The sequence below is a fragment of the Acomys russatus genome, chromosome 8 (genome assembly GCF_903995435.1).
Source record: "Acomys russatus chromosome 8, mAcoRus1.1, whole genome shotgun sequence".
Taxonomy (NCBI): Eukaryota; Metazoa; Chordata; class Mammalia; order Rodentia; family Muridae; genus Acomys; species Acomys russatus.
Window position 1 is genome coordinate 28,209,649 of NC_067144.1, and position 60,948 is coordinate 28,270,596.

The window sequence follows — 60,948 nt, forward strand, 5'->3', positions numbered from 1 at the left end:
TCTGAGTGCCACCAGGCCTCCTCACCACAGAGAAGTGGTGAATTATGGGGCACCAGAGTTCATGTCAGAGTCAGTCCCCGCTCTCCACACAACTGTGGAGAATGTCCTGTCCATTGGCTAGGTCTGAGAAGAATGAACTCTTAAGCTCATCGCTGTGCCTAGCTTTGGAATTAGTCTTCGAGGCAGACCCTGCCCCCTGTCTTTTATTTTATTTTTATTTTCCATCAATGATGTTTTGTCTGCGTGGGTGTCTGTGCTCCCTGTGTGTGGCTGGTACCTGTGCAAGCCAGAGAAAAGCAAAGGATCCCTTGGAAAGGGAGCTACAGATGGCTGGGAGCCACCACATGGGTGCTGGGAATCCAGCCCTACCCCTCTGGCAGAGAGGCCAATGATGTTAGCCACTGAACCATCTCTTCAGCCCCCAGGCTCTCACTCTCGATTAAATCAGAGACATTTGAAACCATCTAAGAAACTATATTTCTACATTAAACCACATTAGGTATTTATAATTTAGTACTCAAAATTTAGTAAATTTTGTGTGGTATTTCTGGTTAAGAAGGCAGATGGATAACTATAACACATAATGTAGATTTTTATTATGTGTAGTAAGTGTTATTTACTATAGGGCACATTTCAGGAAGGAAGGTCAGGGACATAATCTACAATCTGCATTTTTTTTAACTGCATCCTAAGTACTTCCTCAAGATGCCCCAGCACCTCTTCCTTTAAGGTTCTGAATCTATTAACTACTCATGTCTGGGAAACTGGTCGAGTGGCCACACATCTCTATTGCACAGATTCAACTCAGTTTGATTGAACAAACCTGGAACTCTTGTGAATTTACAAGTGAAAGCCTCCAGTAACCTGCCCATCTCTAGGGCCACTGCACTGGTGACTATTATAGCCAGCAGAATGAACTCCCCGACAGTAGCAGGCTCTGACGTTCCAACCATCACGCTGACGGCCTTGGCCCTGTTGCCGTATCCGCTTTGGGTTTGGTGACTAGTTTGGCTACTCCAAGATCCAATTGTTCACATTGAATTCATAAAGATTTGATGTTTAGCTCAACTCACTGCCTTACTGGGATTACTTGGATCAGATAGGAAGAGGTGCTGCATAGGAACACCTATTAGAAACATGTTCCTTAGGGATGCGTTTCTTATGGACTAGGTAACATAAATGCCCTCTGGAAGACACTCTAGGAGGGAAAAGGGTTGCATAATAAATCTACGCTTGCGTTCAGAGCCTACGAAACCTTTACATTCCTCCCTCTTTAGTATTCTAACTCAGTCAGTTTCAGACTCCCTGGCATTCTTAAAAATTACAGAGAACTCTAACGAACTTTTGCTTGGCTAATATCTACAACTACTTTTAACCTTTCCAAGAAGTTAAGACTGGGAAGTTTAATAAGCATTGCCTTGATATAATAACCAGAACGTAGTGACAGTTTCTGAAAGGTTAATTACAATGTGAAGTAGATACTATAACTGGTTTTCTTTTTTTTCATTCTGTGGAAATCCACTGGTTAATCTTGAGCTTTGAAAGGTTGTTTTATCGATTTTTGACAGCATGTAATGACTACTTGCAAAACATTGGTTCACCAAGTTCTGATGATACTGATTTCTTTCATCGTTAACAATGATTCATTTCATTCAAGGGTAAAGTTTCATTTGATAATATCAGAAGTTATAATGGCATCAAAGCTTATGATGGTGGACACGTGTTTTCCAAATCTCTTTTTCACTCTGCTCTTCCAGGGACCCAGGTTCAAATTTTGTCAGGCTTCAGTTTCTTTTTTTTTTCAATTTTTACAGACTTTATTTTCCTTCCATTTCTCCCTTTGCTCAGGTGTCTGCAGAGCAGCTCAGGACCACTCAGTGGTGGCTCCAACCCACTCAGTGGCCTGTGCTGTGGGAGCTGCTGACCAGTCCTCAGGCTTCAGTTTCTTAGTGAGTGATTTGGGATGCAGAGAGAATTCAGATTCAGTCAATACTATGCGGATTTCATTTGCTTGCTTGTTTTTTTGTTTGTTTGTTTTTGTTTTTGTTTTCTTTTTTCTTTTCTTTTTTTTTTTTTTTCCGAGACAGGGTTTCTCTATGTAGCCTTGGCTGTCCTGGACTCACTTTGTAGACTAGGATGGCCTTGAACCCACAGTGATCCGCTTGCCTCTGCCTCCCAAGTGCTGGGATTAAAGGCGTGTGCCACCACTGCCTGGCTACTATACTGATTTTAAAACTAAAATTATGGGCTGTGCATGGTGGCATACCCCTGTGATCTCAGCACTATGAAGGCAGATCAGAGGTAGGTGGATCTCTGAGTTCTAGGCCAGCTTGGTCTTCATAGCAGGTTCCAGGACAGCCAGAGCTACACAGAGAAACCCTGACTCATAAAATCAAAAACCAAACCCCAAACCAAACAAACCTAAAATTCTGTACCGCAAGCTCTCTCTCAGGTCCAAGCCATTGGAATAGTTGGCCACCCTCCAACTCTGCAGAGCTATGAAGCTTACATATCAGGGAAGAAAGCACTGCTGTCCTGGGATCACATGACTGAGTGGTTACAGGCTAACTGTATAGGAAATGTTTTCGGTTTTGATTTCTTCTAGGTCTCTACAGTTCCTGTCATTTTTCCAAGTATGAGAAAAGCACCATCTGGACATAGCTATTGATGATGAATTGGCCCATGAAATCTGTTTCACCGCTAGTAGACACAATATAAGATCTAGAAAATCGATCTGCAGTGATACATCTTTTCTCCAACTGACCATTCCTCCAAAATGTCCCTTAAAAAGCAAACAAACAAGCAAACAAAAAAACCTCCTGTCATTCGGTTGCCAAGAAAAGGCCTTGTTGACCAGGTAGGCTCTGTGACTCAGGTTCCCCTGTGACTCCTGCTGGAATAATAGCTGCAGTCAGAGAGGCAACAGGACAATAAACTATACATTCCAGCTGTCTCCCAGAGGACCGGTGTGGAGTTGTTCCCTCACTGAGGCTTTGTTTACTTTGGCGTAATAAGAATCTCTCATCTCAAAATATAATGTGAGTTTAATGTTGATGACAAGGGTTGGGTGGCCAGTATGAAACCTAGTCTTCTAGTCCCTGAGAAGACACAGCTGCTGAGGCCACAGCACACGTTTCTTTTCTCAGTGTGAGAGGTGCAGCCCTGACATGGAAAAAAAAAATAGCTCCAGAGGGGCCTGTTTGGTCTCAGGGACTTGGTCCAACTCTGACACCTCGGTCTAGGCTGCCCCTTTATACGAGGGAGAATAAAACGACTCCCACAGAGGCAGGGCCCAGGATGGCATCAACATTTTTTTTTCCATCTGGAAGGAATTGAAATCACCACTTAATTTCTTTGCTAGTCTCCTAGGGAGGAAAGGTTGTGAGTGAAAAATCATAGCTCGGAATGCAATTTAGGACAAATAGCACTTTCCCCTCCACGTGCTGGACAGGGCAGGGATGGGGGTGGAGGGTGGGGGTGGGGCTCATCAGTTTCAGTTCTTCCATGCTTCCTGTCTTTGTAATCACACTGGGGTCACACATGAGGAAAGGCCAAGATCAAGGAAAGCACAGCATGTGCCACACTGTGGGGAAATGGGCGAGACATCAGCCCAGCCATGCTGGCTGTATAACTTTGGAACCATCTTACCGGTTTATTTATGTATTGTTTTTGGAAGTAAGGGGTGGTGTTGCCTAATCTTCCAAATCCTTTCCATGCCCGAAAGCCAGACTTCTGTGTCAGCAGCTTTTCTCTCTTCCTCATTTCCTTTGCCTCCTCTTTGAAAGTGAACAGGGGGCAGGAGTGGCTATGGCTAGTGAGAAATGGCAGGGAGACCAAAGTTGGCTAGATGAGGTACAAATGTTCTCTTTCTTCCCTTTCCACAAGTCCCGCTCTCAGCAAGAGCCTTCTCATGACGGCAAAAGGCTTTGCTTGCTTCTAGAGTCTGGCCTTGTGCCAACCTGTTGCTTGCTCCTTTCTTTCTTTCTTTCTTTCTTTCTTTCTTTCTTTCTTTCTTTCCCCTTTGATGTTTCTTTTTCTTTTTTTTTAAATTTTATTTATTAGGTATACAGTATGCATCCAATCACACTATAGATGGTTGTGAGCCATCATGTGGTGCTGGGAGTTGAACTCAGGACCTCTGCAAGAGCAGACAGTGCTCTTAACCTCTGAGCCATCTCTCCAGCCCCCTCCCCTTTGATTTTTCAAGGCAGGGTTTGTCTGTGTAGTCTTGGCTGTCCTGGAACTCTATCTATAGACCAGGCTGGCCTTGAACTCACAGACATCCTCCTGTCACTGTCTCGTGAGTGCTGGGATTAAAGGTGTGCACTACCACCATCCGGCCCCTTGCCCTGTCTTGTGTCACTTATCACATTCTTTCTAAGCCCACCAAGACTTCCTTGAGAAGATTGTTTCTGTATATTGGAAGTAGTTTATTGGTGAACTTGGGATCTGAAAAAACAAAGTCCCAGTTTGTAGTATTTATCTATTTTTCATGGTTTCAATACTACTTTCATAGTCAGTCTCAAACTGGCTTGAGACTGCTGAAAATTTTTCTCAGTATTCAATGGTCGGCTTTCAGGGGCCAATGTTAACCAGTTTTAACACACTGCGCTCTTGGCATCATTTATAAGTGGGCACTACATCTTCTACTGTCTTCATGAGACCACAGTGACACAATGCAGGGTCACACTGGATGCCCAGACCTAAGTGGAGTTCTTTTTTGAGTTTCTTCATTCCTTGACTAGTATAATCTATACTTTTATGATCTTTCTTAACGCAATTCTAATAACACATATGCCAACCCAATCTTAGTTCTGGAGCTTAGAGGTTGGGAGATCTCAAAGATCACTAACAAACTAACTAAATACTGACTAGATCTCCTGTGGAGCCTTTTCAAAACTTTAAGGACTTAAAGAGCACACCTTCTCTGGGCCCTTCCCCCCACCACTTTCCCACTCCACTTCCCCCCAGCCCCCTCACCCCCCCACTCCCTCACCCCCCCACCCCCACCCTGTTCTCAGACTTAACTTTTAGCCTTCTTTTATTATGTAAGTTTGCTCTGTGGGCCTGGGCCAATTTTGGCTCTGGGACAAAGTAACTCCTTTTCCAGGCAGAGAGATGTTTCATTTGGAGCCAGCCTTGACTTTTCTTTTGGCTTTCATGTAAGCATGAAAAAATGAAAATGAACGGCACGAATAAGGTCTTAGGGCTTTCTGCAAGCAGCAGAGGGAGCCAGGAAAGGCAATAACAGAATTCAATCCTCCTCCTTCCTTTTCTATTAGCTTGATTTTAATTTGCTTACAGAATAAATATTTCACAGGTTTCCTTATTCATGCGGTGCTGGAGGAAATGTAATAACTTTGGCTCAGGTGGATGAATATGGCTCTACCTGCCAGTTCTGGTCTATGGACTTCGGTGTTGGATTTATGATTCTTACCTAGCCATGTGGTAAAGACTAAATAAAGACAGTCATGAGGTTACTGGGTAGACGTCCAAGGGCAGATTATTAACCAAGGCTGGGAATGAAACAAAACTGAATCTGCTGGGTGTGTTAATCCCTGCAATGCAGTCCTTTCTCTGAAATGGAAAAGTACAAGACTGCTGTTAGATTTGGAGGGAAGCCTTCAATAAATGGATAAAGTAGTTGCGGCCTTCATAGACTAGGAGTCAAATAAAAGTAACTGTAGGTTAGGTTGGAGAGCAGAAACCCACATACACACTTCCGAGAGGGACATGAGATGAGAAGACACAGCCAGGCCCAGCCTGAGGCAAAATTATGAAACTTTTCTCAGCATCCTCTGTTTCTGCTCTCTCGCCATTTACTGTGGCATGAATGTCTGCATCCTCCTTAAGTTTGTATGCTGAGATTTTAAGCCCCGACTTGACAAGACACAACGTGAAGCCTTTGGAAAGCAATAAGGCCCTGAGTGTGGGCTCCTATGAGCGAGATAAGGACCCTTAAGAGAAAAGACTCCAGAACATTGTCCTCTCTAGTCATTGCCCTGTTGTCTCTCTCTTGTCTCTGTCATGTGAAGAAGCAACACGGAGATGATCTCCCATGTACTTTGGTGGCAAGATATATGGAAATCAAGCCAGAAGCTTCTTCCTGTTGCTAGCTCTTGTAGTGCTGGAAGGTGCTAGACAGGTTGCTCAGAGAGAAATGTCTGCCTAAGCTGTGGATGTTGTGCGCAACCAGACCATTGGACCAGGCAAGGTGTGCTTACTGTAAGCCTATTGTGGGGACCAACTGCTTTCTGACTGGATTTGGCACCCAATCCAAAGGAGTGTATTCATACCTGTTATTGTAAATCTGGATATATAATAGGCTCTAGTGGGGGAACTGTTGTTGTTGTATTGATAAATGGTGATGATGTTGGCCTGTCAAGTTGTCCACTTGATATTTATTGTTATGTCCATGTATTAGTGGAGCTATTACCTTCAAACAGAGAAACCTCTTCTTTCCATTGGAAAGTGATTTATAAATGGTCAAAGTTGTGAGAATTAATGACTGTTGAATGCTTAGACATGAGGCAACCATATCATTCTCCCCAAGGCTCAAGAAACATTGTAGAAATGGGGGCAGAGAGAACCTGTAAGAGTTGGAGGGAGGATGGAGTGTTGAGGCACACTGTCTTCTAGGCACAGCATGACAGGTGTGCGCTTTCACTCTGTAGCCGTGACTGCACTATACCTGCACAAAGACTGTCAATGTTGTCATGGAATGGGGAGGGACTCACAAGGTCTTGCCCCTTTCTAAGTATTTATAGGCATTTAAGTATATGATGGCTCCTGGGGAAGGGAGAGACTTTTTCTTCAGTTGTGAAGCCACTGGTAAGTTGATTGTGTCCCTGTAATAACCTCCTACTCAAGATCTTGTCAACTCTCTAGGTCACAAATAAACAAACAGACATCAAAGTAGAAGGGGATTTACATGTGTGAAAATGTCATAATAAGCCCATTATTATGTGTTGGCTCTGTTCCTTAACGATTCCACTTTATTAGGAATTTATTAAAAGCATGTATCTCCCTTACAACCCAACTACCCTAAATAGGAGGGAAAGGAGATTAAAGATAACAAGAATAAAACCTTCTGGGCATCATTCTCAGGAGTCTTGTAGATCATCTATCTGGTAGAAGAAGCCACACCATCCATGGACCGAACTTGGAGGTATCCCCTGAGACCACCATGCCACCTTTGCCAATCCTCGGGCAGGAATCTCCCATCCCTCTCTCCGGTTCCCTCTTCCCATGATGGTTGTTGTCAGAAGCAGATGTGCTTTCTGTCAGAAAAGCCCTTTATTATTAAAATGCCATATTCTATAGATCTCACTAGTATTGGAAGACCATCTTTCTATTTACTATTATGCATATTCATATTATCTATTTAGTTATATATCTGTTTATCATTTGCTTAACTCATCTATCTTAATGTGTCTAGATAAACAAGCATTGCTTGTTTTTAGCTATTTACTATCTGCTTAACATATATATATATATATATATATATATATATATATATATATATATGTATATATATATATGAGACTAGATAAAGCTTATTCTGTAATTAACTAATTTAGTACCTAGTAAGATTTATAGGTGACTAACTACCAACATTTATCTCCAACCATTCTGTTAGCTTTCATAAGACTAGAACTATACATCACCTTTTCAAATGAGTTGAACATGTACAATGCATTAAGTAGACATTGAACAAAGTAATCTTAAATTTCTACCAACATACAATATACAGTTTAAATTCGTATCAACATATAATATACAATATATAAAGCAAGGGTTGAATAACATAGTCTTAAATTTCCATCAATGTACAATACCAATGTAAAATATTTGACACTACTAGAATCAGTAATCTACTTTTTATCCTATAAATCATATCCTCCCTTTCTATCCTTCCCTCCTTCCCCTCTTTTCCCCTAATGCTAGATAGGATAGAAAGATAAGAGAGAAAGAAAGATAGGAAGGAGAAAGAAAGAAATCCCTAAATGTAACTTTTACTAACTTATAACCAACAAACACTGGTAACCCACAAAAAACATCCACCCCATCTACTGGGAATGAAGTCTTTGTGGTCTCAAAATTACTTTTTGCTGTCTGGGGGTAAAAACATCTTTTTGGTATCCTTAGAAAAAACAAGATATTGGCCAAGTGCTGGAAAAGCTAGCTGTGTCTGTTTCTGTCCAGTCTTTATGGGATCAATCTTTTGGCCTAGCCCTTTTAACAATATGCATGCAATTTCTTGAGGAAACAGTAGTTGAGGCAGTTTTTGAAGTTGAATCACCTGGGCTACCTGCTTTGTTTTCATTATTATCTGTTTTTTCCTCTGAAAATAAGCAAACTTTTAAAAAATATTAGTATAGGTACATTTCCACATATATATGGAATACACAAGGTATATAAATTATCTAAAGATAAACATCTGCTCTATTTTTGAGCAGGTGTAAGCCATCAATTTTATACATCTATTTGAACTGTAGTATTCCAGCTGTATGAAAGAATGGCATGTTATAAGGACCAGGTAGCCCTTAAGATTCCCTTGTATATGAACACATTCGTCTTTCAGGTACTAGGAGGTCTTCCCTGGTCAGAGCTAATCTTTATAAGTTTTGTTGATAAGCATACTTTTTTACTCCCTGTAGAAACACAAATATAACTACTTCTGCAGGTTTCCAGTCCATTGTTGACAGATCTTTATAGTCTATTGGTTGTCCTAGTTCCTCAGTTTTTTCTATAATCCAATGTCTGTCAGCTGCTGTTGTCCCTTCATCATCAACATTAAGAAGATTTAAAGTCAACAAAGCATAATTTAATCTGTCCCTGGGGGTCTTTACCCTTCCCTTTTGTTTAATAAGCATCTCTTTTAAGGTACAACTAGCTCTTTCTACAACTGTTTGTCCTCTAGGATTATGTGGCATATCAGTAATGTGCATTAAATTATAATATGTAAAGAATGTATTCATCTTACGGGGCACATATGCAGGAGCATTGTCAGTCTTGATTTGTGCATGTATTCCCATAATTGCCATTATTTCCAATAGGTGAGTAATTACACAATCAGCCTTTTCAGACCTTAAGGCAGTTGCCCACTAAAACTCTGAATATGTATCAATGGAATGATGTATGTATCTTAGTCTTCCAAGTTCTACAAAATGAAACACATCCATCTGCCAGATTTCATTCCTTTTGGTACCCCTAGGGTTAATTCCAGCAGGTAATGGGATTTGATTATATAAAGAACACATAGGACACCTATTAATTATTTCTCTGGCTTGTTGCCAAGTGATAATCTCTTCTTCAAACCCTTATATTTAACATGATGCTTTTCATGAAATTTTGAGGCTTTGAATACATTTTTCTATTTATAATTGGTTGATTTCCTCATTTCCTTGTGCCAATGGTCTGGTAAACTTGTATGAGATCAAATATAAGTAATATTCAAGGGATAGTTTCTACTTCTGATGACCTTTTGTAGTTACATAAATAATGTAGTTCATTCTGAGTTATCAGGAGTAAATTCAGCAGTTTCTATATGCAAAACAACTCTTTCTGCATATTGAGAGTCATTAACTATATTAAGAGATTCAGGAAAAATCTAACAATACCATAAGGATTGCATATAATTCTGATGTTTGAACTGAGGTAAATGGGCTTTTGATCACCTTAGTCATTTTATCAGACGTATAACCAGCCATACCAAACTTACTTGCATTGGTATAGAAGGTGGGTGCCCCTGAAATAGGTGTCCTCTTTACTATACTTGGAAGGATCCAATTAGTTTTTTAATAAGCTGTATACTTTTGCTTTTCAGATATTTGTTATTAATTTCTCACAAATAGTTAGAAGTCCTTTGCCAATCATTGTTGATTACCCATAATCACAAAATCTCAGAATTAAAGAGGCACTACAATTTCTGCCAGGTCTGTTCCTGACAGTTGACGCAATCTTATTCTACCCTTTGTAATCAATTCAGAAAATTTTTTTCTATTTATGTCTTTAATTTTTTACTGTGTTTATTCTCTAAGAAAATCCATTTCATGATTCTATCTTCCCTTTGCATAAGGAGCCCGGTAGGAGAATGTGCTGAAGATAAAATAGTCAGAATGCAACCAAGTTTAGGATCAATTCTATCCACATATGCCCTTTGTAGTTTTTGCTCTACCAGAATTAACTCCTTTTCTGCTTCAGCTGTTAGACACCTTGGACTGTTTAAATCTGAATTCCCTTGTAAATTTTGAAATAAGTTACTTAACTCATAGGTAGCTAGTTCAATTGTAGGCCTTAACCAGTTAATATCTCCCATTAATTTTTGAAAGTCATCAAGAGTTTGCAACTGATCTCTATGGATCTGTGCCTTTTGCGGTTGATTTTTTTTCTTTTTTATTGAAAAATAAAATCATTCATATTACATCTCAATTGCATGGTTGAATTTTTTGTTCAGTTATTTTATAGCCTAAATAGGTAATTGAATCTCCTCTTTGTATTTTTTTTCTACTGTAATCTGTAATGCCCAGGATGTCAGAGTTCTTTGTGTTTCCTTAAACACTTTGTCTAAAGGATCAGCATCAGAATCAGCCAACAAAATATCATCCATGTAATGGTAAATGATAGATTGAGGCACCTGCCTACAAATTATCTTTAATGGTTGTTGCACAAAATATTGTCACAAAGTTGGACTATTCAACATTCCCTGTGGAAGTACCTTCCAGTGGTATCTCTTCATTTGACCATTACTGTTAAAATTAGGTAAGGAGAAAGCAAACCTTTCTCTATCCTTCTCATGCAAAAGTATTGTGAGGAAAGACTCTTTTAGGTCAATCACTATTATAGTCCATGATGTAGATAACAAGGAAGGTAAAAGAATTCCAGGCTGTAAAGGACCTATTGGTTGAATTACTCTATTCACTGCTCTCAAATTCGTTTATCATTCTCCATTTGCCAAAAAAAATTTTTTTTTACAACAAACACAGGGGAATTCCAAGGGTTGTTCTATATGCTGAGCCTCCAGCTGCTCTTGTACTAAATAGGGAAATGTCTGTAATTTTTTTCTTGTTATCGGCCACTGCTCTTGCCACACAAGTCTGTTTGAAATCCATTTTAGGGGCAAGGCTGTTGGTATACCAGCATTGACCCCTCTTATAAATTTGGAAACGCAATATCTGAGAAGTTCTGTGTTTGGATAATGGGCACAGCTTGTGGTTGCTCCTGATTACTCATATTCATATCTTCCCCAGAAGCACATACCATTTCACCCCTAGTTTCACCGTTGTTTATCTCTGTATTTGTAGGAATATTAATCTGAGTACCCCATTGTCATAAGAGATCCCTTCCCCATAGATTTATGCGCATGTCAGCCACATAGGGTCTCATCTTCCCTTTCTTCCCTTCTAGTCCCACACACTTAAACCACCGTATGCTTCAGTTTATTTGAGATAACTTACCAATTTCTATAATTTTTGTATAAATCTTCTGGAGTGGCCAATCTGGATTCTAATGCCTGTTGGAAAGAAGCATGACATCGGTGCCAGTGTCTACCAGACCTTCTATTTCAACACCATTCTTTTGTGTTATTAATTTAGGTCTCCGATCATTAACTACTTTTTGCCAGAACACACATTTTCCTGTACTCCCAAATGCACCTGTTCTTTCTACTGGAGTGGCGTTGCCTTTGGTGTAAGAAAAACAGTAACAGCTGAGCAATTCTATTCCCTGCATTAATTTGCATCTCCTTCTCTGCATATGCTGTGCTTTTAATTTCTTCCTTACAATCCCATCTATAATACTGAGATGCACAATAAAGCCTTGAGAAGTTAATCCACTTCTTCCCAGAATTATTTCCACTGACCCTGAAGGAAAAAGACCGTAGACACCAGTGCTTATTTTGTAACATTCAACCTGTGAAGATAATGTAGGAGACATATCTGAGGCCAGATCCATGGCTATGCTGCCTTTAGTAGCATGTATTAGGTCATTAATACCTAATCCTTATTTTTCCTGCAAGTCTGTTACTTCTGGACTGGCCAGGGAAATCCAATGGGCCCCTCCTGCTGTTTCCCATTGGCAAGATATTACTTTGCACATCTCTTTTAGATTGGCAATCTCTAGACCAATGTTTTTCTTTCCCACAGTGGCTACACTACCATGGAAGTCTTGGCACCTCATTACCATCATGGCCAGAAGCTCCTTGTTCTCTTGTTTTCTGCTGGGTTATTGTCCTGGTTATTTTGGCATCTGAAACTTTTACCTCAACAGTTTCTTTGCACATGACCAATTTTACCACAATTAAAGCACCACGTGTTGTGATATCTGAAACCTCTGGCTATAGCTTATCCTATATTATTTTGATGCTCCTGAGAGTTAATACTGTCTCTCTCACCCATTCATCTAATGGAGCTCCTTTTTCCTTTAATGGTCTAATTGCCCTCTTACACTCAGTATTTGCATTCTTATATGCCATGATCAGTTTCAACGCCTATTTGGTTTCAGAATCTGGTGTGGCTCTGTCTAGAGATGTACCCAGTCTCTCTGCAAAAAATCTGTTAAGGCTTCCCCAGACCCTTGAAATACCTTAGGAAAAGGAATGGTTGTGGAATGGTTGTCTTACATGGTTCCTCTACCATGTCCCAAACTCTTAAGGCTGCAATATGACATTGCTCAATTACTCTATCTTCAGATTGAACTTGTTCTCTTAAGTCAGAATATCACCCTTCACCAAGCAATTGATCTTTATCAACATTTATTCCCTTTGTCATATTTTCTTGTTCTATTCTCACGGCCTCACTTTGCCACCATGATAACCATTGTAATCGTTGTGTCACTTCTAATACCACTGAAACCAAACTTTTCCAGTCTTGGGGAACAAGTCTTGGCTGCATACCCCAGTTATTTAACATTTGTTTAACGAAAGCCAAATACACCTCATACCTGACAATAGATAGCAGGAAAGAGTTTTTCAACAGCAGTTATGATTTTGCTCATACCCTGAAACAACATTTCTATATCCTTGAAACTTCAATTTTCCCTCATGTCATTAGAAATGAAAGAACCCATCAGGCCCCATGTTCAGTGCCACTTGTTGGCTCCGATTCCTTAAAGATTCTACTTTATTAGGAATTTATTAAAGGCATGTACCTCCCTTACAACCCAACTGCCCTAAGTAGGAGGGAAAGGAGATTAAGGAGAACAAGAATGAAACCTTCTGGGTATCCGTTCCATGGGGCAATTCCCTTGGTATAATCCTCAGAGGTCTTGTAGATCATCTATCTGACAGAAGAAGCAACACCATCCATGGACGGAACTTGGAGGTATCCCCCCACCCCAAGACCACTGTGCCACTGTCACCAATCCTCCAACTTCCTGCACCATGGGGCAGGAATCTCCCACCTCTCTCTCAGGTTCTCTCCTCCCATTTTGAATACAATAGCCCAGCCAGAGTTGCAGGCCTCTGCAAGTCTTTTGTCTTGGCCTGATACTTCCTCCTCTGAGTCTATCTGAGATGTTTATCAGTTTGTAGAGACAAAGTCTCAGTGCGGTGGCATCCCAAGACTGCTTTCACCTTGGGCCTATACTAAAATAAGATTATATTCTCTTCACAGTTATGTATAATCACTATAGAATTAATAAAATCTTAATATACAAAAAAAGATGATCTCCAAAACAGGAAGCTGGTCCTCAGAAGACACTGGGTGCAATGACACCTTGGTCTGGCCTTCCTAGTCTTCAAAATTGAGAAAAGTAAAAGTATGTCTTTTAAACGTATCAATATACAGTAAATTAACCAATACACACATATTTTTCCCTGCAATTATATGACTGCCATTTCCAGTCTTCCAACCACAGAATCCTTGAAACAAGATCAAGGAAAGATGCTTCAAGAGAACGGCACATAGTGAGTTTGATAGTTTGGACCCCAGGCTTACTTGTAGTCATAGTATCTAGTCCAGTGATGTGCAGATTTACCTGCATACATAGGACCACTTGGGCAAAGTTTCCAGATGTATGTCCTTGCCTTTCCCTTCTCATGCTTGAAGACAGGGCTGTATGGCACGGGATGATGGTGGGTAAGAATCAGAAGCACGGAGAAGATCCAGGGGCATCAAGGAGGAGAAGCTTCTGGAGGCTGGGGATTTGCCATATTCAGAAAATAAATCAGCTGAGAAAATAAGTAGATGTAGAGGGGACAGTAGGTCAATGCTTTTCACCATCTGAAACAGTATTTACAAAGAACGAAAGAGGAAATGCTTGGAAGTTTTGAGTGAGGCTGGGGACGTTAAAACATGAGCGATGATAGACACAGAAATAACTATAGGTCTTTGTAACACTAAACAGGTTCAGCCCACAGATGCTGGTCTTTCTATTTATCCTCTATTGAAAGAAGCCGGAGTTCCTTCCTTACTGGCTGCCAGGCAAGGGTGAGGAAAGATCAAGCTGAGCCTGAACTATCTTGTGACAGAAAATAAAGGCACGTTCAAAGAATAATAGGTCCTCATTCAAAGACAATAGAAGTCAGTTCAGAGGAGCTCCCACTGGTCAAATTTAGGGCCAAAACCGATCATCAAAATAATGAAAATAGTGGATGAAAGTTCAGGAGTCTGCTTATGATGTCTATGATAGTCATACACACACACAAAAATCACTGATGAAGCATTTCTTAGGATGTATCCTTACATGTAGGCAATGTATGACTGTACTGAAATACTTATTTCTGTCAATTAAAACAATTTTAACATTTATTTTGTGCATGTGGATATGGGGTATTGGGCATGTCCCACCGCATTCCTGCAGAGGTCAGAAGACAACTTGTGAGGGTTGGTTCTCTCCTTCTATCCTCTGGGTCCAGAAGATCATAGTTAGCTTGTTAGGGATAGTGACAAGCATCTTTAACCCCCCACTCTCACCCCCAGCCATGTCTCCGGCATTGAAATATTTGTTATTAACACAAACACATTATTTACTAATTAAAGAGATGACACTTGTTAAACCAGGACTGAAACAGTGGCACACGATGTTTTGTGATATGAATATTGAAAAACAGCAGCAGCAGCAGCGGCAGCAGCAATCTGAGATTTGCTTATTGACTTGAGTTTATTCACTTTCACAGATACTTTCCACAGAAAGGTTGGAGAGGCGGCTCAGCAGGTAAACACGCTGTGGTCAAGTGTGGCAGCCCAAGCTCCATCCCCCGGGAACCACAGGGTAGAAGGAAAAATGGACTCCTGTGAGTAGTTCTCTGTCTTCAACAGATGTTCTCTCTCCTCCCCCTCTCTCTCCCTCCCTTCCTCCCTCCTTTCTCCTCCCTCCCTCTCTCTCTCTCTCTCTCTCTCACACACACACACACACACACACCACTGAATAAATAAATAAAGCTAATTGTGGAAGTTTTATTCTGTTTTTTTATAGACCCAAGGGCATTGTTCATCTTGTTCATGATAGTTAAAGCTAATTCCTCACCGTTCACTATTTTGTTAACAAGCTTCCTTCCCATCCTCTCCCAATACTGAGCTCGTGCTGTCTAGAAAGGTGCGGACTATTTCTGCCATCAACTGTAATTTCTTCAAATTTCTCTCCCAGAGCTCACGAAGCTGTTGATTTCAAAGTCCCCTCGCTTTTCACAGTGTGGCTTTTATTGGCACAGGTGGTTCTACAGTCTGGGCTGGTTGTTGCTTTCACTTTCTTTCCCAGGAGTCAATCTCACTCCTACTTACCCCCTCTATTCATCAAAGCCATTGCTGTCCACAGCTGCCCTTTCCCTAGTGACAGCTGTATGTTGGCCATGGTTCCTGTGATTACAGGCAGACAGCCGAGTTCCATGAGGGAAGGCAGGTGTGGTCTGGACGACAGGTCGTGGTATCAGAAATAAAGAGTACAAATACATTTCACCCACTTCTCTTTTACTCTGTCTTACATGGAAATATACTTACATACATATATTTTTGTGAGAAGATACCATATATGTATATATATATTTGACGAATATATTCATATATGAGTGTACTACACACACACACACACACAGAGAGAGAGAGAGAGAGAGAGAGAGAGGGAGAGAGACGGGGGGAGGTACATTCACTCTGTCATCTTTTGTTAGTTTAAGAACACTGTATCCTTAGGAAGAACTAAGTTCTTCAATGTAGGCGCAGTGCTCATTCCACCGGAAGTATTAGCTGAGCACTCACCAAACAGCAAACTCTATTCAGGTCATGGGTCATATCTGTGGATAAGAGGTCAAGCTCTCTACCCTTGTGGTGCTTTATGTCCAGTGATGCTATGTGTGGCCATCCCATCTTGCAAAGCTTAAAACGGAAGTTCTTCAAAATGTTTTTCACAACCCTACGAGACCTAGAGAAACCTTTTAAAGTCGTAGCCAGATTTCTCTTGGTCACATTCCCTTGTCAACCCTCTCTCCTTAACCCTGTGGTAGGTACAGGTGACCTTTAAAAGCCATCTAACCCATCTCTTATAGCTTCTGGCTATAAGGTGAACAGAGCCACCAGCTTAGGTTTATCTGAGGCAAACATGTATTATCAACATCATATCATCATCACCATCATCACTATCACCACCACCACCATCATCATCATCATCATCATCATCACTGTGTTGCTTTTAAGATCTGGCCACTTCACGTTAGACAACCAATTAGGAGTGCTCTTCCCTGAAGATTGATCCTCCCCACACCAGCAGTTGTTATTTTCCTGTAGCTCTTCCTCTAGGGGTGGGGCCTTGTGAAGCTTCCACCATCTGTGTTGGCATGTCACTTGGTGGTGTCATTGTTCAGGTCTTGTTTAGGCCACCATGTTGTTGGGATTTCCTCTCTTATCTAGAAGACGCAAGATCATAGCAGACTGCTCTTACAGTATTTTCCACCCACTGCCCTTACAGTATTCTGAAGTCTGGAAATCTCCACGCTTATGACTTCCAAATATTTAGCCTCAAAAGAGGTGAGCATAGACTTTTAGAAATGTTTGGATACCTGTTTTAGCCCCGGAGATGAAACTAAGAGGTCTTGGGGAATCCTTGCAGTTCAACAGACATGGAGCTGTGTTGTGCTGTGCTCCTCCTGTCTGGGCCAGCTTTGGTAGGAGTCAGCTTTGAGCTTGGACTCCCCATGGTTGCTTTGATAATGACTCCCTGAGTGATCCTGGATGAGCCAGCCTTGCCCAGAGTAAGAAATGCATGTTAGTCGACTTAGGGAGTAAAGAGAGGTATTTGACAAGATGCTCAGCTAAAGATCTTATTCACTACAAACTAGACACTGTGGTTTACTGGAATCGCATCCAGGTCAATATGTACCTGGTTTTATTAAAAATCTAGGACCATCTGCCCTGACATGAAGTGAGTTGGCTTAGCTCCACAAATGATATTTTGCCTAGAGATAAGTTTCTATGGGAAGATGGAATGGGAAGTGAAGAAAAATCAGGGGTGCTGGCTTCCGTGGATGGCTCTGCTATTAGTGAGCTCTGTGACTAAAGGTCCCACTTTCTTTCTCTGTAACTCAGTTTCCTCATTTGTAGGATGGATGGGGGTAGAGTGGATGACCCTTTAAAACTCTTCCAGTTCGGTAGATTATGGTTACATGCAATACTATCTATTTTGAAGGACCTAGTGCCAAATGAAAATTCAAGACCCTTTGCTAAATTTGCTGGGCATGGTGGTGCACGCCTTTAATCCTAGCACTCAGAAGACAGAGGCAGGCTCATCTCTGTGAGTTCAAGGCCAGCCTGGTCTACAGAGCAAGGCTAGGATAGCCAAGCTACACAGAGAAACCCTGTCTTGAAGAAAAAAAAAGACAAACACAAAACAAAACAAAACAAACATATCTGGGTGTTATGGCATACACCTTTAATTCCAGCACTCAGGAGGCAGAGGCAGGTGGACTTCTGAGTTCCAGGACAGCGTGGTCTACAAAAAGAGTTCCAGGACAGCCAGGTTTATACAGAGAAACTCTATCTTGAAAAAAAAAAGCCTAAAAACTAATAAACAAAGAAAATTCCAAGACTTATAGCAGAATATTAACTCCAGCACCAAGCCTTTTTTCCCCCCTTTTCTCTTTTTCTTTTACCCCCAAGCCTTTTCAATGTTTCTAAATATGATCTGTTTGTATTTATTTATTTATTTTGTTTTTTCGAGACAGGGTTTCTCTGTGTAGCCTTGGCTGTCCTAGACTCATTTTGTAGACCAGGCTGGCCTTGAACTCACAGGGATCTGCCTGCCTCTGCCTCCCAAGTGCTGGGACTAAAGGCATGCGTCACCAAGCCCAGCTCATGATCTTAACCAGTAGCATGCCCATGATGCTGGCCTTGATCTTGTGTGCACTACTGCTCTTCTCTGATCACACTTGGTGGAGCATCTGCACGACTGAGAGGAGAAAATATGGGCTTTGCAGTTAGAAACAGAGAGCTTCTGTGTTTAACCCCAGTGTGGTGGGGCTGGGGATAAAGCTCAGTTGATAAGAGCACTTGCCTAGCATGAAGAAAGCCTAGCATGGCATAAGTCAAGCCTGGTAGTGCATGGCCATGATCCCAGCACTGGGGTACCAGAGGCAGGAGGTAAGAAATTCAAGGTCATCCTTGGCTACATATTTAGTGAACCTGAATTACATGAGACCCTGACTTTAAAACATAAATAGCTCGGAAATATATTTGTAGAAACCTTGGATCACTCCTTCTTTACCCTTTGCCTCAGTTTCCTCATATGTTGAGCAGGAATAACCACACCCACTCATAGGGGATTGAGAAGGAAGGGTAGACACTCAGAGCACAGGGTAGGGGTCAGCTGACTGCATCCCTGGTGTTGTGGTGCATCATTTGTTCATGGTGAGTTCACTGAGTCCCACCTGCAACAGGATTTCAGACTTGTGGTTTTAAAGGCAAGACTATGGCAGAGAAACAGATTTAAAACAGACTTTCTTTTAAAAAAAATTCATGAGGGTTCTTTTACTACAAGTGCCAATGTGTGTGTGTGTCAGGGGTGGGGTGGGGTGGGGGGGGGGGGCGGGACGCGTGTGCGTGTGCGCGCGGATGGTAATAGAGAATCAGTCCCATGGTTTGGTTTCTATCATCAGAGGAAGGGACACTTGAGGCTGGTGCTGAAGAAGACTAGAGGTGCTTTGTTTTGTTTCACTGTTTTCAGGAAAAAACCAGGTCACCTGAAGAGAATTCTGGAGTTCCACTGTTGTTCCCAGGTCCTTTCCATCAAACCACCTCTGCTCAGTTCCCTGAGATGTTTGCTTCATCACTAGCCTGGTGGAGAAGCAGCTTTAGCGACACCACGGCTTCAGCACACACACAGAAACAAACCTTAACCTCTTGCCTAAGGGCTTATCACATTTAGGGGTGAGGTACCCCATCTTCGTTTTAGTTACGTCATTCCTCACTCCTAACCCTTTCTCCTCTTCTTTCCTAGAGGAAGATGCCCATACTCCTTCTAAAACCAGCCCTTCTTTGGGGGGTGGGGGCGAGGCGTCCCACCTCACCTTCTACAAGCTTTGCTTGTTAAGTTTTCTGTCTCAAAGCTTCAGGCTCTTCAACTTCCCAACTCCTTTCCTTGTGTCAACAAACAACTCCTAGTCTTGCCCAAACTCAAAACAAACAGAACCTTCCCTTCGCTCCTCTTCCCTGTAGCTACTGAGGTGCCCACAAGCGTCCTACTTACGCATAGCTACTGAGGTGCCCACAAGCGTCCTACTTACGCATAACTACTGAGGTGCCCACAAGCGTCCAACTTACACATAACTACTGAGGTGCCCATGAGGTCCTACTCACACACCATGGAAATGGGCTCTTCTATCGCAGCCGTTGCTCTTTCCTTGATCCTTCAGTCTCTGTCTTCCAACACTTTTGCTTCCAATGCTCTCTCCAGCCCCACCCCATGGAATCTCAACTCCCCAAAGAACCTCCAGGTCAAGAAGCCACTTACTGGTCCATCTCCACTTTCACCCCCACCAATGTCATTTAAATCCACAAAAGGCACAGTTCTTGAACTGTGGCTACCCCATGTCCTCCACAGCACTGTGGCCCTGACTCCTCCGGCCTCATCCAATCCTAGTCTGTTAAAGCCAACTCTATCTTGTCTCCTTGACCTCAGCCCCAGACTCTGAAGGCCTGGCTCTTCCTTCTTCAGCTTCTCTGAGCACCGCACTCCAAGTTGCAGCAGTTTCTGTGACCTTCCATTGGGGGCCCCATGGACCTCTCACATACAGAACTCAGTCTGTTCTGTCTTGGCCTCTTACACTTGGCTGCATGAAAAGCTTCAAGGCAGCACTCAGACTCAGGACCTGATGGAATTCTTTACTCCTTGCCTCCCCTCCCCCTCTTTGGTCTTGTCCCAACTATGTTTCACACCTTGTTTTGGGTAACTAAATGTCTCCTGCTTTGTCAGTTGGTCTTATAAAAGCAATGGTTTCTTCTGCCTGTTGCCTACTGAGGATGTCCGATGCATCTTATTTTTCCTAGCTTATATGAATTCAGAAAACTTTCCAAACCATGTGGGCCATAAGCTGGGCTTTTCTGTATTTACCTGCACTTGCCCCAAGTATTAACTGAGCACTTTAGGCCAATCTCTCTCTTTCTATAGCCTAGACAATTCTCAGTAAGAAGCCATATTCTAAAGAGCTGCAGGTCTAAGGAGATTGGGTCTTTGAGGCAAGGAGTGAACCCAAATTAAAGACAAAAGCAATAGGGACTTGGCAGAGATAAAAGAAGAAAAGCAAGATTCTTTTATGAGAGAGAGAGAGAGAGAAAGAGAGAGAGAGAGGGAGAATGTGTGTGTCAGGGGTGTTGTAAAAAGTGGAGGTAGTATCTGAGGTGGACCTGAATAGGGAGAAACGATTCCCACAGTGGTATGGAGCTGGGCTATACCAGGCATGTTTGGAGAAATAGGAAGGAATCTAGATTGGCTGGAAAAAAAGAATGTAGTCTAAACTAACTAAAATTTGTTTACTTGATGAATTCTAAAATCCACAGATTTCATAGAAAACACAGTCAGTAGCAGAATGTAAGGCTTATGCTTCAACAAAAACATTTACTTCAGATAAGTACTGTGTATATTTGTTAGGCTATACACACAGACACACAGACAGAAAGACAGACAAAAAACAAACACACACACATACAGATACACACACACACACACACACACACACACACACACACACACACGCACGCACACAGGAGGAGTTCATTCCGGGCAGTGCAGGAATGCACAGGCCCTGGGGGAGGTACGGTTGACTTCGTTCTCCATTGCAAAGTCATAAATGAACAGTTCTCACATAAGTAAAGAGACGCATGGTGCCTGTGGTGGCTTGAGGAGGCACGAGGATTTGAGTTGGCATGAATTCAAACAAGGACACACTTTAGCATGTAAAGTGTAAGCATGAGTGTGTCAGTGCAAAGGGAGAAAGCATCGTGCTCCACGTAAGGAAGCAGAACACGTGTGCCAGAAAGGGGGGAGGCATGTGCAGATGTGTTCATAGCAGGAGCTGTGGTGTAGACCAGGCAGCAGTTATCAATGGAGGTTTGTGCTGCTGTGGCTCTTCGTAGGGAAGTCAACTTTGTCCCCAGGAGACTTGTGACACAACTGGAGTAAAATATAGAAAGGCTCCAGTGAACAGGGCAACAAATAATCCATCAAAAATGGCACCAGGGTTTAGAAACCTCGAAAAGAGAGAAAGCAATGAGAAAAAGAAAGAAAAAGGAAAATAATAGATAGGTATTAATTTGAAGGGGGGAAAAGCCATATAATACAGAGGAATTTTCTGTAATAGTAAAAAAAAAAATGGTTTGTCTCATAATTTATTAAAAGTAATATAATTTCTAGCAAGTGGCAAAGGAACATTTCTTTGTAAGATTCTTAAAGCTTAAGCACGAGGGTGGGGGTAGGGACTGGAGAGATGGCTCAGTAGTTGAGAGAGTTTGCAGCTCTTACAGAGGATCTAGATTCAGTTCCCAGCACCCACATTGGGCAGCTCACAACCTACTGTAACTGTAGCTTTGGAGGATATGGCACCCCCTTCTGGCCTCAGGGGGGGCACCTGCATATACATTCTACATGCACTAATAAAATGAACCTTAACATTGATACAAACAAACATTTTTCTAGTAGAAAGCTGTATCTTCTGGCTCCTATCTAGCTCTTTCTGACATAGAGCTTCTCTATCCCTACCTCCTCCATCCACCCCTACCTCCTCCACCCCTACCTCCTCCATCCATCCCTACCTCCTCCACCCCTACCTCCTCCACCCCTACCTCCTCCACCCCTACCTCCTCCACCCCTACCTCCTCTACCCCTACCTCCTCCATCCCTACCCTCTCCACCCCTACCTCCTCCACCCCTACCTCCTCCACCCCTACCTCCTCCACCCCTACCTCCTCCATCCCTACCTTCTCCATCCCTACCTCCTCCATCCCTACCTCCTTTACCCCTACCTCCCTCCACCCCTACCTCCTCCACCCCTACCTCCTCCACCCCTACCTCCTCCATCCCTACCTCCTCCATCTCTACCTCCTCCACCCCTACCTCCTCCACCCCTACCTCCTCCACCCCTACCTCCTCCATCCCTACCTCCTCCATCCCTACCTCCTCCATCCCTACCTCCTCCCAAGGCATCAGGATATCTGTTCACATAGACTTATGGCAAAGTTGATGGGTGGTAGTGGCAAGGCTGAGCCCAACGTGAAGGGATTGCAACAAGGACCACTCGTGTTGAGCCGCAGCCTCCTGGGACCTAGAAAGGACTGGCTCTGGATATTTTTGAGCAGGAGGCTGTGGGTCACTATTGCTGAGTCACATTTATGTAGAAGCTGAGTCATCACTATCTTTCCTACTATGAACCCTATTTGCCCAGACCACAGCTGCCTTCCTTAATGGTGTTAGAGCCACTCTGATAAAGATGGTAAATTGTCTGGAAGTTACCTAGGAAACACAAAGCCTCCTAGTCCCATTTTTAACCTAAACAATGATGTCTACTCAACAATTATTTCCTAAAGGGTAGGAGAGTGTTACCAGATACACATTTTGTTCATATTAAAAAGAAATACTATTAAAAGCTGTCACGTGGGGCCTCAAAAATGTGAACTCAGGACAGGTCACCTAACCCAGGAATGGGCCAGAATCAATCTACCAATGTCCTCTGGAGAAGCCAGAGAGGATAGAAAAGAGATTAAATTCTTGGCCAGGGTATCCAGGAGCTGGGTCTGGTGGTCCCTGCCTTATAGACAGGCATTGTACTGGGGTTTCCAAGATCAGAAAGCTCCCATAATCCCAGAAAAGAGTCAGGATCTCTCAAGTTCTGAAGCAGTTACCAGCTCCTCCCCAGCCCAGGTGGGTCTGGATCCACAGCCCTCTGCCCCTGTAACACTTTATCCTGGCCCTTAGGAGTTCAATGTCAACAGTTCCGACGCCACCTCTGCATCTAGGAGACCAAGTGCATAGTCCTGGAAATTCCGTATAGGCATTCTAGACAGGGCATCTCCAAGCAGAAAAAGTCAACAGAGCAGGGAGTTGGCTATGCAACCCCATCCAACCCTAAGAACCTGTCTCTAACCAAGTGTTCTTGGAGTGAGCATTTCCTTTGTGAATTTCTTAGCCAAAGCCAGGTAGTCATGTATACACAAGTAGAGTAAGAGGTACTGGCTTTGAGTATCACTGAGGTACCGGATGGGTATCAGGATATTTGACACAGATGCTGCCCTTTCATCCCTGGATGTCCTAGGGGTCAGCCTTCTCTTCAGAGCCTGAGTACTAGGGGCTGCTCAAAACCCCAGGACTTGCCAGTGGCACCAGTTGAGTGTTTAAAGCAAACATATCAAGCTGGATGCGATGGCAAATGCCTGTAATACCAGTACCTGGGATGAGACAATCTTTGTGAGCTGAGGCTGGCCTGGGAGAGATCCCACCTCCACACACCAAAACAAACCAATAAAGTAAACACATCAGTGGTTTTCAGAACACACTCTTGGAAAGAAAAGAAAAACCAAACCAAAAACTTTTTAAAGTATTTGGAGTTCTTTTTTGGCATAATTAATGGGGTGCAATGAAATTCACTCTTAGACTGCAGTGCCATAGAGCATAAAACTACAATGATGCGGCCTCAGAGCCTGCCACAGAGAAGAGAGACTACTGTTAAAAAGTCAGAAAATCATCCCCCGCCTTCTGCTTAGAAAATGTGTATCCCAGAGCAAGTTTGCCAGTTAAAATACAGGATGCAGTTCAGTTTTGAATTTCAGAAACATAATATTTTGGCAGTATAAGTTTATCTCAGACTACCTCCAATTATTTGAAATTCAAATTTAAGTAAATACTCCGTGGGGTTCCTTTTTTCTTTTTTCTTTTGAATCTGGCGACCTTTCCCCAGAAAGAGTGAGGTGGAGATTTTACAGGTTTTCAGTCAGTACTGGTACCCTATGCTTCTCTAGATCATCAGTATTTTGCCCCTCTGGCTATGGTGACTGTGGGGTTGCAGACAATGTGACTCCTATAGCCAAGCTAGTGTTGATCTGAAGAAGAGCCATTACCTAGTGCAATTCTAGGAAAGGAAAGGAGAGGAGAGGAGAAGAGAGAAAGAGAAGAAAGGGAGATATTAGAAAAGAGGCATGCTAAGAGTCTCTGATATGGTACATTTCTTTTTAAGGGGGTTTGTTTATATTTTATGTGTATGTGTGTTTTCTATGTATGTGCACCACATGTATGCAGTGCCCTTGGAAGCCAGCAGAGGGTGTCGGATCCTTTGAAACTGGAGTTTTAGGTGGTTGTGATGTACTAGCTGGGAACCGAACCCAAATCCTCTGCAAGAGCAATACATGCTCTTAACCACTAAGACATTTCTTCAGCTCTGGCAATTCATTTCTTAACTATTTTCTTCATTTGGCAGATATTAACTGATTATATGACATGTTCTAGCTATTAAGGAGCAGAACAGGAAATAAAGCATTTCTGTTCTCGCAGTTCCTGCATGACTGAAGGGGATTTTCAATGCTAATTTTAATATTTTTATTTTATTTATTTTTTATTTTTTTATTTTTTAATATTGGGAGCTGACCTGAGTTAGGTGTAGCTTCCTGTGCTGGCTTTATCACATGATAGCGCCTTGCCATTATTTGAATATGTGTGCCTACTGCCCTGATCCTGTTTTTTTTTTCTCCCATTACTTCCAAGGAAAAATTTTTGCTAAGCTAATTTTTCCATAATAGATTTTATAAGAGTTATCAGCAATAAATACCGACATATAGAGAAAGCTTTTAGGAATGTGACTCTACTGAAAACTGTTTCCTGGTGTATAACTCTGTGTGTGTGTGCATGTACATATGTATGTGTGTGTGTGTGTTTACAGATAGTAGTCTCTTGGAAATGAGAGTACAGGGACATGTCTCTCTTAAGTTCTCAGAGCAAGCACCTTAAAGATTATAGTCACATAGTCATAGCTTCTTGGGCAGAAAAGATGGCTCCCAGCTTCAGCATCAGACATGGGAAACGTGGCTTGGCTCTGTCCCTGCCTTGGTTCCAGGATGTTATGTTCCACTGAAGTCCTGGGACCTCTCAGAAACCTGCCAAATCAGGCACAGACTTGCTGGCAGCCTCGGTGCTAGGTTCTTACTGATCCACGCCCAGCTCTCAGGAGGAAACTGGCAGTGGAGAAGAAAGCAAAACAAGCCACCCAATGCCTTTGCACCTTGGAAATTTGACTTGGAAATTCTGCCTCAAGGCTGTGAAAGAGAGGAAATAATGATTCCATTTTCCCTGGGTCCAATTTCCTGGCATTTAGATTTAATGTTGAGAAAAATACACATCCAATTATCTGATTCACCCCCCCCAACACACACACACACACACACACACACACACACACACACACACACACACACACACACACACACAGTCTAGTGATTTCCAGATCAGGTGTTTCTGCCCCTGAGAATACGTTTAGATAAAGGCATTCCTATTCAAAACTAGACCTTTGCTCTCAAGACTTCTTTCTCTTCCAGGCCAAGCCTTGAAATCTACTCTGCCTGTGGGATGCTCCTTGGACCATCTGCATCTTCTCTGGCAGAGGTAAGTGGACTTGTCCTTATTTTGTCTCAGTTCTTCAAGTGAGAATTATTAAATTGCTCTTTATGGCTTCTGAGGCCACAGTCACCCAGTTGGATGGTAATCTAGTCACGGCCTCATGCTGCCCTCTACAGGAAAAGACAGGTACTGAGTAAGCCAGAGCTGAGGACTGATTTCTTCAGTAAATTTAAGGTGTTTCATAAAAAGGGGCTGAGGTGGGGGCGGCTATTGGCCCTTAAAGCTAGTCTGTTACTCAAAAATGTGAATCTAAACATTATAGAAGAAAGCTGTATTAAACTAATGGAGTTTGGACAGTTGGCCATGCTAATGTCTCAGCATGGTGGAGAGATCTCATTTCTTTCACTGCTTTCTTTTCTTTCTCTTTCACTCTCTCTGCTTATCTGGCCCCCTCCCTGCCCCCCTTAAAAGATTCATTTCGCCCTCGTGTGTGTGCCTTGTGTCTGCGGAGGTCTGGGCATCTGACCCTCTCGAGCTAAGTTGCAGGTGGGTGCTGGGATCAGAACCGCGGTCCTCTGTAAACTCTTACGGAGGCACAGACTCTTAACTGCTAAGTCACCACTCCGGCCCTCGCTTCTCTTATTTCAGCGATCATCTGATGTGTCTTGGGGTAATTATGAGTCTCATAAGATTGTCTTCCAATAGTTCAAAAGATGAAATTCGTTTCACACAGGAAATGGTCCCGAACTCCCAGACTGGGCTGGACTTTATCCTAGCCCATTGAGCGTGTTTGAAAGCACCCACCCTATCACTAGGCTCCATCCTTAGCTCTAAACTTTTGGTAAAATTCTAAACCAAAATTCACTTCAGAAATTCAATACAACATGCTAATATCATACATATAAGAGTCTCTCCATTCAAGCAAGAAGCTGTCTCCTTAGCACTATTGAATGCAAATTACATTTTAAAAGAAATGTTTTTTTTTTTTTTTTTAAGGAAGTCTGAAAATGACAAAATTCTCAAAACATACATCAAGAAGCATTGCCAATTAACTTCTATGTCAGGAACGGTAGTTTTACGATGAAAACATTTTGGAGGCCGCTGTGTGAGACATTGACAAACTGGGTCAGTTGGTTAGCCCTTCAAACATTTTCCAATCACGTCTAGAACGATCTTTTTTATTATGACAATTTTAATGTCAGGCTAGCTGTTTGGAAGGCTTTTGCTCCTGATTCAATCTGCTATGGACTCAACATGTATTTGCCAAGCAGCTACACACCCGCAAGGTGGGAGGTATCATCGCTTGCATGCACATACGTCAGGAGTTGGGCAGAGGCATCTTGGGAATAAGATAGACAGGGCAGGATAATGTGAGGAGGAGGCAGGGCAAGGTAGGAGTTCAGAGACAGGTTCTGCTTTGGGGTAGAACAAAGAGCATCTGAACTGCTTTAGATCAGGATCTAAACTAGATAGGATCGAGTCTGAAAGTCTTCGTGCATGGCAGCAATTTGGAAACTTCATTCTAGGGAGAGAGGTTTCTTAGGAAAATAAATTATAATCAGTCTTCATACCAAGTGAATAATCCTTTCCTGTTGAGATAGCTTTTGAAATGTGAAAGTTAAGGACAGCTCAGATAACATCAGCTTGTTTTTTGTTTGTTTGCTTGCTTGCTTGCTAAATTAAAATTAGTTCCACATAGGCAGGAAGGATGGCTCGGTGGTTAAGAGCTCTTAACTGTTCTTGCAGAGGATCTGGATTTGGTTCTTAGCACCCATCAGGTGGGCTCTCTTCTGACCTCTGTGGGCACATGGCATGTTTGTAGTGCATATACATGCATGTAGGCAAAACATTCATTATACCTAAAATAATTCTTTTAAAAAATTAAAAAAAAAATTTTTTTTTAGGGCAGAAGGCAGATTTTATTTGGTGAAGGCAGACCTCATCCAAAAGAGCCCAGATGGGCAGGTGCTGTGATCAGGGAGCCTCTGGGGCCACACTGGGCAAGGCATGGGCTCGGGGTGTGGAAATGTCCTCAGCCATTCAGCACCATTGCTGTCCTCATGGCCCACCACCAGCATCACTACTTCCTCTTCCGTCATCTTCTCATCCAGCGTGATAAGGACATGACGGATTTCGGCACCCATGACCGCTCCGTTCCCTTCCCTGTCAAACACACGAAGGCCTTCGACATGATCCTCCTAAGTTCCCTGGCCCTTGTTCTTGGCCACCGTCTGCCGCATGGGCAGGAAGTGCTCACAGTCCAGCGTCTTCACATTCATCTCATCACTCTTGGGGTTGGTTCCCCAGGACCTTGGGAACCTCAGCGTTGCTGGGGTTCTGGCCCAGGGCCGTCCGTCATCAGGTCCCCACATTGGCTGTATGGGATTTTGCCATCAGCTGTTTCGTCAAACAGCTGCAAAGCCTCCTTGAATTCTGCGGTCCGGTCCTCGGTGACGTCACGCATCTTGGCTGCTCAGCTCTGCGAGACCTTCCCCCCACTCTAAAATAATTCTTGATTAAAAAATAAGTTTTACTAATTTGCTGCTGTTCAGCAATGTTGAAAATACACATAGATTACACTACTACAGGCTATCAAGTGACTAACAAGTTTGATATAATTAAAATATTATGCAGACCTAAAGGGCTTATTGAATGTCAGACTTAGAAATTAACTTTGAAAAATTAAATCCAGTATCAGCACCTGTAGCATGTTCAAAAGTGAAACTTAAAAATGTATTTTAATAGCCTAACATAGTGGCACACACCTTTAAACTAGCACTTGGGAGGCAGAGGCAGGTGGGTTTCAGTGAGTTCAAGGCCAGCCTGACTATATAGTGAGTTCCAGGACAGACAGAACTACATAGTAAGACCTTGACTAGAAAAAAACAAAAAAAAAGATTATTTTTAATTGTGTGAGTATGAGTGCACATGTGACCTCAAGTGTGTGCACACATGTCCAGTGTCCAGAAGCCCTGGACCTGGAGTTAGAGGCAGTTGTGAGACGCTGGGAACTGAACATGAGGTCTCTGCAAGAACAGCATACACTCTTAGCCACTGAGCCATCTCTATAGCCCCCAAAAGGGCAACTTTAGCTTTTTATTCTTCCCTCATGTATTTATTAGCCTTTTCCCAAATACAATGCTTCTCCCACTGCCAAAAGAAAGACACTAGAAACTATAGTACTAAGAAAATATAGAAAAAAAAGATCTAGACTTGTGAGTCAGACTTGATAAGATTTAAGATTTTTAAACCCAGTGTCCACACCCTTAATCCCAGCATTCAGCAGGTAGAGGAAGGTGGACCTTCAAGGCCAGCCTGTCTACAAACTGACAGCCAGGACAGCCAGGGCTATACAGAGAAAGATCCCCCCATGCCCACAACTGTCTGGAGGGCAGCTCTGAAGATCGAGTTACAGGGGGTTGTGACTCCGATATGGACGCAGAGAACTCAGGTCCTCTGCAAGCTCAGTATGCACTTTTAGCACCATTTCTACAGTTCCCTACGGCCATTTGTTTAAAACTCTTGACTTGAAATGACTTGTGTTTTGCTACATTAATTCCAAGACAGACCAGAGAGGGCAACACACTTTTGTACCCAGGAATGAGAGAGCGTGGGTCAGGTTTATAAGGGATACCTTGAGAAGAACACTTGAAAAGTAGAGGGGTATTGTCAGAAAGGGAGATGTCTGAGTTAACAACTTCAGAGTCATTTGTGCTCCAGCTTGTCAGTGTTTGAGACTGAAGAGGATAGAAAGGGTCCTGGCATGGCAGATGACTTGAACTGGAGAGGAACTTCTATGATAAAGTGAAATAAGTAATCACCTCTTCCTTGTCTTCTTCTAGATCACCCTAATATCGCATCACTATCTTCCTTAGAACCCTGAGAAAAGCACATGATCAGGGCCTATGGGGACTCCTGCCTCAGACCTGTGCTCCAGACTTCTCTTTCATCTTCTTCGTCTGGGACAAAGATGTCACCCACAAGGTTCACACTTGAAAACCACACAATCAAGCTAAGCTTAAGTAAAATACAATAAAAGATAAAATTCACGAAAATACCTCACTCACCGTGTTTTAAGCACGTTTACAGTTTTGTGTCGGGCATACTCATAGTTATCCTGAAGGGCACATGGCACGTGGGCCCCAGGTTCATGTCTGATATGAAATGTCTTTTTAAAAATATATTTTATTAATTTATTCATATTACATCTCAATTGCTATCCCCTCCCTTGTATCCTCCCATTCCTCCCTCCCTCCCATTTTCCCCTTACTCCCCTCCCCTATGACTGTGACTGAGGGAGAACTCCTCCCCCTGTATATGCTCATAGGATATCAAGTCTCTTCTTGGTAGCCTGCTATCCTTCCTCTGAGTGCCATCAGTCCTCCCCATCCAGGGTATGTGGTCAAATATGGGGCACCAGAGTTTGTGTGAAAGTCCAACCCCACTTTCCACTCAACTGTGGAGAATGTCCTGTCCATTGGCTAGATCTGGGTAGGGTAGGGTTTGACCTTTACTGCACGTACTGTTCTTGGCTGGTGCCATAGTTTGAGCAGGATCCCAGGGACCCAGATCTGCCCATCATAGTGTTCTTGTAGGTTTCTAGGACCCTCTGGATCCTTCTATTTCCCCATTCTCCCATGCTTCTCTCTCCTAGAGTTCCAGTAGGATGTCCTCCCCTCTGTCCCACTTTCCTGGTAAATGAAGACGTTCATGGGACTAGTGTCTATATATAAGTGAGTATATACCATTTGAGTCTTTCTGTTTCTGGGTTAACTCACTCATTATGATCATTTCTAGTTCAATTCATTTGTCCACAAAATTTGAGAATTCTTTGTTTTTAATAGCTGAGTAGTACTCCATAGTGTAAATATACCACAGTTATTGAGGGACACTTAGGCTGTTTCCATGTTCTGGCTATTATGAATAAGGCTGCTATGAACATGGTTGAGCAAATTTTCTTGTTGTGTGCTGGTGCATCTTCTGGGTATATTCCAAGGAGTGGAATAGCTGGGTCTTGAGGGAGCCCTATTCCCAGTTTTCTGAGATAGCACCAGATAGATTTCCAAAGTGGCTGTACTAGTTTGCATTCCCACCAGCAACGAAGGAGTGTTCCTCTCTCTCTCCACATCCTTGACAGCATGTGGTGTCACTTGAATTTTGTATCTTAGCCATTCTGATGGGTGTAAGATGGAATCTCAGAGTTGTTTTGATTTGCAATGAAATGTCTCTTATCAGGCTATAGTAATTTGTTAAAAGTGGCTTCTGTGGGGAGCCAAAACCATAGCCGGCAAGCATCTCGGACCTTGGCATAATACACTCCCCTCCCTCAAGGTACTCTCCAGCTGTTCTCAGTATTCCTGGAATTACAGAGGCCTTCAGAGGACTAGCAGAACAAAGTATAGATAACATCATGTGGTTCCAGATGCCTAACAATTCCACCCAGCCCCAGAACCACAGGGGCCCTCACCCTGCTAAACTTCCTAATTTCCTGGTATCTTGCGAAAACCGCCCACCCGGATCACCCGACTCAGCCTCCTGCTTCAATGGTATATAATTGCCTGTGAGAAAGTAAAATTTTGTCAGCTTGATCAGACTCCTTGACTTGCTGTCTGTTCTTTGCGTCTCTTGTCCCCCATTCTCTCCCTAGGGGTCCGAGGGTCCCAGTTGATTGTCTGGCGGGTCCGGACAGGCCTCTAGTGAATGGATTGCTGCTTAGTGATCCATCTTTAATTCTTTCTCCAACAAGAGATGGAATCTATTTCCTTGCTCCTGGAAACTGCCCATGTGACTTGTTTTGTCCAATAGCGTATGATGCAAATTCCATCCATGTCTGAGATGCAAGAGAATTTATTCGCATCATCATCTTTTGCTGAGAAGGAATTCTAGCGACCATGGAAAAGAGTCTGGTAATCCAACGGGAGAGATTGTGCGAGGAGTAAGGTCCAAGAGAGACTGGGCTTATTGCTTCCACTGGTTTCTCAACTACCATGGTGCCATATTTGGGGGTTAGCAAGTACTAGACACCAACGAAGTTTATACCTCAATTTCTTGTTACTGTACATGACAGTGGACAGCATTGTCCTGGCTCACTATTCATCAAAGGTTCTATCTTGTTCAACTTAAGTCTGGAAATGAAGATGCACTATCTCCATCTGGTGCTAAAACCAGTTTCCTGGCCCCTATAACATGGAAAAAACAATGCTTTAATAGGTTGGAATCCATCGAGCTCCTTCACACACCATTGCCTTATTAAAAAGATTGCCATAGTGTTCAAAACTAATGATGTGATCCTACCAACTACGGAATGGCTGTTTAGTGGTTGTTTCCTGGAACCACCTCTATGACTTTGTATTTTCTATTTAAAAACAGAAATTGTTATTGTGTTGAGAAAAAAAGTTTTAGGGCTAAGAAAACCACACCAAAGACAGAGAGAGAAGAGCCAGTATATTCAGAGGCACATACTTTATTAAGGCCTTTCTGCTCTAATCTCGTGTTTCTAACTTTGGGATGCATGCTCTGCCAGGTGGTTGTTATACCACTAAGGGCCACTAGAGGGAGAATAACTACAAAAGGAGAGACCGCTCCCTTTTAATTAACAATGTTTCTCTTCACTGTAGCAGCAGTTGGTCCCTGACTCTTTTTTAGCAGCTTTAAAGTACTATTTTGTCCGAGACAATGACGGTGGTAATGGGTTGTCAAGACGACGTCTGGATTTTGTTGTTGTTATTATCCAAGTTGCTGTGTTATGCAAGGTATATAGTCTTCCTTGACTACTCAGTATAAATCATTATTAACTACGAGACTGATTCCACGGTTGATATAATCCGAGTTCTTCTTTTAAAATATCTGGGGCGGAGCTGACAAGGCTGGGCCTCATTCGGACTCATCTGTAAATTACCTAGCTTCGAAGTTGTTCCAAACTTGTGTGCGCCTCAGAGTACTACTCAGCAAGGAATTTAAGAAAACCGATGTCTCCTCCCCCAGAGGCTCTGGTACACCAAAACCCCGCCCCAGGGCCCGGCCCCGCCCCTCACTTCCTTCTTCCCTCCCTCTCCGGCTAAGCCCAGCTCGGCCTTCCCAGGCCCTCCCGCGCCGCTCAGGATGGCCGCTGCGGGGCGACCGGGCGCGGAGCCGTGGAACCGAGTGAGGATCCCCCAGGCGGGCAGCCGCAGCACCCTGACGGTGCAAGAGCCCAGCGCCACCCTAGGTGAGTGAGGCGGCCGAGGGGAGTCCGCAGGTCGGCTCACGTGGGACGGGGTGGGACTTCCTGAGCGCGGGGGACGCCGGGAAGGGGCACGCCGGGCGGAAGGTCCGGTCTGGGCCGTGTGGCTTGACTGGCGAGTGTGGCGTGAGGCTCACCGGGCGCTGTGAAGCTGCTGGGCTGCCGCGTGCAATAGCTGGAACATGACAGCAAGGCTCACGTGCAGCTCGTAACCCCCAAACGCTGCCTGGGATCCCGTGCTATCATCCAAGTACCCAGCACCACGGCCCCGGACCTCGGGCTTGTCTCTAAAATGGAGCTCGTCTTGCCCTTACCCGGCGAGGGAGTTACTGGAGTCTCTGGGTTCCTCTCTAGGCGCGAGGGAGAGAGGCGGGGAAGAAATCAGTTCCGAGACAGTTTTAGCAGTTTGTTTAGAGAAACAAAGACTCTCAACGAGATATGGAGATGGCAGCTCAGTGGGCTCTGTGTTGTGAGGTTTAATTTAGTTTATATTAATAAGTGTGCTGTGGAGGGGCGCATGCATATCCACGGGATCAGGTGATTTGATTTACCCGCTCCCGGATCATGGGCAGGATCTCTTTTAGAAAAGCCTATTGGATGGGTGGGACGAAAGGATGGTTCCATGCTTGAGGCCAAGCCGAATGAAAGATCAGAGGTCGATTCCCGGGATTCACACGGTGGAAGGCTAGAACCAGCTTTGGAAAGTAATATGTTCTCGGGACTCCACCGGACCGTGCTGTGGTACGCCCCTCCCACCCAGTAAAGAAACGCAATAATTAAAACATAACGCAAATATTATAATCAAGTGGAGGTCTTTTGAATTGTGAGGTAATACCTGGGTGCCATAAGTTTTTAATACAGTGAGAACAGCCTCCCTACAGCCTGAAGGATGTTTAACCACAAAAGAACATTCAGACAAGGAGAAACAGTTACCAGGATAGACTTCTTTTTGGAAGTGTATGACCTATGACTGTCAGCTAAGAAATTTTGTTATTTCTAAAACTGAGGTATTAGCCCACAGAAAAAACAGGAATAAAAATAGTACCAACTTCTTGGCTCTTTTGAGATAATAAAAGAGTTGATACCACAAAACATTTGTAACACTGCCTGGTATGACAGTCACATGGTGGTAGTAGTCATTAAATAGAGACATTGGTAATAGTTGTTAAATAGCATCTATCTAGTCATCTTACCCACCGTCCCATTTGATTTTCCTATGCAGTTTCTTCTAATTCTTCTGTAGTCACAATTTTAAAAACAGAATAATATGGGAAATCCACCAACTCCTCATCACCCATGATTTAAATTCTCCAGGGACAGAGAACATTCTTTCACTTAGAGAGTTTGTGTTTTCTTTTTGAGCCACCAGGTGGCGCATTACACCAGCTTCACAGCTAGCGTGTCCGGATTAGTCTTGAAACATCGGTACACGACTTCCAGTGGCCTGGCGGCTTCTCTTTCCTGTTCGTAGTTTCCCACTGATATCCATGGGGATCGGTTCCATGAATCCTTCCACATAAACAAGTGTGCACACGTATTACATATATTCTTATGAAAATACAGTCCCTTTGCCTTTGAAGGCTGTAACTTTATGCGTTCTGTCTTGTTTACCTGCAGAACAAAATGAGAATTAGACAGATGCAACATGTGCCCAGCTTTTGTGTATTTGGAATGTAAGTGTACACCAAATGATGACTGTGAAGTCGTCGTATTACGCATAGCCATGGTGTAAAGTGATGTAAAGACTTACACGCGTTCATTTTCAACACAGTAAGATGTTCCCTTATTGATCACCTGCCACCATTTTCCAACTTCTTACTTAGAATCCTTCATTATATTTTCATAGTTGAGGCTGACTGGTGTCTTGATTTCTTTAAAACAAATAAGGTAGAATGTTTCTTTCAGCAGGCTTTTCTAATGATACAGTAAAGGTAGAACTGCATACGGAGTATTGTTTTAATTGTTTCTGCTTCAGATGCCTGCCTTGCAGCTGTCCTTAAAGGATGCCATCTTGTCACACAGTCGCTCAAGAGCCAGACCTTAGATGCAGAAGTTGATGTGTTATGCTCAGTTCTCTACAGCAATCATAACAGACTGGGCCACCACAAGCCCCATTTGGCCCTCAGACAGGTAAGGGGAAGCTCTGTGGTCCACACATTGCTCAGCACTGAGGGATGTGGGGACCACACTGCCTGTTAAAGTATCTTTTATTCACCTGAAGTAATTGTCATCTTGGAGGCTTACTGCCTCCGTCTGTCTGCTAACCTAGGCCTAGTGCTAGAAGCTACTAGCTTCTGTACAATCTAATCTCGGCCTAGAATGTTTTCAGCCTCTGAGACTTACTGCTGAATGAGCTCACCCTTTCCGTTCTTTTTGAGCTCTGGCTGGCTTGCTCAACTCAGCTTTCTCCTGAGTGCTGGGATTAAAGGTGTATATCACCACACCTGGACCTAAACTTCCTCTATACCAGGCTGCCCTTGAACTCAGAGATCTGCTTACCTCTATTTCCTGGGATTAAAGGCGTGTCTGTATTCTAGTTGTATCACACGGACCTAGAAGCTCTTTGGATGTGCTTTCTTGCCAGAGCAGCCATGTTCTGAATTAAAATTCCTCTACAGCTGCCACTTAGTGTTTTGTTAATTATGGAAAGTTCATACATTGCTTTGTTTCTTAAGTTTCTAAGAGTTAATTACATGTGTTAGCTTTTTTGGTCTTTTATTTTTCCAAATTCATTTAAAAAACTAATTTATAATCAAGAAGTATATTTCAAAGCTGGGCCTGGTGGTTCATGCCTTTAATCTGAGCACTTGGAGACAGAGGCAGGTGGGTCTCTGACTGTTGAAGCTAGCCTGGTCTATGCAGTGAGTTTCAAGACAGCTAGGACTATTTAGAGACTATGTCTCAAGCAAACAAACAAAAAAACAACAAAACAAGCAAATAAAAAGGTATATTTTGTTTTTTTTTTCCAGTCTAATTTTCATTATGTCCAGTCTATAACAGTGCCTTTGCCTAATTCAAAAGCAAATTAATTTAAACCCTAAAATGTTAAAAAAGAGAACAGTTGTGGTTTAGTGTTGTGGTTTACTTCCTTGGAGTCATAATCTGATCAGCAGTGTGCAGGTGTGAGTGGGTTCACGGTGCGCTTTGGTGTAGGGTGGGTTCATGAATTTTTAGAGCTCAAGAATCATGTGAGAGCTGGGCGTGGTGGCGCACACCTGTAATCCCAGCACTTGGGAGGCAGAGGCAGGAAGATCGCTGTGAGTTCGAGGCCAGGACAGCTAAGGCTACACAGAGAACTCTGTCTTGAATAACCAAAAAAGAAAAAGAAAGACAGACAGAAAGAAAAGAAAATATTGTGACCTTCAGCTCCAAGACTACAACCTGGCAGAGAGCTGCTGCAGCTGGGTCTGCGTGCACTGTTCATGCACTCACTTTCTGCAAGCTCTCTTTCAAAGCCCAGTGTGCTGCCCACCATGGGACGGAGCCATCTCCAGTATTTATTTATCTTTCACAAAGCTCTTTGTCGACACTGTCGGAGATACAGCAATGAAAAATGACATAGTTTCTCACTGTCCAGACTCACAATTTCTGGTTAGCTATATCTCGGTGCTTAGGGCCTAAGGAATGAAGTGTTCCTCATCAGAGAGGACCACGGTCTCCTAAGTTCTTTTTTCTAGGGCAGCTTTTACTCAGGTCTTCTACCCAGGAACAAACGTGCTTGTTGACTTCCTTGCTGATGGTCTTAACTGCTGTTTTCTTTCTCCCTCCTTCTCCTCCTCCAAACAATATTTCACTGTTTTCTAAGTGTATTACTGTCTTGGGCTGTCAATACCTATCTGAAAAGATGGTGTCCAGACTTAGAATTGGAAAAAAAAAAATAAATAAGAGTCAGCCCCAGTGAATTTAAGGACTAAACTATGCTGAAGTAGAATCTATAACTCTGATTTGGTTTTTAGTAATTTGATAATATATATATATATATATATATATATATATATATATATATATATATATATATATATATATATATATATATATAAATAAAAATAATAGCACTTACCAGTATCAGTTCCCATCAGGAGCTTTACATCTTGGATGTGTGGGTGCAGTCCAGGGAGTGCTCTCGGTGGGTATTCCTGACAGAAGTCATAACAGCCTTTTGTGTACCACATGGCTTTTCACCTCAGGAGAACCTGCTAATGCCTGTTCTAAGAACTGGATTACAGTGGTGAACAAAATGGACAAGTTATATTGTCCATGGGGAGTTTACAGAATAGTTTGAAGGAAAGGGCAGTCAGTCATCTGGTCAGTCACTAACTGGTATGCCAGCTGGTAAGAAGTGCTAAAGGAAAAACAGAGAATGGGAGATTGCCACTTTAAGTGAAGCACATCAGCTTTAGCATTTAGTTAAGTACTTTATATCTTATCTATTAGAGAAAATATATTAATTCTAGACAGAGCCCTGTTGATTTAATAGGCTTAAGCATGATTCATACTGAGTTTCTAAACTACTCCATTACTTCCCAGTCCACACACTTGCCAGTATTCATCCTGTCGGGGCTGGATCTGCTCCATCAAGTCACATCCTATCGCTCCATCTTCTTTTCTTATGGCCTTGTGGTCCCTACCTCAGACCCCAGGCCCAGGAGCTGACACCACTTCAGGCTGTCAAGCCTTTTTAAATTAACAGAGATAATTGGGAGCAGAGTTTACCCAGCATTGTTTATTGTACGTGAGAATGCACGCATCTGGACTGCAGCCAGATCTTGGGGCCCAGGTTTTAGCATCTGAATACCTATAGCACCAGACCAACCCCCAACATCTGTTTGTATTACTAGAAATTGGGATGTATCATGTACCATGTTATCTTGTCACGTACCTTGCACATAGTAGTGTTCAACATGGTTGTCCTTGACTCAGCCACTTTCTTCATTTCTGGTGCTTAAGGACTGTTAAGACAGTTAAGAATTTGATTTCTTGTTTTACTAGGCTCACTGCTCTAACTCTGTTCCCTCAACAAATTATAATATTGAGACCTATATTCATTTTGGTCAATTTATAACATTGAGTACACTTGGCACCTAGCAATTTTCTTGAATTGAGAAATTTGTTCGGTTGGTTAAATTCCATAGTCATAAGCAGTAGCTTTATTTTGGGATTTGAGTTTTCTTGCTTTAAATGAGAAAGTGTTCTCTGGCATATTTCCGTGCCGTGGAAGTTTGCTTTCTTTACGTTCTTGGTCATATCTGTGCACTGCTGTATTATCCACATACTAAATTGAGCTGCACTTCCTCTTTCAGGTAGAACAGTGCTTAAAGCGTGTGAAAAACATGAATTTGGAGGGTTCAATTGAAGACCTGTCACAGTTGCTATCTACCAAGTAGGTGGCCCATTGCTTTGTCGGGAGAACCCTTTAGTTTTCTCTGCTTGCTGTTGAGATATAATCATTTATGCCATGATGTACACACTGTGTTTTAATAAGGGGAGCCTGTTGACTGATGGGAAGGGCTGGTAGGACACTGAGGTTGGGCTCAGAGTAGGTTACAGTGAAAGAACAGTGGGGTGCTAGTGGGCACAACCACCTCAGGGTGAGCTGAACCTGAATCTTCACTTGAATACTGCTGTAGAAATGCTGTGTTTAAAAATGAAATTCATGCCCTTTTCTGTTTATGTCAAGTGAAACTCTGCCTGGAGCTACTGAAAACCATGTCGTCCCCAGCCAGCCGGTGGTGGAGGTGGCACTGATGAAGGTTTTGGGAGGCTGCAAGTTGTTACTGCGCTTGTTGGACTGCTGCAGCAAAGCATTCCTGTATCCTTGACTACGGGAACGCCTTCTTCTGAGTGGAGGCTGTTTGGTTACACAGCTTTGGTTGGAAAGCTGTGCTCCATAAGGTGTAACCTGGGGGAATTCCTAATGCCTGGACTTTTGGCTCCTCTTCCAGCCCTGGATGGTGCGGCTGGTGCCAGGGACTCCATGCCTCTACCTAGCATGTATTCTAAGAGCTTTACCCTTAGCAGTCTGTACTCTCAGACACCCACCGTAATGCTGGCAGTGCTAGTAGAATGGGCATTTCTGCCTTCAGTGTAATGTGACTGTATTGCCATGATAAGGCTCTAATACCTTCAGGGTCTTCTTCACTTCCAGTTTATTTCTTTCATAATTGTAACTTACAAGTCTCAAATTCCTTTGGTTTTGTTTTTTCACCTTAACTTATTCTTCAGGTTGACTGTGAAGCACTTAGGGCTGAAAGAGTTCATCATTTTGAACCTTGTGATGGTTGGGCTGGCGAGCAGGTTATGGTATGTTCACACTTCTACATTTGTGTTTCCCCCTTACTTGACACAGGTTTCTTATTCGTGTCCACACAGTTTCATTTCACCCTGGTGGCCCTGGGATCTGAAGGTGTGGGCTTCCCTGCAGATTGTAAGCCGAGTGCTGGCGGCTATGTCAGAGGTGAAACCGCATGGCCAGCTTGACACGGAGGAGCTCAGAAAGCGAATTCCTAGGACCTAGGAACTATAATAATAATAATAGTAATAATGATAGCAATTATAATTGTAATTATGGTGGCAGAAGGAATATTGTAATAGGCTTTTGAAAATGCTGCTCTTCCTGGGCTGGCCATATCTTTTTTTTTTTTCCCCTGACAACTGGTTTCTAATTTTAATCGCAATTAGAAATACAATTTGGCTTTCTTTGTATGCTCTAGACTTTTTTTCTCGCCTGAGGCGTATTTGGTTGATGTAAATAACACTGGTAATACCCACAAACGAAAGAAAAGCATTGCCGTGTGTGTGTGTGTGTGTGTGTGTGTGTGTGTGTGTGTGTTTGTGTGCGCGCGCGCATGCATGCATAAAACGTGTGATGGATCACTAGATGCAGAATTGGATCATTAGCTGTGATTTGAATGTAGTGAAATTGGGAAAACAACAAAAGCAAACCCAGATTTCTTCATACTTTCAAACATAAACCTTGTCTCAATGTCTTAACCCAGATAGCTCGTTTGTATTTGCAGTCATCTTTTTACTCTGCTTCTTTTTTTTATAATTTATTATTTATTTTTTTTTACATCCCAACTGCATTTTTCCCTCTCTCTGTTTCTTTCAGTCTCCTCCCTCTTATCCACTCCTCTGTTTCTCTTCAGAAAAGGGCTGGCCTCCCATGTACATCAGCCAGCTAGGGCATATCAAATTGCACTAAGACCAAGTACCTCCTCTCTGTTAAGGCTGGGTGAGGCAACCCAGTAGGAGGAAAGGGACCCAGAAGCAGGCAACAAGAGTCAGAGACAGCCCCGGATTTCACTGTTAGTCCCACAAGAAAACCAAGCTACACAACTGTAACATGTGTGCAAAGGGCCTAGGTCAGTCCATGTGTGCTCCTTGGATGGCGGTTCAGTCTCTGTGAACCTCTATGAGCCCTGACTAGTTGATTCTGTGTGTATTCTTGTGTGATGTCCTTGACTCCTCTGGCTCCTACAATCCTTTCTCCCTCCCTCTACTGCAGGATACTCCAAGCTCTGCCTAGTGTTAAGTTATGAGTCTCTGCATCTGTTTGCAGCAGTTTTTTAAAAAATATATATTTTATTAATTTATTCATATTACATCTCAATTGTCATCCCATCCCTTGTATCCTCCCATTCCTCCTTCCCTCCCCCTTTCCCCTTACTCCCCTCCCCTATGACTGTGACTGAGGGAGACCTCCTCCCCCTGTATATGCTCATAGGGTATCAAGTCTCTTCTTGGTAGCCTGCTATCCTTCCTCTGAGTGCCACCGGGCCTCCCCATGCAAGGGACATGGTCAAATATGTGGCACCAGAGTTCGTGTGAAAGTCAGGCCCCACTCTCCACTCAACTGTGGAGAATGTCCTGTCCATTGGCTAGATCTGAGTAGGGGTTTGAAGTTTACTGCACGTATTGTCCTTGGCTAGTGCCATAGTTTGAGCAGGACCCCCGGGCCCAGATCCGCCCATCATAGTGTTCTTTTTGTAGGTTTCTAGGACCCTCTGTATCTTTCTATTTCCCCATTCTCCCATGCTTCTTTCACCTAGAGTCCCAATAGGATGTTCTCCCCTCTGTCCCATGTCCCCTATAGAAGTAGAAGCAATCATTAAAGCCCAGGGCCAGATGGTTTTAGTGCACAGTTCTACCAGGTCTTTAAGGATGTGCTAATACCGATACTCTTCAGGCTACTTCAGAAGACAGAAATGGATGGAACATTACCAAATTCATTCTGTGATGCCATAGTCACATTGAAACCTAAACCTCACAAAGACCCAACAAAGAAAGAGAATCTCAGACCAATTTCTCTTATGAACATTGATGCAAAAATCTCAATAAAATACTTGCAAAAGTAATACAAGAATACATCAAAGATATCATTCACCATGACCAGGTAGGCTTCATTCTAGGCATGCAGGGATGGCTTAATATACGGAAATCCATCAATGTAATCCACCATATAAACAAACTGAAAAAAAACCAAAACACATGATCATCTCCTTAGATGCAGAGAACGCATTTGATAAAATCCAACACATTCATGTTTAAAGTTCTGGAGAGATCAGGGATACAAGGCCAATACCTCAACATAATAAAGGCTATCTACAGCAAACCAATAGCCAAAATCAAATTAAATGGAGAAGATACTCAAGGAAATTCCTCTAAAATCGAGAACAAGGCAAGGCTGCCCACATCTCTTCAATATAGTACTGGAAGTTCTAGCCAGAGCAATAAGACAACAAAAGGAGATCGACGGTATCTAAATGGGAAAGGAAGAAGTCAATTTATCCCTATTTGCAGATGATATGATAGTGTATATAAGTGACCCCCAAAATTCCACCAGAGAACTCCTACAGCTGATAAACATCTTCAGCAAATTGGCTGGATACACAATTAACTCAAAAAAGTTTGTAGCCTTTCTATATACAAATGTTTGCAGCAGTTTATTCTGCTCATTCTTAATCAGAAATAATAACATTTGAATTAAGAGTTATTTTATTTAAAAAATATAGGGCAGGATCTCACTGTAGTCCGGGTTAGCTCTGAATCCCTTATTCTCTTATCTTAGCCTTCCAAGTGCTAGGATTCTAGGTGTATACTACCAAGCTGGGCTTGCTAATAATATTATTTTAAAATGTTTTAACTTTTGCTATTTTGTAAAATGAAAGGGGCTTTATATTTTATGGATTAAAACAGTGGTTTATACTTAGAAGTCTAACATAAAAATGTGAAGAGCTTGAAATATACCTAAAATCTCATAGGATTTCATGTGCACGTCTTTGGCATCTCTTTAGGAAGTTCTTCGTTCTTGAGTAGCTTTCATACTTGGGTTTTTGTGTTTGGGGTGGATTAATCTAGCAACTTGCAAACACACAAATAGGCATTGTGGTTTGTTTTAATTTATGGTGGCAGAGGCTGCTAGCTGTTTAGTTTCAGTTTTAAGTCTGTGTATTATATACCTGCAGACTATATTACTCCTGCAGACTGTATTACTAGCTAATTCGTGAGCGTCTGCTTCTTCCTAGGGTTCTTCATAAAGGACTTTTAAGGAGGCTGGTCTCCTTGTATGAGCCACTGTTTGGGCTGCTTCAGGAAGTCTCCAGGATTCAGCCCATGCCTTACTTCAAAGACTTTGCCTTTCCCGCCGATGTCACTGACTTTCTAGGTCCTCCTTACCTTGAAGTCTTGAAAGGAAAAGCGCCTGCAGCTTTTGCTTCTAAAAGAGTAACTAGGTTTCTAAACAAACTGTTTTTAAAGAAAGAACAACTACCAAAGATCAATGAAGACATGTTAAATAGAATTTCTAAAACATCTGAACTAAAGAGAAGCTGTCTTGAGAGTAGCATGGACCTGGGACAGCCAGTAAAAATGAGTAAAAAGGTCCAAAAAGGTGAGTTGCTTGGATAAGCCTATACTTTTCTCATTTCTTTTAAATTTTGTTTGTTCTTTCTTAAATACATACTTATTTTATTGTTGTTGTTTTTGTCTTTGAGACAGGGTTTCTCTGTAGCCTTGGCTGTCCTGGAACTCATTCTGTAGACCAGGCTTGGTTTGTTCTGTAGACAGATCCACCTGCCTCTGTCTCCTGAGTGCTGGGATTAAAGGTGCGCACCCCCCACCCCAGCTTTAAATATGTACTTATAACATAAGCCTTTGAAAGCATGATAGAGCCATGCATTGTGTAGAAAGAAATTCACAATCCCACTTCTTAAGCCATACTGATTGTATTTAAGGAGGCATGAAGATTGCTCATTCTCAAAGCTTTGCACTCCTTTGCTCTTGTCTCTTTCTTTTGTAGGAACTTAGCGGGAAACGTCATGCAGGTAGAATCTGCTGGAGGGCTGAAAGCAATACGAGTTTTTCTGTTTTTTTTTTTTTTTTAACTCCACAGAAAACCCATCGGGATTTGATGTGCGGGCTTTCTGCACGAGGCTGCGAAACAAAGCGACTCAGGTGTGTCTGGCTTAACCTCACAGCTTTTCACTTCCTCCAAGTTTAGAGGAAGCCCCTCACTAAGAAGGGAGGCCAACCTTGCTCCAGTAAGCTTGGTTGCACTCTCAGTTCTCAGTGTGTGCTGCTGAATGAATGAGGCAGCGTTTTTAATGGTCCTAGTTAGTCCAGTTAGTGTGTTCAGAAGTGCTCTCACAGGCATTCCTCTGGAATTATAAAGTAATTATAGTAGGCATGGTGAGCAGTCAGGAGCACTGACTTTGTAGTGGCCCCACTTTGTATTAGCTGGTATCTCCCTTCTCCACTTTATGCATCTCCCAAGTGTGGGCTAGTTTCAGTCCATGTGAATTGTTAGGTGGAGTATAGTGGGCATTCAACTGATGGCAGATGTGTTAGTAACAGTCATCTTTCTGTCTCCCTCCTCATCTGTCACGAGGCGCCAGTCATTCTTCCGGGGGCTCAAGCTTTAACATGATACCTTTTATTAGTGTCAGAACGTCAGTGTCACTCGCCACCCAGTAACTGCTTGACTCTCATCCTTTGACTGGTTTCCTTTATGAGTTATTTCTTCCATCTTATTTAAGAACTCTTAATCATGTCTAAGAACACATAGTTCTGTATTGAACTTTTAACACAGATGGCAGCTTGCCTTTTTGTCTTGCCTAAATCATGAGTTCAAAAGGAGGAAAAATAATAGCAGATCCTTCAAGCACCTGACACTGTCTTAAATGCTTTATGCACATTAACTCCCATAAGCCTCAGAAAGGGGGAACTGGGGCATAGAGTCTTAAAAAATATCCAGCCACATAGTGAAGTGGCAGGCGTCAGGGTTGAATGCAGACCTCATGATTCCTCATTACAGTAGTCCCAGGGAGAACCTCTCAATTCTGGTCTCAAGAACTGCTGTCCATGGCCCTCTCGCCTCTGCAGAGCCAGTTTGTGGGGGAGCTGGGCTGCTTCTGGTTGGGTAGCATCCTCCTGATTCCAGAGTAATTGCTCCCATATTGTTGGTAATTGGCATTCATATGCTCAGCTAGTTTTTAGAGCAAATTGCTGATATAAAACAATACTAGAGAGTCTCTAATTTCATAATTATTTCTTTAGGTTCCTGTTGAGTGGGAGAATATTTATTTACTTATTTATTTGACAGGGCCTCACTATGCAGCCCTGGCTGGCCTGGAACTCACCATGTAGATAGACCAGCAGGCTGACCTCATAGAGACCCGTCTGCCTCTGTTTCCTGAGTGCTGGAATTAAAGGTGTGCACCACCACAAATTTGGAAAGAAAGGAAGCTTTCAATGGAGATAGGAGATTTGGTAGGCAGTATAATTTTTATAAAGTGGAAAGAGCTACTAAAATCCTGACTTGACGTGCTGTAGAAAAGAAAAAGGGCGAGGGATATAGGCCAGTTGCCAAGTGTGTACAAGTACTAAGTTCAGTCTACAGGAAAATAAAGTCACAAGAAAACAAGGTAGCTCAGCAATGTCATTATGAAAGACTTATGATTTTTCCCCCTTATCATTAGGCTTTGATTACTGTTTAATCAGTTTTATTGTGTGTGTGTTACATATGTGTGTTATATATGCTTGTTACATATTTATCTTGGGTTTCCTGTGTACAGCTAATTAAAAGGCGGATGGGACCTAACATGGATAGAAAGGGAAGGTCAATGTATTAGAAGTTTTCTTTAAAAAGAATTTATTTTAAACTTTTTAATGAATCCAAAACTTTGTCCTTTATTTACAAGTCACTACTGCCAATTGATTTTCTCGTTTTTTTACACTTCAGGAAACCAACAGTGAGTTTAAATATTCTTGGTCCAAACTGAAGACAACCAAACCTTCCTCTCAGAAACCGAGAAGAACTCACTGGGCTAACAATATTGTGCAAAGAATCCGAGTGACCAAGACTTTCACCCAACTTTCTGAAGAAATCCAAATGGCAATTGTGTGGTCCCGGAGCAAAAGGCTTAAGGCTCAGGCTGCCTATCTGGGCAGCAAACTTCTTAAGAGTAACAGGCTTAGACATGTGGAAGCTCAAGGTTATAGGTAATAATCGTATTAGAAAAATTCCTTTCCCTTTTCATTAAAGTGTATGCACGTGCGTTACTTCATTTAAAACCGGGTATCTAGCAGCCCTCGGGTGTCTTAAGTAAGACCTACTCAGAGTACAGTGTCATGTACTGGTGATGCTATCCAGGCTGTTCTGTCAGGCGGAAGAAAGTGAGCTAACAGGTGTCTGGACTTACTAATTTATACTGCATCATTCCCACTGTTCAACTCAGAAAGCACTGAGATTGCCCGTGGTGTTCAAAGCCTGGGGCCAGCAGCATGGGGCAGTGTTAGTCCTCAGGAGCTCCTGCTGTGTGGGAGGGCACTCATCTATAGACACCATCAGCACAGCTGGGTGAGGAAGTAAGAGAAGTGAGTGCCTCCGCCCAGGAGGCCCACACAGGCTGCAGGGACAGCGTCAGGCCTGATGCTTACAGCATTTAGACTCTCACACACTGATGCGTTCAAGTTGTTGTGGCTCTTATACTCAAAAACAACAGTTCAGAGCAGTGAGGAAAGTGGTCATGATGATGAGCAGTTAGCAAGGGGATGGCAAACAGGTTTATTAGATAAGATGTAACTCTCTGCCCCCAAATATAGTGACCATAGTGTCTTATTGCTGTTTCGTTAATTCATTTATTTCTGTAGTATATTTTGTAAAACATTTGATGTGTACAGTACTTTGGAAGATACATAAAAAGATGTATACATAAAGAGATGGTTTTGCTCAAAGTATTGGAACTGGAGATCTAGAACACAGTTCAGGCCCTCTGTTGTTTTTGTTTCAACTGAGACACGCCCACTTTTTACCCCAGTGAAAGTACTGCTTATAGTCGTGGCTAGGAAATAGGTCATGAACTGCTTATTACATAGGCCTTCCTCAAATGACTTTTTTTTTTTTTAAAGAAGAACAAAGGGTCTTGAGTAAGGCACATAGACCTTTGTTAATGTTTACCAAGTGATAAGCCATGAGGTAGCAAGCGAGACACATGCCTAGCCACATCAGCTGAGTTGTGACTGCAGGCTTGAAGGGGATGCAGTACAACCCACACTTAGGGCACCTCGCAGCTGTCAGTTTGCCTTCACCAGAAGACCCCTCTCCATCTTATTCCTTCCCTGTCTTCATTTCCTGCTACAACATGAACTTAGCCAGAAGTGGGTTATGACACACTGCAGAGCTATTTACTATTTCCACTCTTGTTTACCCGAGGAGCAGATTATCAGCATGAGGGAAAGGCCATGGCTCTCAAGTGAGCCAGGTCACACCATTGTGACCATGCTAGGCAGTTAGGAGAGTTACTTTGAAGGCAAAATGGAGGCACATCTGCCTGCATCCTGAATCAGAATCAATCTCTGAAAAACACTCAGGTTGAAACTCCCATTTCCTTGTTTTGTGTTTGAGGTTATGCATTCATACAGGCCTAGGACTTGTAAGAAATGGTGTACTTTTCTATTGGAGATTGGTGGAGACAAAAGTGCTTGAGACCTTTGTGGCATCAAAATAAGTTCAGATTTTTCTTTTTTGTCCTTTAGTTTGCCAAAGAAACTACAGTGCATGAAAATATCTCTTTGCAACTGCCTTCTTCGAGGCTCCGTTATCAGCACTTCAAAGCATCCTCCCAGACAAAGAAGATCAAAGCATAAAGTTTTAACGAGACAAAGGAAACCGCAGAGAAAGTTGCAGTCAACTCTTGTAAAGGAAACCCAGCAGGTCCCTGAAGGGACTCTGCAGAGCACTAAGGACACTAGTGCGAAGTGTAGACGTTCAGGTGGGACAGTTCAGAGGTCAGATGTCTGTCCTAATGGGAAGCAGGTCTTGAGAAGACTTTCAAAACCTGGCCTAAAATCAAAGGAGATGGGGGTCCATGCGAACCTTACAGGGGGCAGTGCAAATGGCACTGGTTTGTGGATGAAGAGACAGACACACGCACACAGTGAGCCAGAAACTGCCAAGGAGGCAGATGACATTGATGATATTTTTGCTTTGATGGGAGTGTAAGATGTGCTTATGTGAAACTTGCGAGCCGTTAACAAGCTGCTTCAGGTGGAGCTGCTGAGAGCGGGAGGCACTGCTTGGCCAGGAGCTGCTTCTGTGCAGCATGCAGCAGAGGCACGCAGTTCAGCAAGCACTCACAGCAGCTGTGTGAAAGCTCATCAGTCAGATACGAGTATTTGGTGTTAAGTACAGATGACCAGTCCGTCAGTCTGCCCCCGAGGAACACATCATTCCTGACTGAATCAACAAGCAGGTTTCTGAGAAGTAGATGATTTTATGATCTACTAGGGAGTTAAACTCTGGATAAGTTCGAAAAATCCTGTCTGAAGGTAAACAGAGCTGGAGACTAGCAAAGATGCACCACAGCAAGTCACTTGCCCCTCACTGGCCCTGGTCCCTCTGTAAAGCTTTTACATTTCACAGGTGTGTAACTTGGGGAGTTGGTTCTCTCCCTCACCTGTGCGGCCCAGGCATGGACCTCAGACCCACCTCACCTGCCAGGTCCTCCTTTTGAGTAACAATGTTATTAAATGCTATGTTATTAAAATGAATTACCAAAAGATCTGCCATTACTCAAGCGGTTAAAACCATTATTTAATCTTTGTTACCATGACTCCTAAGGGGGTATATGAAAAGGCTTTTGGGATTTTCCTTTTTATTGTTGGTATGAAATGCAGCCAAGGAGCAGGTAGGTACTAAAGAAGAATAAGGCCAATCATAAGCTTGTAACCTGGCACCAATGCCGTCAACTGCTTATTCGTACATACCTGTACGGCTGCTCCCAGAAATGACAGTCATGACTTGCAAATGAGCTGTCCTGCCTGTGAGGAAAGGTAATGTGGTCATGGGCAATCCACTTGGCCCTCAACTCTTCAGGCCAGAAAGGGGCAGGAGGCGTGAGCTTAGGAGGAAATGCAGGGAGTCTTACCCTTGCCCTCTGCCAGCTGTCTGCCAGCTTGAAGCCTGCAAGCCCGAGACCCTGGACTTAGCTGGACACTGTTGCCTCCAAGGCCTGAGGGTGGGAGTGGTGGGGTGTGAATCTGGACTTTACACTCACTCCCACTAGAACACAGCTACTTTCTACTCTGAAACGTTTTGACCACAAGCATGAGGCTCAAGTGTTACAAATTTGAATATTTCTGATTTGGGAGTCTTGGACTTGGGACTTGTTACTATTAAAGTCTGCAAACAGCCCTAACTTGTTAACACATTCTGTAATTCCTTGCATCTCAGATAAGGGCCAAAAGGAGCATTCAGTGTACCAGTGTTTCAAGTGCAAAGTATGAAAATCCTTTCAGATCCTGTTGAGTATGGCTGGACCTTGCTTTCTGCTCTGGAGACCAGCTGCGGCTTCTAGGCTTTTTATAATTGTGTGTGTATATGTATGAACCCCTGGGCACGTGGGCATGGTCATCTGGAAGTGGAAGCTAGCGCCTCATATATGCCAGGCCATTGCTTTACTTCTGCACTCATTCCCTTGCACTAGAGGTCCATGTCCTGAGGTTGCTCAAAAAGTCCCTCAGGGCCAAGCCCCAGTGTCTGTGGTGGCCTGGCAAGTTTTCTTTCTATATGTTCTAAATGAAAATCCAAAATGTTCATTTTTTAACCAGTAAAGACTCAGGAGCCAGATTCTAGGGTGAAAACCTGCTAGCTCAGAGAGGCAGAGAAAGCACCCAGGTGACCTTCATCCTCAGTTCATGTCCTTATGCAAAAGACTCACTAGCTCAGCTGGCCTGGGAAGAAAAGGCCAAAAAACCCAAGGCCGAAGGCTTGCTAGCCCAAAGCTCAAAAAGCCAAAGGCCAAGGAGCTGAAGAGCTGAAGAGCTCTTGAACTAAAAGCTAATGAGCCTAAGAACTCCTCTCTGCTGTCTTAGATACCCCTCAACTCAAAGTCCCTCCTACTCTCTATCCCCTGTCAGCTGGTTTCTTGCTCTGCCTCTTGACCTAGGGTTAATTTTATTAAATCCTGTGTACAGAAAGCTCTGGGATTACAGGTGTGTTGCTAGGGCTGGCTGAACCACACCTTACTCACCTGTTTACATTAAACAGAAAATTCTTGGATTAAAGTTGTGTGCTATGGCTCAATCATGCCAAACGAAAGACAGGCTTTTACAGTTCACAATCTCAGGGGTCACAATGGGGTCACATGTCCTGCAGCGCCTCCGCCACAGTTTTTCTTGATCACATCACAAGTATACTGCCATGGGAAGCTCTGACAGACCTGCTTTTGGCAGAAGGAGGCCTTCAAATGTAATTCTTCTGAATTTGTTTTGCTTTGTGAAAATTTTTTTAAGATTTAAAAGCCATAAAATTGTGTAGCCTTACCGAAGCTATAACCTCTCACAGCAGTCTCACTTTGAAATGCTAAGATACTAAGAGGTGATGTCTTTATAAAGTTTGCTCCAGTGAGCTGCAGGTCAACGCCAGTCTTCCTGTTCTGAATCTCTAGTACAATGATTCTACACCATCGCACTGGCTTGTGAATTCATTTTTTAAACTAAACCCAGTTCCTGTTTATTTTTGCTACTTCTTTCAAGGTGAGAAGTCTTCTGTGATAAAAGTCCATGAGTTTTGCTGGATTGTGTGGCTGATTTGGGTTTGTAAACATGCAGCTGTCATCTATATAACTTGTTAGCCTTCATAGCTCAGCATGGAGGTGAGGAAACATCAAGTGATAAGAGACACTACAAGTGGAAGCTGAATCGTGGATTCTGATTATCACTCCTGTGTTGAGGCAAAGGGCAGTGGCTCTATAAGAGGAAAACGCAATGTATCAAACCTCTATATAGTAGTAACAGGGTCTCACTTCATAGATTTCTTTTTTTTTTTTTTTAATAATTTTTATTTAATTTTAATTTATGTGCATTGGTTTCAGATCTTGGAGTTACAGACAGATGTGAGCAGCCATGTGGGTGCTGGGAATTGAACCCGGGTCCTTTGGAAGAGCAGTCAGTGCTCTTAACCACTGAGCCATCTCTCCAGCCCCCCACTTCATAGATTTCTATGTGCTTTTGGACTTGTCAGTTTGTTAAAATAGAAAAGCCAGTTAACATCTGTCCTAATGAACATAAGATGTAATTATTTATAAGGCTTACCCCCAACAAATTCACTCTTGCTTCAGGATAATGCAGATTTTAAAGCTGAAGTTCATTCAAGTTGAAATGCCCAATATTTAAAACAATATTGGAATTCTTCTGGGTGTTTAACTCCAGCTGACGTGAAGAACCTTGAAGTTGCATCTGCATTTACTTAAGACTTCCTGTTATGTCTGCTATAAAGCACTTCAACACATGGACTCCAGAATAAGTCATTGCACTGTGAACAGAAAAGAAAACTTGAGTTACTTCCTTACCTCAGAGGCTGTAACAGATCCCAATTCATGTAACACAGAGGTTTTTGCTTTTCTTTGTTTTATTTCTTACAGACTCAGGATATCATGTAACAGGGCAATGCCTTTAGTCTGTGCTGTCTGTCTTCTCTTTTGTCAGCTTCATGCAGTATTCTAAAATCGAGTGACTACACCATCTGATGCATTTCTTTCAGGATTCTAAATGTTTTACTGCATCTTCCATTTCACTTTGTTCTCCAGAGTAGGTCTCAATATAACTAGTTGGGTCTCTCTGTGATACAGCTTCAACCACTTTGAAATATATTGAGGTTAAAAAAATTGTCACGTATTGTGGCTTCTGTGTTTTGTATCTCTCCATACAGGAGTAGAGCACTGATGTCGCTCAGCATGAACACACTCTGGTTTATTAAGGTGAAGGCTTCCATGCCACGCTGCCAGTTCTGTAGTGAGCACCAGCATTTAAATTTTTCTGGCCAAAACTGCCCTGCTGAAAGCAGCCTTCTTTACAAGTTTTTCTTTTACAACTTAACTAAGCCGATACAACTTAAAGGAGAGCTGCCAGTTTGCATGAGAGCTACTCATGTGCAGTGTCATCATTAACTCACAGCTCTGTCCCCAGAGTCAGTTCCTATCCACTTGCAAATTTACTACACAAAAGATTTAGGCAACTACTGTGCCTACTTACATACTGTCCCATATGTCCTTTATAAATCATTTATAAAATATACCATCATAATATGAACCTGCATGGGACTTCACATTTACACTTTTCTATCGTATTGGGCAAGAGTTCATGCATGGAAATTATCACTTAGTTTTTATCTATAGGTTCAAAGTCAAACTTTTCCAGAATAAATGTCTCTGTGAGCATATTTTTATAAAAGATTGGTATGTTAAACTAAATGTTAAAATTCTTTCAGGACAGTAGGCTTCCATGTCTTTTTTTTTTTAGGCTTCCATGTCTTAATTCATAAATCTTGAGCGTTGGGTGACCTGCAGGGCCTTGGTCATGTGTAAATATGTATGGCAACGGTAATTCTGGGGTCCCATCTAAAAAGCAAATGCCCTTAAAAAACACCAGGCATGTGGATCTTAAGCCTAAACCTGCCACTTATGACTGGCAAGAAAATAAATTATGTATTTAAAATATATATCAATCACAATACATGATCCTTCTAGTGATGATTATCAGTGAGAAAATATACTCAGAAAATGAAACAAGTTGCTTTAAAACTTGTAGCCTCTTCAACAGAAACCTACACATGTTATAGAAAACCTCGGCTGCCTGATCCTAAGACCCACGCACTTTCCACTTGAGCGATACCTCTCTGTAGCTGCAGTTCTCACCTGTCACCGGCTATGAGAAACAGGCATGCTTACTGTGAAGGTCAGTGACTCCTGCTTTGTATGTGAGCATCCCCTCCCCCGTTACCTGCTTTCACACACCTCTAGTTCTTAATGCCAAGCAACAATCTGATGGGACTGGTCTTTGGCATATAGTTTATGTACACAGCACTGTGGGTCTTATTGGTCCCTTTTTTAGTTGAACTCCATAATTCCACTGTTGTAGCTCCCAAAATTGTTAACTTTCCCTAGAACTAGAGTTTACCTTTTTTTCAACATAAGTGTCCATTGACTATGATTTGCTAATTTAACTTTGTGCACTTTTTTCTTCTTCCTGTTTTTGTTTTTTGAGACAGGGATTTTCTATGTAGCCCTGGTTGCTTTGGACTTGCTTTGTAGACCAGGCTGACCTCAAACTCACATCGATTTGCCTGCCTCTGCCTCCATGAGTGCTGGGATTAAAGGCGTGTGCCACCATGCCTGGTAACTTTGTGTGGTTTTTAACCCTATTTTATTTCACACTAAACTAAAAATCAGTGGCTGTTCCATATGACACTGCTGAGGCTCTGGGAGGAATTAGGATGTTGCTGTTACTTCCACCTCTGGATTCCCACTGCACTTGCAGGATAGAGGCACAGGACCAGCACAACCTAGTAGGTGAGAAGAGCACTGGTAGTTAGGAGGAGGGGCTCCTGAAAGGCTTATCTCATCCAACTGGTCTAGACGGAAGACTAGAACAGCTGCTGGCTGCTGAGGGGACAGTTTCACCTACAACAAACTGTTAACTTGGTTTCTGATTTTCTCACAAATTACCACAGTGCCTTCCACAAACAAGTCAGAGCTAGGAAGCCAACCAGGATTGATGCTCCAGCTGCCTCAGCAGTACCCAAGATGCACAACAAAAGGCCCAAGTTTTTCATGAAACTACATCAGTGTCCCCAAATTTGCCATCTCAGAAAATATTTGTCTGTCTGGTTTAATTCAAATATAGGCCTTATATTAAAATTTTAATACATCCCCCCCCCCCCCCCGAGGGAGAGGGTCCTATTATGTAGTCTAGGCTGGTCTTGAACTCAGCTCTACATAGTCTTGGAGGAAAATTTTTCCTGTAAATTTTCAGGCAAACCTTGATCTGTTGGAGGCTGGGCTGGTGTATTTTGATGCTAATTACTGCTTGCTATCTCTGTGACCCAACTTTTGACCAATAAAAGGCCATCACCTGGGCAGGACAAAAGGAGACAGGTGTGGCTAAGGTTCCAGGGCTTGGGGAGACAGAGAGAAGGTTGTGCCATCATGGGTTAGATGGAAGAGAAGGACATGGTCGGCGTGGACTGAGACTGGGCCCAGATGATGATAATTAGCAAGTATTTGGGATCATGGATGGAAGGTAGCTTGATAGAAATTAGAAACAGATGGCTTGGGATTGGGGCCCCATGATGGAGAGTAGTTTAGAGGATTGATATCTGTCCTGCCCCAGGTTAACTAAGGCTATTTTAAAATACAGTGTTTGTGTCTTGATTGATTGCTAGTGGGTTAGAAAACGCTGTCATAATAATATGTATAGGCCTGATAATAAACATTATTAGGCCCCTACTGATAATTTAATAACAGCATTGATCTGTTATGGTCTGAATGAGTTTTTTAACCATAAACATAAGAAGTTTTCTTTGAAATTAAGGAGATGGGCTGGTGAGATGGGTGGCAGTTAAGAACTGACTCCAAAAAGTGGCCTCTGACCTCCACAGACACACATGCGTGTGCCCGCAGACACAATAACAGATAAATAAAAGTAAAAGCTGGGTTTGAAAAGTAAAGTTTCCACCAGGCATGATGCCACACACCTTTAATCATGGCACTCAGGAGGCAGAGGCAGGCGGATCTCTTTGAGTTCGAGGCCAGCCTGGTCTACAAAGCAAGTCCAAGGTAGCTAAGGCTACACAGAGAAACCCTGACTTGGAAGAAAAGAAGTAAAGTTTTCATTCCTGAAGTACCTATAAGGAAGAGGCAGCATGTCGAGAGGACATCATAAAGTACTACTATAAAGTACAGCAGACTGCAGTGAGAACCCACAGCTATCAGTTTTCCAAGGAACACTCATTTCATAGTTCAGGCTTTTCGTGTGCAGCAACGTTAGTAGAGCAATCTGACTCTTACCTTACAGGAAACAACTGAGGGAAACAGCCTTGCGTTTGTGTGTTAACAAACTTCTGGATCTGAAGCACTTGTTTTAAAAGATATCCCTTGGAAGATTTGTCAGTTTTTGTTAATACCATCTATAGAAAAAAAGTTTAAGTATTAGAAATAAAACAATCTAATTTTACACATTTTGACTACAACCTTTCAGTTAGTTATGTTGCGTTGGTTCATGTAAATTTCTTAATCTCTATCTACTTTCTCACCTATAAAATAAAAAGCCATGATCTGCTCTGATGATAAAATGCGCTAATAGATGCCACATACGAAGTATACACGGTGTGTCCGCTACTTGACAATGCTTTTATATACACATACATGTCTTGGACTTTATCTAAAGATCATCGGGAACTACTGAGCCTCTTTTATAAGTGACATCAGCTATTTCATGTATTTTATAGTCTATGATATTTAAATGAATATAACTTGGTTATAAAGCTGCCAACATGTTAAAATTTTGGAACCAAAAAGTTCAATTTTACATGAAATACTCTAAAGGAAAAATTTTAAATTGGGCTATCTAGTGGATAAATCTACTATAGTTGTAATCTTGCTAAATCTAGAATGTTACCTATCCAACTACAAACGAGTGGAGGTAAAAGCATGGGTAATTACAAATCCAGGAAAAATTGAAATTTCAATTTATCAGGTCTCCCCCGGGAATATCAAACACACGTGTATGTTCATGTACACGTACACACGTACACACACACACACACTGAAGAGTGTTAGTGTTATATCATTCAATTATAACTCCACTAGGCTAATCTTTAAAGTTATCTTTTTAATTGCTGTTTCCCCCCCCTTCCTGTATATTTGGTTACTGAAGAAAATACATGATTTCACAAAGTGGTACCTATGGTGCTAAATCAGGAATGCTATTACTTCATAGCCAGTTGGATAATATTCATTTTTGCACCAATCCCTTGATGGATTGTAACAGTGTCCCTAATACTTCATAGGACTTCTGTAAATCCAAAAAATTTCATAACTTCAACAAATCAACCAAAGTGGCTGATGTTTACATTGGAACTTCACTGCTTCACTTTAGTAGTTTCTGACATTTTTTGAAAAGTAAACTATAGTAATTGAGTTCCTCACTTTTCTTAAAGTCTCCTAAAATAAAACTTAAAAAAATAATTTTCAATTTATTTGTATTTCATGTCTGTTGGTGTTTTGCCTGCATGTATGTCTGTGTGAGGATGCTGAAACGCCTGGAGTCACAGACAGTTGTGAGCTGCCATGTGGGTGCTGGGAATCAAACCCAGGTCCCCTGGAAGAACAGCCAGTGCTCCTAACTGCTGAGCCATCTCTCATCTCTCAGCCCAGAGAAGATCTTTTTTTTTTTAAATAAAAATTCTACTTGTGTGTGCTGTACTGGAATGTTATGTTCTTAGGAGATTTTTGGTTTGCAAAAACATCTTCGTGAGTGCTGTGCCACGGGCGGCTGTTCATGAACAGCAATACGCTCTGGACAATGTTTGCGCTGCTGTCGAAACACCATGGAGGTAGAGCATTTAAGAACACTGAACGAACAGCTCAAAAAACAGACTGTCCACTTAAAAGCCTGGGTTGGAGGGATGGCCGCAGCGTGCTAAGAGCACATGCTGCTCTGCCCGGAGTGTCTCACAAGCGCCTGCAATGCCAGCTTCAGTGAAATCTGTTGCCGTCTCCTGACCTTCATAGGTATCCCCATACGTGCGGCGCGCACACACTTGCATACACACACACACACACACACACACACACACACACGTACATATGCACATATTCCATACATTTAAGCTTAAAACTAAAAGAAGGGAAAAAAATACGACAGTGTCACAGAACTTACGAGCACTGTCTTCCATTTGTGTGTGTGTGTGTGCATAAGTGATGAATACTTGTGTTGTGTGTATAATGTGTACACGTGTATGTGCATGTGCACGTGTGTCTCCTATGGAGACCAGAGGAGGACATGTGTCTTTTCTGCCACTCTTGCCTTCTTCCTTTGAGCCAGGGCCTCTCACTGAACCTGGAGCTGGGTTGGTAGCCGGCAAACCATCTGGTCCTCTGGTGTCCACCTCTATAGCACTGGGGCTGTGAGCACGCAGTGGCCACACAGCTTTTTATGTGGGTGCTGAGGACTAGAACTTAGGTCCCCAGGCTTTTGTAGCAAATTCTTACCCATGGACCCATCTCCCCAGTGACTCTATCTTCTGAGGAAACACCTGCTCATTACTAACAAGTATATCTGCATATTCATATGCACCCCAAACTGATTTCTAACTGCTGCCATGAGTGCAAGGAAACACTTACCACATAAGGCAAGGCAAATTCTTCACACATTTCTATGGCAATATTGTCGAACTTTGTAATTCCAACAACACTATCCACTAATAAAAATGTTCTTTTCAAACTGTAAAAATAGAAAGAAAGTTAATGGCAATATAAGATCTACTCATTCATCTGTCTCTCTCATCTGAGGGGCTTTATCTTGCAGTCCAATAGAACTCAATGAAGTTTAGTGTGCTTCCAATAACTAAAGTTTCCAAATACCAATTTATTTCAGTAAGAACATATTAAACTGACCAAGGCTTGCCATAAAGATGAATGAGAACCTCCTGTAAGACCTTAAGGGCTAATGGAAAAAAGGAGACAAAAATCAAATAATTATAATTTTTATTATTAGTTTAATTTTGTATCATTTATAGGTAAAGATATAAGAAACCATATCTATATCTATATATAAAATATATACACACATATATATATATACATACATATATATATATTTTTAAAATTTGTGATGTCAAGATCAAATCCAGAGCCCTTTAGCAGGCTAGAGAAATACTCTATTACTGAGCTACATCCTTTGCCTTTTTTTATGAATACATTTTTATTTCAGAAGCCTAACATCATTTTCCTCTAGATTATGTGATTCTTGAAACATATTACTGCTTGATTACTTATGGAGATCAAAGAATAAGGAACATTTTCCGAGTCTGTCATGACTGAGTAGACAGAGTTTACTGAATTTTATTTAAATCAATTAGCTAATAATTTTCATTTTCAAAATTAGCCAGCTAAGAGCTTGGTTAAAAAAAAAAAAAAAAGAAAAAGAAAAAGAGAAAAAGAAAAAAACTATAGTTTCACCTTGATAAAATAAATGAAGTCAAGATTTCCCTGAGCTAGGAAGAGGCTAAACAGGTGGGACATAGTAAGTCATTTGATAAATCTAAAATATCTGTCGTGTGTAGTTTTCTTTTTAAATTTAAAAAAGAACTTTGGGGTTAAATGTATAATTACTGTAAGAAAAAAAATGTCCTTACTTCTTTCGTTCTTTTAGATAGGCCTCTACCATGTCAACAAAATCTTCGGGTGCTCTATAGCCATACCCTGGCATGTCCACCAATGTAAAATGTTTTCCAACTTTGAAAAAATTCATTTTCTTTGTGTGTCCCTGATAAAGTGAATGAAAAAAAAAAATGGCTTAGAACATGTCCTTTATTTCATGACTAGAAATGTTTCCTATTCAATCAACAAATATTTACTAAAAATTGAAGTATATATTCTGAGCTACTATGAATAGAAGGGGAAAAAAAGGTGGAGAGAAGTGGCCACCAATAATTAAATCATAATTAAATCTTTTCAATTTGCTTTTTTAAAGTAAAGTATGGTTAGCTTAAAAACTTCACATTTCATATTAGAAGTAGACAAAATATTTTAGGATCCTCCCTATTTTGCTGTCTGTGAAAATCACCCCAATTTAGGCTGCATGTTTGCCATTAGCCAATTCTCTATTTAACAGTATGTAAGAGGGATGAAGTACAGTGCTGATCAAATTTTTATCTTATCACAGATTCTTGTAACACCCAGAGCCAAAGTCTGATTCTTATCAGCAGACTAGTGTTTCCATAAACTAAGGCATTTTGTGTGTGGGTTTTAGTATCCTCATAATTTTTCAAAGAATGTACAATAACACAATTATAAAGTAACAGTGAAATGATGCAAAATATGGCTGCTTGTGCTTTTGTGTTCAAGAAACCCTTAGGAATCAGAAAAGGAAAGACAAAGTCAATGGTTTGACTTAAGATACTATCAAAGGAGGACTTTTTATAACTGATTAAGTTCTTGGTTAGAACATGAGTCAGAATTGTATATTTGAGCATGAAAATAACCCTTATATATTGCCCTCATGTATAAGAACGAATTGACCCTAGCTGGAAGTCATTGTTTAGCCGGCTCATGCGGTGAGGAAGAAGGGCACTGAAGATGAAGTGGGGAGGAACGCAGTCGTTAGCCATGAAGCCGGAGAGCCTACTACACAGCGTGGGGAGCGAAGAGCTAGTGCTCTCATGAAAGGGCTTGAACTTAACGCAAGGGGTGGGGACAGTGAGCATTACGGTGAACTGGTGGACATGTTTTGTCAGACAGACACTAAGGTAAGGGGAGCTAGGAGTAGGTCTTGAGAAAAGGTTATTTTAGATATCAGTTGAGTCTGCATCTTTGAAAAGGAAGTAGAAAATTAACAGAACACTAGCAAAGCAGAGTTCTCTGTGAAGGAAACAGAGAGTGGCCCTGGTGAAGGAGTACACATGTCTGGTATATAAGCAAGAACATATTTGAGGGTAGAGAAGGTAGAAAAGACTACAATAGAAGTCAAAGCAACTTAAGCCCAGTTTTCACTCCCTACGACCAAATGTAGAACTAGAGACTCAGTATTTATAGAAGAAAACAGAAAACAGCAATAAAATACTTAATTTGGCAACTTAGGGAAGATCTAGGCAAAGGATGCTTTCCTCAAAATACTGGCAAGACTACTAAAATGAATTCAGCTATAATTCCTTTTATTCAGGAAATAGACAGGCACTAACGCCTTACCTTAATTTGTGATTAAAAGAAATCTCGGCTAAGAACTCAGCAATTATCTCTTGCACCTTCCAACACTTAAGTCTCAGTTTAGTAAATTCAAGAGAATTACCCAGCATACCGGTTTTTTGGAGACCCTGACTTCTACGTCAGGGGCCAGGGAAAATAAGGCCTTTATCAAGGAGGATTTTCCAACATTGCTTCGGCCTATGAAACACACCTAGTATAAGGAAAAAAGAACAGAGTACTTAGAGAACTAAATAGTGGTTTATTCATTAAATGTTGTATTTCGGGGTTGGAGAGATGGCTCAGTGGTTAAGCGCATTTGCTGCCAAAGGACTCTAGTTCAAGTCCCAGATCACCACACGGCTGCTCAGAGCTGCCTGAAACTCCAGTTCTAGGGGGGATCTGATGCCCTCTGGCGGCCTCAGAACGCAACAGGCAAGCATGTGGTGCATACGTGCAGGAAAAGAGACACATAAACTTTTAAAAAGCTCCGTTGGCACTTCCAGAGGACCGGGGTTCGGTTCTCAGCATCCACACTGCAGCTCACTGGGGTACTCCGTGGGCACTGCCCACAAGCGGTGCGTCCACACCGAGGGTTTTGTTGTCAACAGCCCTCTTCGCTGGGTGACAAGAAACGAGCACTGGCGAACTCAAGCCCTGGCGCCTACAGTAGACAGAGGCGGCTCACCTCCGGCTGCTGCAGGCTCGGGGCGTGGTCGAGGCGGACCGCGGAGCTGAGGTACTCGATGCGGTTCCGGGCCGTGACTGCGAAGATGCTCTCTGCCTTGGCGATGTCCTCCAGGCTCGGGTCGAAGAGGCTCTGTTCGATAAGGCCTGGCCTAGTGTCCGCGACGAGGTGCCGCTCCAGTTCCCGCAGCGGGTACACTACTTTCGTTAGTTGTTTCTGGGGCAGCCTTAGCACTTCAGAGAAGGCAGGGGACGTGCTGTAAACCCGTGGCCAACGTCCCAACGCTGGCGCCATCTCCAAGAACCTTCCTATTCTATGGCAAACACTAGCAGCCGCCATTTTTCTCTCCCAGAATCCTCGGGATTGGATTTTATTCATTGGGTCTGGACAGCTCAAATGAGACTCTCACTGCCGCGGCGCCTGCTGGGAATTGTAGTTTTCTAGGGCCTTTTTGCCCGCTCAAGCTTTTCACAGCCAAAGCCGGGGAGGATGTCAGAGACCAGAGGTGGAAAGCCCGCTGTCTTTCTTTAACACCTTGGCCTTACCAGCAGTGCATCTATTGCTATGTTTTGTGGGAAAGTCTTCAGCGGTTTTCAGAGGCGAAAGAACTACCTCATCCTGTGGTCTTTGATCTCAAGGGAAGGAGCCATAATGAGAAGCTCCAGTGGATTTCAAGCCAGTTTTGTCTTGTTTCCGGTCGTCTTACTGACGATTGACATTTATCATAAGTTCACATCACTGAGAAAAACACGTTTGCAAAATTAAATGAGCTAGTGAGA

General features: G+C 42.4%; 2 protein-coding genes and 1 pseudogene across 2 annotated transcripts; 1 reads left to right on the plus strand and 2 right to left on the minus strand.

Moving 5' to 3' along the window:
* Positions 1-28,058: 28,058 nt before the first annotated feature.
* On the minus strand, positions 28,059-28,486 carry LOC127193280 (myosin light polypeptide 6-like; annotated as a pseudogene).
* Positions 28,487-33,062: 4,576 nt separating this feature from the next.
* Positions 33,063-48,678, plus strand: Nepro (nucleolus and neural progenitor protein). The gene is made up of 9 exons (XM_051149979.1): positions 33,063-33,226; positions 35,217-35,371; positions 38,542-38,621; positions 38,919-39,050; positions 39,464-39,541; positions 42,766-43,130; positions 43,632-43,693; positions 45,480-45,739; positions 47,276-48,678. The coding sequence occupies exons 1-9, from the start codon at positions 33,121-33,123 to the stop codon at positions 47,739-47,741; spliced, it is 1,704 nt and encodes a 567-aa protein (XP_051005936.1). The 5' UTR covers positions 33,063-33,120; the 3' UTR covers positions 47,742-48,678.
* Positions 48,679-50,778: 2,100 nt separating this feature from the next.
* Gtpbp8 (GTP binding protein 8 (putative)) lies at positions 50,779-60,524 on the minus strand. The gene is made up of 6 exons (XM_051149980.1): positions 60,170-60,524; positions 59,597-59,695; positions 57,936-58,066; positions 56,923-57,022; positions 54,586-54,704; positions 50,779-51,053 (listed from the first exon to the last, which is right to left on the minus strand). Exons 1-6 carry the CDS (start codon positions 60,506-60,508, stop codon positions 50,984-50,986), a joined length of 858 nt encoding a protein of 285 aa, XP_051005937.1. The 5' UTR covers positions 60,509-60,524; the 3' UTR covers positions 50,779-50,983.
* Between the last annotated feature and the right edge of the window lie 424 nt (positions 60,525-60,948).

Excerpts from the sequence above, each read along its gene's own strand:
- Nepro (XM_051149979.1), top strand. The coding sequence starts at position 33,121 with ATGGCCGCTGCGGGGCGACCGGGCGCGGAGCCGTGGAACCGAGTGAGG. Across the intron at positions 35,372-38,541 it reads CCCATTTGGCCCTCAGACAG|GTAGAACAGTGCTTAAAGCG; the intron begins GTAAGGGGAAGC and ends TTCCTCTTTCAG. Across the intron at positions 45,740-47,275 it reads GTGGAAGCTCAAGGTTATAG|TTTGCCAAAGAAACTACAGT; the intron begins GTAATAATCGTA and ends TTTGTCCTTTAG.
- Gtpbp8 (XM_051149980.1), bottom strand. The coding sequence starts at position 60,508 with ATGGCGGCTGCTAGTGTTTGCCATAGAATAGGAAGGTTCTTGGAGATG. Across the intron at positions 57,023-57,935 it reads TATCTAAAAGAACGAAAGAA|TTTGAAAAGAACATTTTTAT; the intron begins GTAAGGACATTT and ends CTATTTTTACAG. Across the intron at positions 51,054-54,585 it reads CCTCAGTTGTTTCCTGTAAG|TGCAATGACTTATTCTGGAG; the intron begins GTAAGAGTCAGA and ends TTCTGTTCACAG.